General features: G+C 42.7%; 2 protein-coding genes across 6 annotated transcripts; one reads left to right on the forward strand and one right to left on the reverse strand.

The window, feature by feature from the left end:
• Nucleotides 1–5,028: 5,028 nt before the first annotated feature.
• HNRNPU (heterogeneous nuclear ribonucleoprotein U) lies at nt 5,029–16,837 on the forward strand. 2 transcript variants are annotated; one of them, XM_031015194.3, is made up of 14 exons: nt 5,029–6,546; nt 7,481–7,592; nt 7,677–7,750; nt 9,747–9,886; nt 10,846–10,945; nt 11,379–11,491; nt 11,943–12,206; nt 12,502–12,621; nt 13,367–13,495; nt 13,598–13,766; nt 14,065–14,319; nt 14,620–14,804; nt 15,182–15,253; nt 15,721–16,837. In XM_031015194.3, exons 1-14 carry the CDS (start codon nt 5,913–5,915, stop codon nt 15,772–15,774), a joined length of 2,421 nt encoding a protein of 806 aa, XP_030871054.1. In that variant the 5' UTR covers nt 5,029–5,912; the 3' UTR covers nt 15,775–16,837. The 2 variants fall into 2 exon arrangements, with proteins under 2 accessions (XP_030871054.1, XP_030871053.1); XM_031015193.3 differs by having other exon boundaries at nt 5,637–6,603.
• An 8,375-nt stretch (nt 16,838–25,212) lies between these two features.
• On the reverse strand, nt 25,213–35,720 carry COX20 (cytochrome c oxidase assembly factor COX20). 4 transcript variants are annotated; one of them, XM_055373913.2, is made up of 5 exons: nt 34,956–34,984; nt 34,533–34,813; nt 28,215–28,329; nt 28,015–28,078; nt 25,213–27,234 (listed from the first exon to the last, which is right to left on the reverse strand). In XM_055373913.2, exons 2-5 carry the CDS (start codon nt 34,572–34,574, stop codon nt 27,099–27,101), a joined length of 357 nt encoding a protein of 118 aa, XP_055229888.2. In that variant the 5' UTR covers nt 34,575–34,813; nt 34,956–34,984; the 3' UTR covers nt 25,213–27,098. The 4 variants fall into 4 exon arrangements, 2 of the variants coding, with proteins under 2 accessions (XP_055229888.2, XP_055229896.1); XR_008674808.2 differs by lacking the exons at nt 25,213–27,234; nt 28,215–28,329; nt 34,956–34,984 and adding an exon at nt 35,300–35,720 and having other exon boundaries at nt 27,270–28,078; XR_010134066.1 differs by lacking the exons at nt 25,213–27,234; nt 28,215–28,329 and having other exon boundaries at nt 27,270–28,078; nt 34,956–35,289.
• Nucleotides 35,721–71,140: the final 35,420 nt, after the last annotated feature.

A 71,140-nucleotide genomic window follows, 5' to 3' on the forward strand; every position in this document is an offset into this window, starting at 1 on the left:
ACTCAGGCATGGAGAGAAAAATAGCTTGTGCAAAATCACGCAGCGACTACGTGGTACAGCTTCGACTTTCTGAGTTGAAAGTTTGCACTTCTAACCAGAACTTGGTACCTCCTCCCTTGCAGCTGGGCTTTCCTGTTTGTCTATATGAAAATGTCTACTTTTAGTACAGAATACTTTGGAGGTGTTTCTGACTCTTACATCTTTTGTAAAATACATTGGAAAATGTATCTGAGTATATTTTATGCGTCTGATTAATTTAAATTGGGCTTGATTGTGCTATACAAAAAACACAAAAACAAAAAAAGGGGTTAAGGCCGGGCATGGTGGCTCACGCTTGTCATCTCAGCACTTTGGGAGGCCAAGGTGGGTGGATCAGTTGAGGTCAGGAGTTCAAGACTAGCCTGGCCAACGTGGCAAAACCCCGTCTCTACTAAAAATGCAAAAATTAGCTGGAGGTGGCGCACACCTGTAATCCCAGCACTTTGAGAGGCCAAGGCGGGAGGATCCCTTGAGGTCAGGAGTTCAATACCAGTCTGACCAAAATGGTGCAACCCCATCTCTACTAAAAATACAAATAATTAGCTGGGCGTGGTGGCCAACGCCTGTAACCCCACCTACTAGAGAGGCTGAGGCAGGAGAATTGCTTGAACCCGGAAGGCAGAGGTTGCAGTGAACCGAAATTGCGCCACTGCACTCCAGATCAAAACAAACAAAAACCAAGTTAAGTAGAACAGCCTCTTGAGTCCTTTTAATTTAGCATTCTTGTCCCCTCATGTCACTCTGCTAACAACGTTCTATGTCTTCCCTCCTCCTGGAGGTGTTTTAGTCCATTTGGGCTGTTCTAACAAACATCATAAGCCGAGTAGCTTATAAACAACAGACACTTATTGGTCGCAGTTCTGGAAGCTAAGAAGCCCAGCGCCTCAGTGACTGGTGAGGGCCCGCCTCACCGCCCAGGGCACCTTCTTGCTGTGTCCTCACAGGGCAGAAGACGCGAACGCTGGTCTCTTCAGCTCTGTATAAATTTTCTGATCCCATTGATGAGGGCTCCACGCTCATGACCTCGTTGCCTCCAAAGGCCTCAGCTCCTAATGTCATGGGGGATTAGGTTTCAACACAGGACTTTTGTGGGGACACAAACGTTCAGTCCATAGCAGAAAGCAAAAGCCAAAGTCCTTTACAAAACCACCCACGAGGCTGCTGGTGATCTGTATTTCCCTCTCTCCCCTCTCTCCTCTCCCAGCCACTCCCATCATTCCCCGCAGGCCTGAATTCTTCTGTCTTCCTCCCCCAACCTCCCCAGCTTTATGGAGGTATAATTGGTATACAATAACTGCATATAGGTCGGGCTCGGTGGCTCACGCCTGTAATCCTAGCACTTTGGGAGGCCGAGATGGGTGGATTGCCTGAGCTCAGTAGTTCACGACCAGCCTAGGCAACATGGTGAAACCCTGTCTCTACAAAAATACAAAAAAAAAAAAAAAAAATCAGCCGAGGGTGGTGGTGAACGCCTGTGATCCCAGCTACGAGGGAGGCTGAGGCACAAGAATTGCTTGAACCCGGGAGGCAGGGGTTGTAGTGAGCTGAGACGGTTCCACTGCACTCCAGCCTGGGCAACAAAGTGAAACTTTGTCTCAAAAAAAAAGAAAACCCTGCATATAACTAATAAATCTATACATATTTGGTGAGTTTGGACAGACATACACACTCATGCTACCATCACCACATTCAGGAAAATGAACATATCCATTACCTCCAACAGTTTCCTTGTGTACCTTTGTCCTTTTTTTTTCTTTTTCATTTTCCCTTTTTTTTTTTTTTTTTGAGGTGGAGTTTTGCTCTTGTTGCCCAGGCTGGAGTGCAATGGCGCAATCTCGGCTCACCGCAACCTCTGCCTCCAAGGTTTAAGCGATTCTCCCGCCTGAGCCCCTCTAGTAGCTGGGATTACAGGCGCCCGCCACCGAACCCGGCTGATCTTGTATTTTCAGTAGAGACCATGTTGGTCAGGCTGGTCTCAAACTCCCGACCTCAGGTGATCCGCCCGCCTTGGCCTCCCAAGGTGCTGGGATTACAGGCTTGAGCCACACTGCGCCCGGCTCTTTTTCTTTCTTTCTTTCTTTTTTTTTTTTAGACGGAGTCTCGCTCTGTCACCCAGGCTGGAGTGCAGTGGCGCGATCTCAGCTCACTGCAAGCTCCGCCTCCCGGGTTCACGCCATTCTCCTGCCTCAGCCTCCCGAGTAGCTGGTATTACAGGCGCACGCTGCCACGCCCAGCTAATTTTTTGTATTTTTAGTAGACACGGGGTTTCACCGTGTTAACCAAGATGGTCTTGATCTCCTGACCTCATGATCCGCCCGCCTCGGCCTCCCAAAGTGCTGGGATTACAGGCGTGAGCCACCGCGCCCGGCCTTTTTTTTTTTTTTTTTTTTTTTTGAGACGAAGTTTTGCTTTGTCCCCCAGGCTGGAGTTCAGTGGCTCAGTCTCAGCTCACTGCAACCTCCGCCTCCCAGGTTCAAGTGATTCTCCTGCCTCAGGCTCCTGAGTAGCTGGGATTACAGGCGGCCACCACCACGCCTGGCTATTTTTTGTGTTTTTAGTAGAGATGGGGTTTCAACATGTTGGCCAGGCTGGTCTCGAACTCCTGACCTCAGGTGATCTGCCCACCTCAGCCTCCCAAAGTGCTGGGATTACAGGTGTGAGCCACCACTCCCGATCTTGTTTTTTGTTTTTTTTTTTGTTTTTTTTTTGGGTGGGGGGGAATAAGAATATTTAACATAAAATCTTAACAGGTTTTTTTCTTTTTCTTTCTTTTTTTTTTTTTTTTTTGAGACAGGGTCTCCCTCTGTTGTCCAGGTTAGAGTGCAGTGGTACAATCATGGCTCACTGCAGCCTTGACTGCCGAGGGTCAAGTGATCCTGCTACCTCAGCCCCTTGAGTAGCTCGGACTACAGGCGTACCACCACAGCCATCTAATTTTAATTTTTTGTGGAGATGGAGTCTCACTGTGTTGCTCAGGCTGGTTTCGAACTCCTGGCCTCAAGCCATCTTCCCATCTCGGCCTCTCAAACTGCTGGGATTACAGACATGAGCCGCTGGGCCTGGCCAGCAAATTTTTAAGTGCAGGATACTTTGTAAACTGTAGATCTCTGGAACTGCTTCATCTTTATGACTATAAAATGTTTTCGAGAAGGTATTGAAAAAATATTTGCTGAATAAATTATGTGACAAAGTATAGCATTTCCTTTGCTTAAACCTCAAAAATGTAAGCTAGATATGCAGAGCACCAAAACTTTGTAGTTACCTCTCACAGATCAATTATTCATAGGTCATTCTTGAATCATTTTTTGTTACTGAGAATTAACTTGTCTCCTCCGGCACGCGGTATTCTTGGTAGCCTCTAGGATTTCACACAGGGGGAATTTAAATTGTCTTAGAGGTCCTTCAGAGATTTACAGGAAGTGAACTGCACTTTAACGGGTCTCTGTAGAGCAGGACTATCATGATAGCATTAAAAATATAAGAAGCAAAAATGATCAATAAGATGTCACCATTTGTACTTTGAAGTGGTAACATAAGACTATGGAATGGCATATTTCCTCTGTTTGTGAAAAGGATAGTATGATGATGGTTCTTTGAGCAGAAATTGTTTTTCTTTCAAATGTCGTGTAAGGCAGCACAACGTAATAGAAAGCCCATTGGTGTGGGGGGTGAGGGTGCCAGCTTCCTGGACAGTAAAATGAACAGGACTGCAGATCGATCTCCAGGCCCCATCCAGCTCTAAAGTTCTCCAAAACTTTTGGAGATAAAGCCATAGAACTTTCTTGTGAGCATCAAAAGTTGTATTTCATGTTTATTATTGCAACTGACTTAATGTTCCAAGAGTGACTGTTACAGATCTACTATATGTAGATATACAAACTTTGTTTTCATAGTTTAGTGTTTTCCAGTAAATGAAATTTGTTTTCATATAACTAATATTTAAAGGTGTAAATAATATCTAGGACACATAAATTTAAGGAACCATCATAATTGTATTTAACTCTGATTCATTAAGGGATTAATTATCTAGTTTGTGAACATGTAAACCCCCTGTAGCTCTCTTCCCATTTCTGAACGAAGACAAAATTTCAAATTCCAGTTTGTGACTTATTCATAACCTTCAAAATTATAACCAAAGGCTAAAATGAGTTTCTAGCACTGTTTAGAAGTTTCTATTTTGGGGGCTATCCTCACCACTTAACTTGAACTGCGGATTATCAGTAGTACTGTACATAGTCCATTAATTTCAAGTCAAATCATTTCACAAGTGTTAATATTTCACGTATACATGACTGCAAGGTATGGTAGAATGCTTCATAAAAGCTACTGAAAATAAACTTCAAAAATAAAATTATCAATTAGTTAAATCATATTAGCCTATGGGAGAAATTTCAATGTGTTTACTTCCAAATTTCAAATTAATAATGGGGCAATATTATTGTGCCACCTAGAGCACCAAACAGTGGGTATAAACCATCTCCTTAGTCAGATGGAACACTGGCTGGACACTGCAGATTATCTAGGGTTTAAGATGTTAACTTCTATCACGAATCTAAATTCTGACTTCCCTATCTAAAACTTTGAGAACATCACATCTTTTATTTAAAGAGAAAAAGTAAACTTCTAACATATAAAATAACGGATTTCTTTTCAAGAGCGATAGTCCATTTTTCTTTTTACAAAATCACAGCCCTTGATTTTTCATAAACTTTGTTTCAGAATAATTTGGTCAAGAGTATTTCTACAGGAATAGGAAGAGAATCAAGTGGGCCTATAATCAAAGACCTAGCTGGGTCTCACCCTCATGGTTAGCTACTGGGACTTCGTAGCTGATGACCAGGTCCTAAAGTGGACAGAACAAGTGTTACTGGAGGTCCGTCTTTGTGGTAGGTACAGAAAACTTGGAAATGCAATTCTGAGGTTTATTCAGGGTTATTAAGAGCATGAGAATAGCTGCCCTGCAAAGGCAGGTAAACTAAGGTTTGCAGTATGGAGTAGTAAGCAAAGCCTCTACTTCCCAGGCCCCGCACCCGGGGTGTGGAACAGACAAAAGAACGGTTCTGCCCTTGCCCTTCTCGAACTTAAAATCCAATTCGCAAGGCAGGACTTACACAAATTAAACCAAATACAGTATTATGAGGAAAAGAGCCCCTGCGTGTAACAGTTGCCAATGTATGCTACACCAGTCAAAACTGAAATACGATTTGAAGGAGTTTTAAATGAAGAGCTGGAGAAACACATAAGAAGGCAGATCTAAGATGGAAGAAAAGGCGGATTCGGGTTGAAACGCCAAGTTGAGGACTGAAGAAAGCATTTGGATAAAGCAGCCTCCAAGCTGGGAAGGAGAAAAGCCAAACGAGTATAGCCACCAAAGACCCAGAAAGGCCAACAGATCATGCAGTGAGTCGGTTTAACTGAAAGGCGATTTCCTTTTCCTCCATTTGCTCAGTCCCAATTGGAAGCGCACTGCGCGGCCTGCACCGCGCTCTCGGCCCGGGTTCGGCGTGGGGGCGGGGAGGTAAGTACGGTAATGGGCGGGGCCGAGCGCGGGCGCGCTCCGGCTTTCCTCCTGCGCAGCGCTCCCGTCAGCGCAGGGGGCGGGGCGCCTATATTACGTGCGCGGCGCCGCTCCTGCGAGAGGACGTTGCGTGCTCGCTCGCGCCAGGCGAGTCTCCGCGTCTCCCTCGCGAACTCGGTGAAAGGAATTGGCGCCGTTCGACACCAGGCGGATCCGCTCTGCAGCACGAACCCATCTCCAGCCGCAGCCGCAGCCGCCGCCCGGGCCGAGGAGCAGCCGCAGCAGCCGCCACCAGTGGCCGAGTGAGCGGAGCCGAGTTTGAGGCAGCGCCTAGCGGTGAATCGGGGCCCTCACCATGAGTTCCTCGCCTGTTAATGTAAAAAAGCTGAAGGTGTCGGAGCTGAAAGAGGAGCTCAAGAAGCGACGCCTTTCTGACAAGGGTCTCAAGGCCGAGCTCATGGAGCGACTCCAGGCTGCGCTGGACGACGAGGAGGCCGGGGGCCGCCCCGCCATGGAGCCCGGGAACGGCAGCCTAGACCTGGGCGGGGATTCCGCTGGGCGCTCGGGAGCAGGCCTCGAGCAGGAGGCCGCGGCCGGCGGCGATGAAGAGGAGGAGGAAGAGGAAGAGGAGGAGGAAGGAATCTCCGCTCTGGACGGCGACCAGATGGAGCTAGGAGAGGAGAACGGGGCCGCGGGGGCGGCCGACTCGGGCCCGATGGAGGAGGAGGAGGCCGCCTCGGAAGACGAGAACGGCGACGATCAGGGTTTCCAGGAAGGGGAAGATGAGCTCGGGGACGAAGAGGAAGGCGCGGGCGACGAGAACGGGCACGGGGAGCAGCAGCCTCAACCGCCGGCGACGCAGCAGCAACAGCCCCAACAGCAGCGCGGGGCCGCCAAGGAGGCCGCGGGGAAGAGCAGCGGCCCCACCTCGCTGTTCGCGGTGACGGTGGCGCCGCCCGGGGCGAGGCAGGGCCAGCAGCAGGCGGGAGGTAAGAAGAAGGCGGAAGGCGGCGGAGGCGGCGGTCGCCCCGGGGCTCCGGCGGCGGGTGAGTGCTGCGTTGTACGTTGCGCGCGGCGGGAGGCCCGCGCGGGGTGGGGACCGTGCCCCAGGCCTGCCGGAGCCCCGCAGGGGGAGGGAGCCCCGGGCGGGAGGGCGCCGCGGTGAGGGTGGCGGGTGGGGGAGGGGGCGCGGGGAATCCCAGATTAGCCGAGAGGCCTCTGGCTCGGGGCGTGTGTGTGCGCGCGCGTGTGTGTGTGTGTGTCGGCGGTGGCAGCGCCTCCATTATGTGGCTCCAGAGCCGGGGGGAGCTGCAGCTGCCGCTGTAGGGGGAGGAGCCGCGGGCGGGCGGCGGGAGGGAGCCCGGTCGGCCCGCGGTGGCGCCGTCGCGCTGCGTGCGCGCGGTGCGGGCACATGTCTCGGGGGGAGGGGAGAGGCCCCAGGTCCCGGGGCGGGCGCGCTTTGGCGGCTCCTCGCCGCTGTATTGTGCAAGGAGCGCAGGGGCTCGGCGTGACGTCACTTCCGGCGGGAGGAGCCGGGCGGGGCGGGGGGCGGAAGATCAGTACAATGCGGCCGCGGGGAGCGCGGGCCCGCGGGGGAGGGGAGCGCCGCCGCGCCGGGCTCGGCCCCTCCCCCTCCCTGCGCTCTCTTCGGGATACACGTGGGCTTCGGGCCTGGGCCGCGCAGTTTTTCTTTGGCTTTCTCGAATCGTCGAGGAGACTGGCAAAATTAGTAACGTCTTTAGACTGCGTCACTAGCGCCAATCCAATTCGTAGTTGATTGTTTGAATTCACATTTGAGTCCTCGGTTAAAACCTCAGTTAAAAAGCAGGATAAAGTCGAGCTGCTTTGGTTCTCGGAACGGAAAAGCGTTTCTTTGTTGTTGTTTAGAGGCTTGGCCTTTTATGGGGCTCGTGTGTGTTTTAGGGGACGGCAAAACAGAACAGAAAGGCGGAGATAAAAAGAGGGGTGTTAAAAGACCACGAGAAGATCATGGCCGTGGATATTTTGAGTACATTGAAGAGAACAAGTATAGCAGGTATGGGATGCTCACCTAGTTTTACTCATCCCTTATTCGTTCGTTGATCGGAAAGCTGTATCAGGAGACAATTCTGTCTTTCAGAGCCAAATCTCCTCAGCCACCTGTTGAAGAAGAAGATGAACACTTCGATGACACAGTGGTTTGTCTTGATACTTGTAAGTGAAGCTGTTTCTCCCCAATTATGAAATGCGGTGATGGTGGTTTGTTTGTTTTTTTTTTGGTTCCAGAATGTTAGAAAACTTAATGCTTAAGTGCAGCAAAACTTGGGTTAGTTTTTTTAAAAGCAGGAAGATAATGGTTTACATTCAGAACCTAGTAGTTTAATATTTAGCACGTCATCACTTGTATTAAGTGGATTATTTTACAGGCTCTAGGAGTTTCATATTTTTATGACTTGAAAGTTCTCATTCTTAGGAAATGTAAAATTAATGCCAGTTTTTGACTAGCTAACGGAAACTTGTAACACTACCTATAATTTAGCCTTACAGGCTTCTACAATAAAGTAATTCATTTTTTTGTGGAATTATATTAAGTGAGCTATTTGGGCTAGTTAAATATTTACTAATGACTTCTCCCATTAGCACACAAGTATATTCCCTATTTTAAAAGATTGTAATATTACTTTTTCAATAACTGCTCTTTTGTTCTCAATTCCAGTTCAGTAGCTGCTGCTTTAAACATAAGTTGATTTCTTCCAAAGACCTGAGGCAGCAGCAGTGGGCTATCACTGGGCCACTAGCTTTCTTCAGCAGCGAATGGTATCAATGGCAGTGCAGCACTGTAAATACTGCTACTTTACCCAGTTGGGTTACAATTGAGTGAGAAAGTATTGCAAACCTCTAAGTGGGCTTTGACTGTCAGACTTGTATTTTTTTTTTTTTTTTTTTGTTACAAAAAAACGTAGTTGGTTTAGTGATGAGAATGTACAACTCTGGGTGTGATAAATAGACCAAAGGATAAAAATAACTTTCAAAAGTATCAGCTATGGTGTCAGCCTGCTGTGTTAGATGGAAGGCATTGGAGCTTAGCTTCTCATGTTTTCTTGTACAAATTGGCTTTATTCAGATTTGTAAGAGTGTCAATGTGAAACTCTTTCTTACTGGAATATCCTTTACAGAAGGTTGAGATAGTCATCTGAGCCTTTTTAAAAGAAAAAACTGCAGGTGAAAAAGGAGTTAGTTGATTTGAAAGTTTTAGTGAAATTCTGGGTTGTATAAATAAGAAGTTGCTAGGAATTGGCAAGGTAGTGAAGTGGTGACTCACAGGTAATGTAATTGTTAGATTTTTTAGCAAATCAGGAATATATCAATATAAGTGCAATGTTGAATTCAAACAGTCTGTTGAATTAAATTCTGTTGATTAGAGTCATTCTAATTTAAGAAAAATTCCAAACTGTAGATTTACTTTTCTCTGATCAGTAAAAAGAAAATGAGTTCCAGCTTGACTTTAGCTGTTCAAGTGAGAAGTCTGAGGAAGTGCATGTTAATGAGCCAGTGACCCATAGGTAGCTGGGTTAAAGACACTTTGGATTTGGATAATCCGGGAAGCAATTAATCCCTAATTGTTGAACAGGCAGTCCTGGGTAAAGAGGACCTAAAATGCTGCACTATTAACAGCATTAGACGGCCGGGTTTGTACTTCATAGATTTAGGCTGTCTTCTTCACAAGTTTTAGAAAAAGAATTTAGGAGCTAGAGCCCTGGTGCAGGATCAACAGCAGCTCATACTCCTATTTTAAAATAATTTGGTCGTGGCCTCCCTTCAGTTTTAATGTGGCACTGGTAAATCTACCTGGTTCTGGCATGCTTCACTTTGATTTCCTGCTATCCTCTACTGCTTGCCTCTAAATCAAGGTAAAGAGCAGAGCAGGTATGTATTAATGTCACATTGTCTTGATTATTTTAAATACTTAAAATATACATGTTAAACCTTGGTATTAGTTTCACAGGCAGTTTACTTTTCAGTACATAATTTAACAGGAGTGACTTGGTGGGAGTGGGGCTTTAAACTGAAAATTGGAACAACAGCATGATGTGGAGAAAAGTGCAGCATTAAGAAGTACATGCAAAAATTAAGTAACCAAGTTTTGTCTACATAGCAGATACGTTTACATTGGATGTCAAAAGTAACACAGTATTTGATATAATTACAGATAATTGTGATCTACATTTTAAAATATCAAGAGATCGTCTCAGTGCTTCTTCCCTTACAATGGAGAGTTTTGCTTTTCTTTGGGCTGGAGGAAGAGCATCCTATGGTGTGTCAAAAGGCAAAGTGTGTTTTGAGATGAAGGTAAATGCAATTTTATGATTTGTTTGTTTGTTTTTGGAGACAGTCTCACTCTGTCCCCTAGGCTGGATTGCCGTGGTGCGACCTAGGCTCACTGCAACCTCCGCGTCCTGGGTTCAAGCGATTCTCCTTGCTTCAGTCTCTCAAGTAGCTGGGACTAGAGGCACACACCACCACACCTGGCTAATTTTTGTATTTTTAATAGAGATGGGGTTTCACCATGTAGGCCAGGCTGGTCGCCAACTCCTGACCTCAGGTGATCCACTGTCTTGGCCTCCCAAAGTGCTGGGATTACAGGCATGAGCCACCGTGCCCAGCCTTTTTTTTTCTTTTTAAAATAGTGGCAAGGTCTCACCATGTTGCCCAGGCTGGTCTTGAACTCCTAAGCTCAAGTGATCTGCCCGCCTGAGCCTCCCAGAATGCTGGAATTACAGGTGCTTCATACTGCTAAGTTATCAAAGGTGCTTATTTTTGAAGCTTCCTGTAAATTAAAAGAGGAGCTTGGAACCCTCATTTTGTTGTGACAGTTAATCACGGTTGTTATGTTAGAACTTGCCATGCAGAGCTAGGCGATTTTTTATTTAGGGTACTTCATTTTTATCAAGCATTTGAAAGGGCCACCAAAGAGTTAAAAATAAGATTTGGTTAGATTACTGCTTTTGTTGGTGAGAAAAACATTAATTGTATCCTTTAATTGGCTTTAAGTTAAAGACTGACAACATGAACTTTAAAAATATTAAGTATTCTTTTAAATATGGGTCAAATAAGTATTTAATTCTTTAAATTTCAAGTTATAAGCACATCAGTTTAAAGTTCTTACAAATATTGGGGGTGGGCTAGAGTGTGCCTTCTTTGTATTTATAGCTAGAGGAAGATTAGCCCGTGGCGCAATGAAATATGCGAGAGTTAAGGGGTTACCTCCTTGGTGTATTATTGTAATTATTTAATGATTTGACTTTCAGGTTACAGAGAAGATCCCAGTAAGGCATTTATATACAAAAGATATTGACATACATGAAGTTCGTATTGGCTGGTCACTAACTACAAGTGGAATGTTACTTGGTAAAGCTTCTTTTTGACTGATGTGGGCTCATGAATGTTCAGGAGGGTCTGATTTCAGTGTTTTTTAACTAGAGGGCATTCTAAGCCTTTTGCCTGTTTTTATCTATTCTGTTAATACTTCAGACAGGTAATATTAGCACATAGTAGGCACAGGCTACATTTTAGTTTTTGTTCCTTTATTAGAAGTTTATGACCAATGGTTGAAATAAAAGCTTACCCATGATATGCAAATCGTCAACTAATTTGGTCTCTGCGTATATATCCCACCTAACTTCCGTCAATTCTGGTACAGAGATAGAAAAGTAATAGTGTCAGTGACGGGTGATTAGGTTATATGCTTACTTCTCTTGTAGCCTACATCTTAAGTAGTAAAATAGATGAGTCTTTGGACTATTTTAAACATCTACTACATGAAGATTAATTATTTTCTTAGGTGAAGAAGAATTTTCTTACGGGTATTCTCTAAAAGGAATAAAAACATGCAACTGTGAGACTGAAGATTATGGAGAAAAGTTTGATGAAAATGATGTGATTACATGTTTTGCTGTAAGTTAAAGCTAACTTTCTATGTATAAATGGCAAAGTTAGTAGCTATATCTAGGAACTTTAAAGAAGCTTTATGAGGTCGGTTTTCAATATGAGCAACAAAATACACCAGTCCCTGGATTAGTGTAAAGACTTCATTCAGCAGTTGAATTGGGAAAACACAGGACATTTTTGAGGAACTCACTAATTCATTTTGACTGAAAACAGTGAACATGAAATTGACCTAGAAAATTTAGTCTAGCTTCTAGGTCAGTATTGTTTCTGGTTCTGGAGATACGTGCTTCATGGTTTACAACCATCAGATTTCTTAACTGTAGCCCTTAAAGGCCACCTAATAGTTCTTTAACCTGTAGCTTCCACAGGATAAGCTTTGCTCCTAATTTTAATTCTTAGTTTTTTAGAAAGTTTAAGGAAGCAGATTTTAACTGTTGAATTTTTTTCTGTGTAACAGAACTTTGAAAGTGATGAAGTAGAACTCTCCTATGCTAAGAATGGACAAGATCTTGGCGTTGCCTTCAAAATCAGTAAGGAAGTTCTTGCTGGACGGCCACTGTTCCCGCATGTTCTCTGCCACAACTGTGCAGTTGAATTTAATTTTGGTCAGAAGGAAAAGCCATATTTTCCAATACCTGAAGAGTATACTTTCATCCAGAACGTCCCCTTAGAGGATCGAGTTAGAGGACCAAAGGGGCCTGAAGAGAAGAAAGATTGTGAAGTAAGGGATTTTTTTTTTAAACTGTGGCATTTGAATATTGCTTGCCTGGCACAAAATGACATTTAGAAGAACTAGATGATTAGTCTGTTTCATTTACTTTCTGCTGTGCATATTGCCCTTAAGTAACTGTTTCCCCCTTATGTTGACTGTTAATCTTTCCATAAACACAAATTTTTGTCCCTTAGTGTAAGGGCTATGAAAACTTAGATATTTAAATTGGCCTTAAAAAACAATATTTAAAGAATTATTAGGTGGTGTCTACTGACAGTGAAATGACATTTCGACTTTTCACTAGGTTGTGATGATGATTGGCTTGCCAGGAGCTGGAAAAACTACCTGGGTTACTAAACATGCAGCAGAAAATCCAGGGAAATATAACATTCTTGGCACAAATACTATTATGGATAAGATGATGGTAAGTAAAATGTTTAGGGCCTGATCTCAGTGTTTAAAATAGACTGGGAGAGGCTGGGCATGGTGGTTCACGCCTGTAATCTCAGCATTTTGGGAGGCTGAGGTGGATGGATCACCTGAGGTCAGGAGTTTGAGACCCACCTGGCCAACATGGCGAAGCCCCGTTCCTACTAAAAATTAAAAAATTAGCTAGGTGTGGTAGTGAGTTCCTGTAATCCCAGCTGCTCGGGAGGTTGAGGCAGGGACAATTACTTGAACCTGGGAGGCAGAGGTTGCAGTGAGTCGAGATCGTGCCATTGTACTCCAGTCTGGGCGACAGAGCAACACTCCTCCGTCTCAGAAAAAAAAAAGAAAGAAAAGAAAAATTATAGACCGGGAGGTATTCTAGGTAAACTTTTTGCCTTTGTCTCTATCCATTTTGTTAATATCTTAAAGAGATGGGAGGAAAGGCAAGATTAAGTTGGTTCTTTCAACTCTGAGGGTAAACTGCCTTCCAGTGGCTAGGCTTCTGTTTTTTTTCCGTAGTGTTTTTGAGCTCTTAACATCTAGCAGCTAAAAAGAATTGAGTAAGTGTAAGGTCTTGTTACATAGTTTAAGTGACCCTGTTTTTGTAGCAATAATGGACAAAGGTAATACTTCAATTATAAATTGTTGCCTGCTTTACATATAGTTATGAGTTGAATTTTAAAAAGCATAACTTATTAAAATTCACAAGTTCAAGGGGAAATTTTAACTTTTGAATATAGGTGGCAGGTTTTAAGAAGCAAATGGCAGATACTGGAAAACTGAACACACTGTTGCAGAGAGCCCCCCAGTGTCTTGGGAAATTTATTGAGATTGCTGCCCGAAAGAAGCGAAATTTTATTCTGGATCAGGTACGCTGTAGCTCTGAAATTGAAAAATATTAACTGATAATTTAGATATATTCGTGTAGAATTAATGTTTAGGGTTGTAAACATAAATTTCTTTTTTTAAAGACAAATGTGTCTGCTGCTGCCCAGAGGAGAAAAATGTGCCTGTTTGCAGGCTTCCAGCGAAAAGCTGTTGTAGTTTGCCCAAAAGATGAAGACTATAAGCAAAGAACACAGAAGAAAGCAGAAGTAGAGGGGAAAGACCTACCAGAACATGCGGTCCTCAAAATGAAAGGCATGGAATTTTAATTCTGTTACTGTGTGAAATCTTTTTTTAAAAAGAATGTTTTTCCTACATATTCTGCTTGTGTAACTATGTTAAATCTATTAGGACTTACGCCTCCTGAAAGTTAACATTTTTTCCAGCAATACTGCTTCAGGAATTAAAATTGCAGTTGTTAAATATGCATATATGTTTGGTCTGTTTTTATTTTTAGGAAAATCTGTTATTAAACCTCAAGAATTGTCAGCTTTAGGATTGTGAGGATTCGTGGTGGGTTTCTAAGTTAATAATATGACTTTGTTTCCTGCAGGAAACTTTACCCTCCCAGAGGTAGCTGAGTGCTTTGATGAAATAACCTATGTTGAACTTCAGAAGGAAGAAGCCCAAAAACTCTTGGAGCAATATAAAGAAGAAAGCAAAAAGGCTCTTCCACCAGAAAAGAAACAGAACACTGGCTCAAAGAAAAGCAATAAAAATAAGAGTGGCAAGAACCAGTTTAACAGAGGTGGTGGCCATAGAGGACGTGGAGGGTTCAATATGCGTGGTGGAAATTTCAGAGGAGGAGGCAAGTTAATTTTGAGTGTTCTGTATTTAGTTCAGGATCGAAACAAGTGATAATTTTATAGTTTGGATGTAGCTGAAGTTTCTTCCTCATTAATGGTATACTGTCACAGTAACTAGTTTAAAGTATTCATGTGATTTGATATTAAATACACCTAGGTTATGTTAATGGTTAGAATTAAACATTTCTTTTGTGTTTAAACAATTATTTTTGGAGAAAAAGGAACAATCTAGAGGAATCCTAAGTCTTCTGTATAAGTAGGGTACAATATACAATGAAACTAAAACAGCTCTTGTTTTTTAGCCCCTGGGAATCGTGGCGGATATAATAGGAGGGGCAACATGCCACAGAGAGGTGGTGGCGGTGGAGGAAGTGGTGGAATCGGCTATCCATACCCTCGTGCCCCTGTTTTTCCTGGCCGTGGTAGTTACTCAAACAGAGGGAACTACAACAGAGGTGGAATGCCCAACAGAGGGAACTACAACCAGGTAATGATTCAAGATCCCTGGAAGCATGATTGATAACTGTAGCTTAGTCTGGAAAGGTGTGAGCTTTATGTTGGGGTGTCTTAGTAATCCGTAAGGAACATGATAGGCATTGACATAAGGAAAATTGAACCTAGTAATGGTGAAATGAGTCTACTTACTTTTGAGTTTTTTCAGGTGTACTAAACAAGTCAGATGCATTTCTCATAATGAATAAAAAATTAAAACATTAAGAAACCAGCAGAGGGTATCCAGAATTTGTGTATTGCCCCCTAAGATTAGGGGCTAGCAACCTGTCCATTTCTGCTCCTCTCTCCCACCCCCACAAACCTAACAAGCAATTGGGCTCAGAGCTCTAAGAGAGTATTTCCTTTTTGTAGAACTTCAGAGGACGAGGAAACAATCGTGGCTACAAAAATCAATCTCAGGGCTACAACCAGTGGCAGCAGGGTGTAAGTAATTTCTTACGTGCTTTATGTACATTAATTGTATTTTGAGTTCCTAAGATTTATCAGTCTTGAAAAAGATCTTGTCCAGGGATTGAAGTGTTTATAAGTGTTAATAGGGTAAAGTGTGAATCGTCTTGCAGTAGTAGCCATAATCTATCTTTTGAAGGCAAAATAGGTTGAAGATTGCTATAAATTAAATTTTTTTAATAAAGTAATATTATTTAATATATACAGTTCTTACTGCTAGCTTTAATTGTGTAAACTAACAAAGTCATGATGTTTCGTTTTGTAATGTGTATTGATAATTATGGGATATTAAAACTAAATCTGGTTTGGTAGAAATCAGAGGTATGACAGGTATAAATTTGTTTCCAGCAAATTACTCTGAATTAGATTCATTGTCATTTCCTAAAAACAGTTTGAGTGGCTTATTGATGTTTTTTCTTTAAAAACAAAATTTTCTCTTACAGCAATTCTGGGGTCAGAAGCCATGGAGTCAGCATTATCACCAAGGATATTATTGAATACCCAAATAAAACGAACTGATACATATTTCTCCAAAACCTTCACAAGAAGTCGACTGTTTTCTTTAGTAGGCTAACTTTTTAAACATTCCACAAGAGGAAGTGCCTGCGGGTTCCTTTTTTAGAAGCTTTGTGGGTTGATTTTTTTTCTTTTCTTTTTTGTACATTTTTAATTGCAGTTTAAAAGTGAATCGTAAGAGAACCTCAGCATTGTGCACGATAAGAGAATGTGTCAGTATTTCAGGGTTCTACATTTTATCTGTAAAATGTGACTTTTTTTTTTTTTTTATCACAACAGAAGTAAAATGTTGCTTTGTACCTGGTGTCTTTTATTAAGAATTTACTCCCCCCATTTCTCACAGAGAATAACAGTCGGGAGTCATTGTCACAATATAATAGAAATGTTAGCAACCAGATTCATGTAAGGACTAAGTGGTCCTCATGAATTGCATTAAGACTCTGTACTGCTCATATTACACTCCATCCTCTCTGTAGTTTGCTGGGTAGTGGAGGGGGTAAGCTAAATCATAGTTTCTGACAATAACTGGGAAGGTTTTTTCTTAAAATAACAATGGAATTGGTATAATTGGGATTGAAAACTAAAACTTGGAACTAAGATAGAGAAGATGGAGTGTATGTAGAAGGGCTGTTAAAAATGTAAAACTTGGTTGCATTATTTGTGGAGGCTCAAACTTGTGAAGGTTAATACCATAATTTTTCCATTTGTTCTGCATTTTGATTCTGAAAAGAAAGCTGGCTTTGCCCATTTCTTATTAAAAAAACTTGTTGTAAATCCAGTTGTCTAATGGGATCTATATGAAGTTAGCCATGTCTGTATGCCCTTCTCCCACAAAATACTGTATAACTAGTGTGCTTGTAGTAGTTAACTCCACCATCTTTGTAAGCTAATGAAATTGTGAGTCACCCATTTATATCTTAATTTTTAATCATGTCAGTTCTTGAATGGGTATCTCCTTAGCCTGCTGATTTCTTTTTCTTTCTAAAGAAAGTGGGTGGAGAAATTAATTTAGACGTTTGTTTGCAATAAAAAGAATTCATTTTACTCTTGTTTTGGGATTCTCGCCATCAAGGTTCAAAATCCCTTTATATAACTCCCAAGAGGAGAAATTTATTAAGTGTGTGCTTTCTGGACAGCTTATTCTTTACTCTGCATAGAACATTTAGGTTTTAAAAACTTAAATGTATACTGACAATTGATACATAATTATGAAGTAAAGTTGAATTCTTCCCTTCCCCTCCCCCCCAGACAACTTTTAACATATTTAATGAGGGGAAAAGGTACTGGCTGGGAGAAGTTAACACTGAGTTTATCATCTTTACAGAATGCTAATGCTGTCCTCAACTGATTATTTTATATACATATATATGATACATGAAACTCTGGGAACAGATGCTTTTAGAAGCCATCATGCAAGCCAGTCATTGATGTCACTGCTACACAACACTGCTAACTTGACTGTAGCTATGTAATAACATTAGATCCCCTAATTGTAATTATATTGGGTTTGCACAGAACACTTTAATCTTCCCCTCACCAATGTGAAGTGAGGAATCAGGAGTCAAACTGTAGAACTAAAATTTGACTTCAGTCTAGTGTTTCCTTGGTGTTTTTAGGTTGCTTTGGTAAGTTTAGGTTTGCTATATTTCTGATTGCTTAGAATTTTGTTTTAGCCCTTTAAAATCAGATCATAAATATGAATTCATACTTCTAAGGAATTTTCTTGCTATAAGCTGGAGTTTAGGTGATGTATAGGTTCAGTTGAGACATTTTTGGAACAGGCAAATCCTTAGTTAACATAAGATATTTAACAGTTGAAGGTAGTGTCATGGATTTTTATCTTTTTTAGCAAGTAATGCTAAGAACCACTGGCCTGAGCTACTACTCTTCAGTATACATTATTAGGATTGCATAGACTTACCTAGAGGAACAGTTTCAGGTTTTGATGCTAATCAGTGTTGTGTCCTAAAGTTGTCCTTTGTGCCTTTAAAAAGTTTTGGATATACCCTCTAGTTTAAAATTGCTTATTAAGGAATTCATTTTATAATTGCAGTGGGAAAGTAATGGTCAAGTAACACTAGGTAGACTATCATGCCTGTGTAGCCCAGAGAATTTGGCGGGCGAGAGAATAGATAAAAATGGCACCCAGAAAAATGTTAAAATCTTTAGTCAAGACTAGAATTAATACAATTGTCTACACTTGTATGGCAGAAATAACCTTATAAAGTGTTCAAGGAATTCAGAGAAGGGAATGTACCAAATAGCAAGCAACAGGGAGAAAATTAGGTAAGAAGTAAGATACGAACGAGAAACCTGATTTATTGCTCATCCTTCCCTTGCCTCCCTAATGGCAAGCAAAAATCTGAACAACTGAAAAGGATGTAGTTCTGGACAAATCCTGACTACCCAGAGGAAACTCACTGTGAGATTGCTGTTGATTTGAGGGGTGCTTTCACTAAGAGGTTATATTTTAAAGTAGAATAACATGCTGAGTGTAAACTGGCTTTGGATTGGTCAGCTGCAGTAGTACAAAAACAGCATAGAATTTGAGAAAACTAAAACTGCTATGAGATAGCTATGAGAAAACTAAAACTGCTATGAGATAGAAATGTAAAATTATGTGGAAAGTTTTCCCTCATATACTCACATACAGCCTTTGAAGGGCTCTGGCTCTGACCGGTTGATGGCCTTGAGCGAGATGAAATCATGAAATTGAGTCAAATCAATTTGACATTGAAATGACAAGAGGAAACTCTTAAATATATAAAAACAAGCTCTCATTGCCTAGGATAGATACTGTCTTAAAAATAAAGACTGAACCTAGATGTTCTGAGCACTAGCAACAAGGTATTTTAACAAGTTTAAAGAAATTCTCTGAAAAAGTTATAAAATTATTCTAGGAAACATAACCATAATAGTGTTTTAAGGGACTTTCACCTGGGGGTTTTATATTCATGAACAGAGTGTATTCTGTATTTAAAATGTCTCATTTGTGGGAATTGAATGACATGTTTTTTTGATAAATTTATTCACAATATAAATTGACTTTTTATTCTAGGACAATGTGAATAATGGGTTCCATTGCACAAGTACAAATATTTTAATAGCTTCTTAGGCAGTGGTGTAGACATCTTGGATATAAATAATTGTAGATCTTGTATATTTGATTTTTAAAAAACTAGAATAAACAGGCATAAACATATCTTAGAATCCAAGTGGTAGTGTTTAGCATTGGATATAATAAATGGATGTTTTACAAAGTGTTTCCATAATTCTCTTCCTATACATAAATATAAAATGTCTTGTTTTCAAAAGTGGATGGAACTTGGCTGGGTGTGGTGGCTCATGCCTGTAATCCTAGCACTTTGGGAGGCCAAGGCGGGAGGATCACTTGAGCTCAGGAGTTTGAGACCATCCTGGGCAACATAGTGAGACCTGGTCTCTTAAAAAAGAAAAAAAAAAAGTGGATGGAACTTGTAGCAGAGAATTTTATCTACTTCTCAACCTGCTTCAGAATACTCATTTGAGATGTTCCCCTGGAAAGATGAACACAATACTGCATCTGAAGCCATTTCTTCCTACCTAACATTCTTAAAATGATTAGAGTCTAAACTTTGTCATTCATTCCTAATTCTGGAGCTCTGAGGTTGAGGTGTTCAGAGTTTGGTGAATAATTGGGTTTAAGTTTTAACATTTTAGTAATAATAAAAGCAAACATATATATGTTAAGGCCTGACAATAGGTTGCAATACCTATGCATTGGGACTCATACCCAGCATAAATGGTGAGGGACTGAACAGTGCTTTGAGCAAGAATTGGTTAACTACCTGAGATCTCTTAAAACAGTAATTTGAATTACTAATATATAAACCACAAGTCTCTTCGAATTGTTAATTGCCTAAATTTACCCTAAAATTTAGTTAACGCTGCAGTGCCTTTATTAAAGCTTTTTTTTGGGGGGGGGGGGGGGGGGCACAGCTACTCCATAACTTTAAGTTTTAAAGCATGAAGGTGATCTAGCTAGTGTTAGTGCTTGAGTTGGTAGTTACATAGGCTGCTCTTGAATCATCCTGTTTTCTTTCCCTAGTATTAGCACTACAGGTACATATTTGTAAAATAAGCATTAAAAGTACTTTGTCCAGCTAACTCATGTTGGAGTGACCTTTGTCTTATTAACCTTTGTTACTAAACTTGTTAATTAGAATAAGCCCTTGAGAATTTGGAAGTGAGCTATACTACTAATGTAGTATATATCTCTTGAGTGTTGGAGTAGATGAAAAACCAGGGGTCCCCAAGAGTATATTTTTGAAATTGAACAGAAACAATTCATCTTAATATTTAGTTTTCATTATGTTTAGCTTAATATGTGTGCTAGTTTATTTGGCGTCACACTTGTGTCAATCTCAAGTCATGCAGAAATAGCACAGTCTCAGAAAAGAGGTTAGGTGGGAAATAGATGCTATGCTTACATTATTGAGCAGGACTGTGCTTTCACATCCTAACCAATTGAGTAAAAATATAAATGATTGAAGTAATTTTCATTAGTTGCCCCAGGAGTCTTTAATAATAGTTTTAAGGGATAGTAGATTGGACATAGGTAGATGGGTTATTCATAATGGATATTCATAATGTTATTCATAATGGATATTCATATGGATATTCATAATGTTAACCTAGAATTATTCAGAAAATATAACACCTATGTAGTAGAATCTATTGATTGTAAGCCTAGTGTTGGTAGGCAAACATGTTGATGATGGGCCAGGACATCAGTAATCACTACTTGGTTAGGCAAGTAATTAGGACAGGGATTGTAATCATGTCAATTTGTAGCTACCTAATTATTGATTAGGATACTTTATTTTTCATGCCAGGATTCAGCATATACTTAGATCTTGAGCAGGGGCTTTGCTTTTAAAGCTGAATCCTGGGCATAAGAAGCTGTGTACTGTAGTTGAAAGTGAAGTAAATGTCAATGTAGGCTAGTCTCTAGAGAAATGTCTTCTATAAAGATTCAGGGTTTTTTTGCACCATTATGATCACCATACTGTGCCAATGACATAGTTACTCATGAGCATGTCCAGTCTGTCTACATTAATGAAAGATAATGCAGAGATCACAGGCTGGAGAGTTACATCTGACCAAGAAGTGGTGCACTACTGGGGCATATTCTTTCCTGCTATTCCTTTAACAGTTCCATTCTGAACCTTACAGGAAGTAAAATAAGTTATGTCTGGTAAAATATACGTTGCAAACACTTAAAGCATTGCCACAAATTGGTGACAGCCAAGACATTTAAAAAAATTTTAAAACACCAAGAATAGATGTGGCTAGTACAGACAACAGTTTATAAGTGTGACATTAATGCTATAAAAGTTAAAGCATATATAGAGATACCTAAAGAGTTATTGGGGCTTATTTAAATGTCAACTAACAAAGGAATTTTTTGAGGCAGCTTGTATCCTGTATCAGTTGTTTGTAGTTAAAGATGGGGAGAGTCATGGTCACGTACAAGAAAAAAAGATTCCAACATAACTTTTTTTTTTTTTTCTTGAAAAGTAAAGCAAACAAATGTGTTGATTTACATTTCATCTCCTTTTCCTTAGTCTGTCCATGTGAATGTGCTGTGTGGAAGAGTTAAAGGGCCCAACTAAATGTTCCAGTGATTCCAATAGGTATTCCAAATTAATTGCTGCTTGTACATTTAATAGTTATGTTAGGCTTCCAGAATCACTTTAAATAGGACTCTTTTTAAAATATGGGGGAAGAGAGTAATTGGTAACCAGATGGACAGAGTCTCTAACAGAAAAAAAGGGTGTTTTCTCTTGCATATCTGAGGTGAAGTGTGTATTCTGTGTGCTCTTAGCAATTGGCAGTCCTCTTGCTTAGGTTTACAGGTGTATGTGAAAATAGACCTGAGTCTTTTCAAAGTTAGATCATTTTTCTGATTTCATCTTTAACTTTTGGCAATACATTTGTTTTGATATCCACCCTACTTGGTAGAGTGTAAGTACTTCCTTACAATGTTCTAATGTAAAACAGTGCATAGGAGACCTTTCTGTCCTTGGTTGCCCAAAATCTTTTTCATTTCTACTAAATTCAGAAATACATATTTTTACTAGCTTATGAAAATTTGGAAAATAGCTTGACATCCTTTTGGATAATGAAGTGATTAGTTCATATATTGAAGTATATAAAATGAACTAGGAAGTAAATTCAAGACTGAAGGAATGGGAGAGCTTGTGTGAGTTTTGGTTGTATCAGTCCAGAATATGTAATTTTCCATTTCCCTGAAAAAGACTTCAGAGGAAATTTATTTTCCCCACTATACGCTCCAGAATGTCTTTAGGTGAAATGAGAGGGCTGGGCTCTTCTGATTCCAGACGTAGCTATCAGAGTTTGCTTAATGAAATATGGGGCTACTCACAAATAAAGCAATTTAATGGTTTCGGAAGAGTAGGCAACTTGTGGTTTCATTACCATTTCTGTTCATTTGAGAAAAATCATAAAATTACAGAAAAGGAAACATTCATTTCAAAAATAAGCTTTGAATTTAGATGGTAAGGCATATATGTTTTATTTCACATGACTTCAGGGTAGAAGTCAAATGAAGAAACATTTCTATGGAAACTTACCCTTTAAGAAGCCAGTATATGCAAAGAATGATTGATACCCCCTGAGGGTGTGCCATATAATAGGTGACTGATAACATACAGGATTTAATTCTTAGAAGAATTAAGAACAGATATCACCCATTACATTGACCTACTTTGTAAAGTGAACAATAGAAGCCTCTCTCAGAATTAGTATTTGCCTATTAATGTAATCAGTGTAGCCTTCTCAACATAAAAATGTCCTTATTCTAGAACATGTCCTTTTTCTAGAAAATGTCCTTATTCTAGAACATGGAAGCGTACGGCAAATACAACGGTTGAAAGCACTGAAAAATATTTGTAAAACATCTGTAGTGCTCACATTATGAACTTTAAATGTAATACTTTGAAAACCATCTTCATAATTTTTTTGTTCTAACAGCTTCCTTTTTAAGAAAACATTTTAAAATGGAACTTAATGTGCAAAATAAGTTGTGTAAAATACCAGTATTTGGGTGGTGGAGGATATTGGCATATTATATTGACCTGGGTTGATGACTACTGGACTATTTTAAGATACCTACTTCCAAAACTTATTTTATTCTAGAGGACCACTAAAAATCAGAATTACAGCAATCATTTTAATTTTTCTACTTTCCTTGTTAAGGTCTTCTGCTTACCCAAAGAATAGTGTATATCTTAACATGACTTTTAAAGGGGTATCTTGATCCCCATCACAGATTTTTATCTATGAATAGAAGGATTGAAACCCTATTTGATCCCTAGCTCTTTGCTGAAAAGTGCATAAACAGGAATCCTGAATTTATTATATAGACCTCCTCGCATTATATAATCGAAGCAAAGGGAAACCAGCGATGGAGTAGAGGTACGTAGACTAAAGAGATGCTTGCAAATGATGGTACCTAGGGATAGTCACATTTTCTTGTTGCCAAACTCAGTCAATATAATCACAAGTCCAGAGAAGAGCTAGTTAATTTTAAATTCCCCGAGGTCCTTTTACTGAGATGGAAAAGCACAAACAGTCAAGGAAAACCAAAGAGGGAGGGGTGAGGGAAGGGGAAAGTGCATAAAGCACTTAAGATTTTTTAAAAGTAGGTATGATAAGCCACAAGAAGTTTTTAAGACTACTAATAACCATAATTCTATTTTAATCAGCTATTTAGCTGGTACCTACTGCTATATCACCTAGTGTGACATTTCGGAATTAATGGAACAATGAAGGAAGCTGTACACTGGAGGTTCCAGGTGGTCATGGAAGGTAGGTTACTCTTAAAGTTTGAAATTATAAAGTGTGAAACTCTGGATGAGAGGGGAAGGGGAACCTGGACTATTTTTAATTTTTTTTGAGACGGAGTCTGGCTCTGTCGCCGAGGCTGGAGTGTAGTGACGTGATCTTGGCTCATTGCAACCTCTACCTCTTGGGTTCAAGCAATTCTCCTGCTTCAGCCTCCTGAGTAGTTGGGATTACAGTTGCACACCACCATGCCAGGCTAATTTTTGTTGTTTTTTTTTTTAGTACAGACGGGGTTTCACCATGGTTGGCCAGGCTGGTCTCGAACTTTTAACCGTGTGATCTGTCTGCCTTGGCCTCCTAAAGTGCTGGGATTACAGGCGTTAGCCACCGCGCCCGGCCAGGAACCTGGACTATTTCTTTTTGTCTAGCATTTATTGGCTATCTTGTGCCAGATACTTGGATGAAAATGTAAAGATAAAAATGGCCAAGGTTTTTGCCAATGAGAAACTTAGGCTGTATGTGATTGTACCAGATACTGGTGACCAAGAAAAGCACCAACTATTATAAGACACAAAATAGTGAGAACTTAAATGAAAAGGTGATTGTAATTCCCAGAAGCTAGTGAGCAAACGAATGGAAAGTTACAGAGAGGAGGTAAAAAAGGCATTCTAAGTGAAATGAAAAAGTTGGGAGTGGCAGCATGGATACGGTATAAAGGTCATAGTGCACTGGGCATGGTGGCTCACGCCTGTAATCCCAGCACTTTGGGAGGCCGAGGCAGGCGGATCACCTGAGGTCAGGAGTTCGAGACCAGCCTGGCCAACATGGTGAAACCCTGTCTCTACTAAAAATACAAAAATTAGCCAGACGTGGTGGCATGCACCTGCAGTCCCAGCTACTTGGGGGGCTGAGGCAGGAGAATCGCTTGAACCTGGGAGGTGGAGGTTGCAGTGAGCCGAGATCACGCCATTGTACTCCAGCCTGGGTGACGAGAGTGAAACTCCATCTCAAGAGAAAAAAAAAAGTCATAGTGCTTTGAAGGTTTGGCAAAAAACTAAATACAGTTTGGACGTGAAGTTGGATGGTAGGGTAGACATTGATAGGAGAGACTGGAAGTTCTACCGGTCTCTCCTTATTGAGGGTGGGTGTTACAGACTTTGGTAATTTATTAATACACTTGTAAAATCTTAATAGCATAAGAATAAAAATCATTAGTGATCATGTAAATACATGAAACATTTAAAAAATAATCCAACCAAATATGTTACAACTTTGTTTTTATCCAGGTTTCCAGTTTATGCAAACTTCTGTGAAAATGAGCTTTGTTATTGGTGAAGACATTGGAAATTTTACCAGCCAAGAGAGAGTTTCTCTCTTATTCAGGGTAAGATGTAATTGCAGTGTGCTAGCGCTGGAAGGGACCTGTTTTACATGTTATGTACGTTACACATCAGCCCTCCATGTCCTCCAGTTCTGCATCCTTGGATTCAACCAACTGTGGGTTGAAAATACTGGAGGTAAAAAGACAAAAAATAACAATGAAACAACAACAAAAATACACAGTATAATAATTATATTTACATAGCATTTATTTTGTATTAGACATTATAAGTAATCTAGAGATGATTTAAAGTATATGGGAGAATGTTATGTAGATTATATGGAAATATGAGGGCATTTTATTTAAAGGGACTTGGGCCTGTGGATACCAAGGAATAACTAAGGTAAGACTGAGCGTAAGTGGCCTGTCCACATTTTGTTAAATATCAGATTATTGATTATTGATCATCAACATTTTCCCGCATTCATGCAGTACAGCCTCTGAAAACATGGTTGAACATCGTATGGAATTTTTTTTTTTTTTTTGAGATGGAGTCTCACTCTGTCACCTAGGCTAGAGTGTAATGGCGCGATCTTGGCTTACTGCAACCTCCGCCTGCCCCACCTCAGGTTCAAGTGATTCTCCTGCCTCAGCCTCCTGAGTACCTGGGACTACAGGCATGCACCACCACGCCCGGCTAATTTTTGTATTTTTAGACGAGACAGGGTTTCACCCTGTTGGCCAGGCTGGTCTCAAACTCCTAACCTCAGGTGATCCAACTGCCTCGGCCTCCCAAAGTGCTGGGATTACAGGTATGAGCCACCGTGCCCGGCATAATTTTTTAACTATTTGGTTACGACTAATTTGGATAATGTAGACTGCATGCAGCTTTGATTTGTGCCACTAAGAGTGGGCAAACTGTCTTCCTTTTTGTGAATCAGTAAAAATTTTCCCTCAACACGTGTTTGACAGTTGTCATTCACTGCTAAGTTAAGGCATTTGGTAAACCACACAGCCTCTGCATCCTTCCTAGCGACAGCCACAAGGTGGGCATGGGAGGGAAAATGCTCTTGTGAATTGAACTGGAGGCAAGCCCCACTTTTCTTTAGAAAAACATGTAGATCAAAATAACTAATATTTTCTTCCTTGCTCGATTTCTGTGCCTTCCATGGTACATCAAAATAATAGGACCAGTAATGGCCACAATCCTGTTGACTGCTGGTATCTTCCCCCCCAATATTTCTTTAAGCATTTCTTAAGCATCTAGCTTGTGCTTTGTTATATTTAATAGATTTTCTTAAAGTATTGTACGAATTAAGACCAGAAATAACTTCATTTTCCTAGAAAGGGATAATTTCTCCCGGAGAATAAATCCTGAGGATTTAGTTAGATGCTGTGGGTACTGTATTTTAAATAATATTTTAATGGGAGCAGCTGATTGACTTTCAAATGGATTGTTTACATTAATAGTAATTCTGCAGTTATTTTTCTATTGCATCAGTCTGCCAGACAAGTTCCATGTGCATATTTAAATTCAGAACTAATTATACTTAAAAATTTAAACCCTGCATACTTCCCCAAAAATGTTTAGGGCAGTTAAAAACAACTCTTTTGGAAGATGACTCACATTTTAAGAAATGAGAGAGCACCGTCAAATGATGAATGCATTTAAAAAATAATTTGCAAAGTGACAAAATCCCTTAGTTTTAAATCTTATAATGACATTAGCTGTTACAAGAACTCAGTATTTTCTGCTTTTTAATGGGATAGTAATAAGGTTGAGGTTTTTGTTAAGGTAAGTTTACTTATCATTAAACTCTATACTTATTACTACAAGGAAACTCTTTCCAAGTATGTTAAACACTAGGTTTTATAATTCTTTGCCACACTGCCAATAAATTCTGTTCACATTTTAAGGATGACAAGTCCACTATATGTAACACGTAAGAATGCTATCCTGGCAGTAGACACAGGGCCAGAATAAACTGGCAAGTTTTCATTCCATACAAGTGTGGGAAAAAAATGACTACAACTTAAACTTTATTTACTTGATTGAGAGCTTATTGCACATGAAGTGTTTTATGTGGTTGATCTTAACTTCGTTTACATTGACTTCTTTTCTATGCTCAAGATTGTTCAATTGCTGCTGCTGCCGTTGTGTTTTCTTTCAGGATCGAGGTGGGTACCTTCATATAATATCTTCTTTTTAATTTCTTCTCTGGCAATTCTTTCCTGGATTCTTTGCTTTGCATAATTATACCTACAATGAAACCTTGGAAGAAAAGAATATGAATTATTAATATAAAGTCCTACAGAAATTAATTTATGAAATTTCTCTAATTCACACAAAACTTAAATACAGATGACTACCCTGAGACTGAAAAATATGTTCTAATTTATAGTGCTATTTTTGGGCAGTTTTGGTGTCAGAATACCTATCAACGCATTCTTTTTTTATTAGGAAAAAAAAGGATGTCTATATAACAATTTGTAAAGTGATAAAATCCATTAGTTTTTAAGTCTTCTGATAGCATTGGTTATTACAAGAAACAAGTACTTGCTCTCGTTTTTAACGGGATAATAATGCTATGTCTACATAAAATGATTTCTATCACCTTAAATAGCTCACTGTAGAAATTCATGTATAAATGGAACCATATAGTACATACATATCATACTCTTAGGTCTGGCAAATATTTGAGGTTCATCCACATTTTATATTCACTCATCAGTAGTTGTAAACACATTCTTAAAGTAGCATTTTCAGATATGAATAAGCAGGGATGAAATAAGTATTAGGGTAAGGGAAATGGCTGAGGCTTTCCTAAGTGAAGTGTAAAAACCACAGCTTTCTTTTTAATGGGATGTCTAATATGCATTTATCTGTTCAAGCATTTTAAGACAGATTTCCATGAAAATGTCCTGAAAAATCAAGATTCTTCATTGAGGGTGAGGATCTCCCAATGGGAGACTGCTCTGAAAAGAGCATGTGCTTTTTGAATTAGATAACCTACTATAATCATGGATGTTCTTGAATACTTAGCAAACATACCAGCATCCCAAAGTCACCAAGATAAACCCTCCTACTCCAACATCACATGATCTTCTAATTCTACCTGTCAAAAATAAGCATAACAATCAATTAGAATATAATTACATGTTATATACATTACTCCGTCTAGAAAAAAATAGTTCATTACGTAGAGAAATGCTTTTTTAGTACATAGAGAAATAAAAAACACAGATACTCACTAGTGAACAAAAAATGTCCAAAGCCAGCCACAACAGATCCTAATGAACCATACAATATTGAATGCCGGGCGCAGGGAGTATTTTCAACATCTAAAAATCCTAGGAGCTTAAGGGACTAGAATGAAAAAAAAAAGAACCTAGATTGAGTAAGAAAGTATTTCATTTTGGGGTGCTTTGGCAAAAATGACAATACACCGTTTCTTTTGTTGTAGTTGAGGGTTTAAACTAGAGTATGTGCCACGTGACAACCTAAATCAGCTTGCATTGTCTTTGTCCAGCTTTGGTATGCAGTCTGAATCTTTAAATCCGAAAACCTTACAAATTGGACCAGAAAACCCTTAAGCAGTAGGGTAACTTGGAGCTGTATCTTAATTTGCTAATCAACTGACTTGGAAATAGGAGAATTCATTTTATGAGCTCTTTAAATGAGTTTATTTGGGAATATGCCTATCATTGGAATTGAAAGCAGCATAGCTTGCTTCAGTAACTCCAATAATTTGGGAAGCAGAAATGGAAAAAGTAATTTGAGTCATGTTTGCTTATGTAGTGCCGTTTAAAATTCCCCTAGTAATTACCTTTCATATTTTATTAACTAGGTTAACATCAACTGTGGTTGTAAGAGTAAATGTTTCACCTTAAGATAAACATGGGCAATATATTAAACTCTAGTCTGTTTTCTTGCCTGTGAAGTGAGGCTGCACTTGATTATATTTGATTCTTTGTTCGTAATACATGGGAACGACAGCTAAGTGTGGTGAAAAACGCGGGGATCCAAAGAGCTGGATTTTTATCTCAGATCTGCCGCTAACTTTTGTATCCTATAGGCTACTTTTATTTCTATGGTCTCAATCTATAACATGAATGGGTTGGGTTAAATGACTGAAGTTCCTTCAAGTGCTAAAATTCTTTTTCTACAGTCTTCATTGGATTTATGTATTTCTTATTCCTAATATGTTTAACTGGGATGTCTGTCACTCTAGGGCGGCAAGACAGACATTTAAAAGTAACAGTCACACTGCTGAACTGGCATTTCTGTTAACACAGAAGTTTAGAAAACTCACGGTAACTGTTACTTGATTTAAGTGTATATAAAATTTTCAGTAAGGCTGCTTTTAAAAGGAACCACTGTCCATTTAAAGGTTTCATAGTTATCTTCAATGGGTTAGTATTGTTTGGGGCAGGACATTAAACTAGAAGGGATTCTATAGGATGAGGTGATACCTAGAAGGTAATATATTGTAAGGCAAAAGAGATTAGAAGAAATGGGGAAAGGATAGTAAAAGGCAAGTCAGATTAAAGGTTGAAACATGAAGATATTCTCAATTGTATTTCTGCCTATGTTTGCTTTTTTGGCTCAAGCATCTGTTGGAAGAGACAAAATGTGACTTGGTTCATAATAAAGCAAAAATTATTTACTCTCAGATCATTCTATTCCATTTTTTCCCTCTCCCTGTCTGGCCCCGTTCCCACCCGCATGCCTAACATAGGATTGCTTCAAAGCTTTGCAGTACAGTTCTTCACATTACCAAGAGGTTGGGGGATTTCATTTAGCAAGACGACTTTTTCCTATCAGCTTGAGAGCCCAGGGGACATATGATCATGTGGGTAGTGTTATGCAGGTGAGGAATGCTGGACTTAGCGCTCCAGTCCGGGACTACCTCTAAACTAGACTATTTCCCCAAGGATGGGATGCTGGGGTCAGAGCATTAGTACCAGTTTGATGTAGTCTTAGGTGCAAAGATGCAAGTGTGAGACCAGCTTGTACCACAGGATAGAATTAAGTATTTTCTAGTCCCACTCTCAGATTCTGATTTAGAATCACTGGAATCTATGTTTAGAAAACTCAAGGTGGTTTTTTCTGATGACTGTCATATTGGGGAAACACTGCTTTAGGAAATTTTATTTTTTTAAATAAAAGTAAATTTGCAAACAATAGGAAAATAGCTCAGCTGACTTTAAAGGCAAATATCTAAATAGAAGCTACACATCTTATTTAAAATAGTGCCTTCTGAAACAAACCCAATCCCCAACAAAACTCTGGTCTAAAATAATAGTGGTTGATCTCATAACTAAGAGCTGCTGGTGGGGGAGGTAGGTATTAGTGCCAGGCTCTCTACATGTTTTGTAATTCTCTAGCCTCTGTGTGAGATTACCTCTGAAACAGGCTCGGGGACTTAAGAGGCTAATAATAAGTGTTGGCAGGAGTGGAGGCAGAAGTCAGTTTCACCGCAAAGCCTATGACATTTCCATTGTGCCAAACCACATCATTAAGAAGTAACCAAGGCTGGAGGGTTTGGTGGGGAGCTTTCCAGTTGTCACATATCTAAGGAGTAATACGACTCAGTACATAAATCCCTGCAATTTCTATCAAAACAGGAAGAATACGCAACGACTTGAGCCTGTATACCTTTACAGTTAAGTACACTGAACTGTAAAATGCTCAGAAGTGGAGATGAATAAAGGATCCCAGGCATAACTCCCTTTGAAGTATTCTATTTATATACGGAAATATTCTGTTCATAATATACGTGCCTTTAACATTTCTCTTCTATTCCTTAAGTAGCCTGCATACTTAAGATTTAACTCTTTGCCACTAACAAACGGGAACCCTTAAAAATAAATTAAGGAAATGTCAGACATTTTTTAAGCTTAGATTTAGAAAAGCAGCTTTACCAGCTCACCCTGATCAATCTAAGGAAAGCTCAAGAGATTTCCAAGCCAGAATGTCAATAATGTATAGAAATAGATCTGATCAAATTAGAGACAGTTGATTTTCCACCACTAAATCTGCTTCAGTGCCCGTATTTGTCTTTCCTCTGGTTGCAAAGGATGAATTGGCCCTATTCCTATCTAATGCTAGTCTTCCCACTTGGGCACTTGATTCCCCTCTCGCATACTCAAGGGCTTGGCTTCTATAGCTACCCCTTTCATTTGCATCGTTAGTTTTTTCACTTGCAATAATTTACTATCAGCCCTCTTGGCCAGGTGCAGTGGCTCACCCCTGTCATCCCAGCACTTTGGGAGGCCAAAGTGGGTGGATCACCTGAGGTCGGAAGTTCGAGACCAGCCTGGCCAACATGGCAAAACCCTGTCTCTACTAAAAGTACAAAAATTAGCCAGGAATGGTAGCACATGCCTGTAATCCCAGCTACTCAGGAGGCTGAGGCAGAATCGCTTGAGCCCAGGAGGCGGAGGTTGCAGTGAGCCAAGATGGCACCACTGCACTCCAGCCTGGGCAACAGAGCAAGAAGACTCCATCTCAAAAAAAAAAAAACCCAAAAATCCTCTATACACCCCTCTCCTCTCATCAGCCGCCTAAACCACCATCCTTTTGGGGCAAAACTTCCTGAGTGTAGGTGGGCTTTTCTACTTAAAACCTCCCATTCTCCCTTTAACTCGAGTGAGGCATCTATCCACTGAACTTCACTTGACACCAGTCAAGACCTCTAAAAGACATCCACTGCAGTCTAAATCCGCATCTCAGCATATGTGGCACAAATTATCATTTGTTTTTGAAACTTTTTTACTTTTACTTGGCTTCAAATACGTCTCCTGGTTTTCTATTTCATTGACATTTTTGTTGCTGTTCCCTCCTCTACAGACCTGATTCTGAAGTGCCACTCTTAACTCCTTTGGAATCTAGTCTCTTCCTAGGTATCTCAAGGCTTTCAATTAAATGCCATTATATGATGACTCCAGATTTCTAAATCAAACCCTAATCTCTCCCAAGCTTCAGCTTCATTCATCTGCTTAATGAATGACACTTTCATGTATAAAAAGCACCTTGAACCTCGTATTTGCAAAATATATTTTCACCTCCAAACCTTCCTCTTAATGGCACACTACTCAACCAATTTTCAGACCCAAAAACTAAGAGTCATCCTTGATTCCTTCATCAAATCCACGTCAAATATATTAGCAAGTCTGGAAGGATCCACATTCTAAATACATCCTGAGCCAGACCACTGCCCACCAACTTCATTGCTAATACAGGTTGAGCATCCCAAATCTGAAACTGATACATCAAAAGACAATGTTTTTTTTTGAATTGGGAAGCTCAACCTGTCCTATCAAATTACCATCTATCAACAGTACCTTTCAGATCTTGATTCTACTCATAAAAATGGGTATCAGATGACTATAATAAGTCCTCTGTAGCCTCCGATTATGCTCAGAATCCTTACCATTGCTCCAAACGCCCTACATGATCCCATGCTCTTTCATATCCCACTCTTGTCCACTAGTCCAGGTACAGTGGCGTTGCCATTCTAACAAGCCGAGATGGTTATTACCGAACGAACACATGCTGCTGCCTTTCTCCTGGATCTTTGCATGACTGGCTCAGTAGAAGTCTTGCTTATTGATTCCCCCAGTAGAATGTCAGCTCCTTAAAGGGATTTTTCCTGTCTTGATCAGTCTAGTACCTCGTTCAGTGTCTAATACTCAGTAGGTACTCTGTAAATATTTTTTGAATGGGTGAATTAAGAATTTACCTGAATGTGAATTTACCTGTATGTACCAAATTTCACATTTTAAAGTTTCTTAAAGGACAAGAATGTGGCAGAGGACAGTTTTTAGGGGCTAGTTCTATCAAGGTATGCCAGCTTGGTAACTCCCATTTTTACTTTAGGTTTGCTAATTCTTATAATAAAATAATCCTCCCTGGGTTGTGCTGGAATGATCACTGACAAATTCTTTAAAAAAAAATAACCACAGGCTTCCTTTCTGACAGCACCTTGGGCTGTTAATTCGTCATAGCTTCTATTAATTTAATTAGCTTTTTGATGGGCTCTGATAGGTACTACTGTTTCATGAGCAATTTTTGTTTTTTTGGCCTCCCACCTCTGACTGTGCTCAGTTTGAGGCTTATAACTATCTTCATTTCAACAACTACAATATTGTTTTGCTACTTACTGATGGGCCAGTTAAATAGGTCAATGTTGATCCTCTTTTAAGTTTTTTTTTTTAATTTCCAATGGATTAAACCACCTTTATGACCTTTAAAAACAGCAGTTATCTCCTACCAAAAGTCCCATTCAGGATTCCAGTCTTTATCACAAAACTGAATCTAGGATTTACTGTGTGTATGCAAAGATCTTTTTTTTTTTTTTAAACACTAAGCTTATTCCAGATGGGCAGTGTATGGGACAGTAAAAACAGATAAGGCACCAGTAGTACGTAAATTGACAACCTGTTGGATATTAAGTATGAAAACAATTTATACAATATTTGTTAATATTAACCATATGATCTGATGTCATGGCCAAATTTGGATGGAAGCCCACCAGAGAAGCAAGCAAGAGCAAGAAGTGAGCAGAATTTCCAAGCTGGGAGAATATCTTAAGTATATATTAGGAGCCATTTAGCACACAGTGGGTCTTCTATAAATATTTGCTCGTGATTAGCCAATGTTACGATCTCCCTAGTTTATATTAAACTTTTTTCCTCTTGCATTATCCTTTTCTGAATACCTGTTCTGCCCTGAGGATATAAATTGGGTTCCCTGCTCTTAATAAGGAGCCCAGGAAAAGAGGAAGACAAGATCATTTATTACCTTCCAATATGATAAATGTAACGACGTACAAGATGCCTGGGAAGATGGGGAAAGTACGTAAGTCAGCTTTGGTGAAACACAGGAGCCCTTCCAGGGAGAGCGCTTGGTTTAGCTTTACTATACCAATAATTTGGGTTTTATCCTTAAAGAGATAGGATGGGCTGCTACGACTGGATGTTAGGCAGAGGAATGAAAACTGTCCAGTTTACAGGCTGGAAAGCGCCAGCGGACAATAGTGGAACGTGGATTCAGGAGAGTATGGAGACAGGGACACCAGCTAGGGAGGCTACTGGTGATGGGGAAGAAATCTTAACCCTTCATCTCATCGTAGTACAATCAAGTCATCCCTCAGCAATTACTCCTATGTTAAATGTGATGAATACAACGTGTTAAAGACAAGGCACCTGTCCTCAACGGAGCTTTAATCTCTACTATTAGCCTTTACTAACAAATTACAGTGCAGTGCCCTTAGCAGCAAAATTTTCTCGCCAAAGATTCAGTATTGTTAGCTTATTTCATAATGACCTGTAGTAAGTCATTAGTACTACTGGTCCCCTCCTCCCCCTAGTTTTGGTCAATTTTGTCCCGGCCACTTAGATTAAAATGTTGGAGGCTTGGGATAAGGACTAGGAACAGTTAAAATAGTTTCAAGCCCATGGGTGTCAGAGAAGCCAGTGACACGTGCTCCGGGCCTAGAAGCTCCGCGGAGAACGTCCTTACCCACCGCCCACCCGCGGCGCGCGCCTCGCCGACCCCCAGGTTACCTTCCTCTCCTCGGGCTCAACGGGCTCCGGCGCGGCGGCCATGAGGACTACTCCGCGACTCCACCCGCCCTGCACCGCCGGGGTCGCGGAAGCAGAAACCCGGCTGGCCGCGCCCCTCCCCGTCCCGCCCCCACGCGCCGCCGCCTCCCGCCCTGTCCCGACGCGCCGGCCGCCATTTTAGGGAACGTTCCTAACGCTCCGCAGTGGCCGCACGGGGCCGGGCTGTCATGTCCTTTGTTCCGTCGAACGGGTCACACTTTCTTCCCAGCTCGGCACACAGCCTGCAGGGGCGGGAGAGCGGAAGGAGAAGGGTTCGGAAAACAAACCGGCTCCTAGATTCCTGGCGAGGTGAGGGCGTAACCGAGCCAGACAGCCCCGCTTCCCGCGCCAGCCCCCTGCTCCGCCCCAACCGCCATTTCTAACCGTCTCCGGGGCGCGTGCTCACATGCACGAGCCTCGGGCGCGCGCCGAGGGGCGGGGCCGCGGTGGTGGGAGCGGGCGCGGAGCCGCTGCTTTGTCCTGCGGGGTGGGCCCCACCGCGGGGGTCGGCCCGGCCCCAGCCCACAGCCCGCCGACCCGGAAGGCGCTCCGCGCTGGCTCGGCGGCCCTCGTCCCCTAAGTGTCCTTTGTCCTTCCGGCCACGGGACGAGCCCTTGGTGCCGGGGCAGCCCCACTCTGCAGCAGCAGCCATTTAGTCCCCAGCGCCTGCCTTGCGCAAATGGGGCTCCCACGTCCACCCCACTTCCTCCCTTTTATAGTTTCATTACCAAGTGGCTTTAACATAGAACCGCGCAGTTCGCCTAAAGGAGACTGGGGACAAAATGGAGGGAGCAGCTCGCTGATGAACATGCGTCAGCACGTTGGTGTCCGCGGAGAGGGCGCGCGTGTGGCGAAGTCTTCCGGCGTCCCCGAAGGAAAAATGCCTCTGCAACGTGCATTTTTGATGTGAAGTCGTGTTCCACGTTTCACTCCTCCCTAAGACTGCGACATAACGTGAAACAAAATACTGCATATTGCCGAGCTCAATGGAGAACGCGTGCATGCAGGGTCGAGCCCATTTTTCAGCCATCAAAATAATACAATGCAATTTTTTCTAGTATTTGTAATTTTTCCCTTTTAACCTTGTGCCTCCTTTATGTACTTTTACATTTCACGTTTAGGTTATATGTAACCTAAGGGCACTCCTTAGGAAACTGGACTTGTAGAATATGTCATTGTGCAAAGTCATGCTGCTTCGAATTATGCTGCTCGCTGGCACACAGCAAGCGCTCAGTGTTAATGATGTCGAATTCATATTAAGTACTTGTTCATTGGGCGTTTTCTTACTCCGTAACGACCTTACTTGCATGCCCATTTGATACCTTTCTACAATCCCAGTAAAATACACAGTTAAGGTTGTGTATTTATGTGTCACAGTTTCTTTTTTTTTTTTTGAGGTTTTTTTTGCGGGGGCGGGGGGGGGGGTTTGTTTTTGTTTTTGAAATTGTAGTTAGAAACTACATACTGTGCCGGGCGCGGAGGCTCACGCCTGTAATCCCAACACTTTGGGAGGCTGAGGCGGGCGGATCACGAGGTCAGGAGTTCGGGACCAGCCTGGTCAACATGGTGAAACCTCGTCTCTACTAAAAATACAAAAATTAGCCTGGGGTGGTGGGGGGCGCCTGTAATCCCAGCTACTCGGCAGCCTGAGGAAGGAGAATAGCTTGAAAACGGAAGGCGGAGGTTGCAGGGAGCCGAGATCGTGCCACTGTACTCCAGCCTGGGAGAAAGCGAAACTCCGTCTGGGCGGGGGGAGAAACTACATACTGCTCTACTGTTTGCTAGGGAAAAGAAAAAAAGTCACCCTACTGGTGATATCCTGCCAATTCTGGATTCTCTGCTGAAATTCTAATGCTAACTATGCTTTGAACTCCAGATCTGAAAGGCCGTGTTGAAGGTAGTAATATTCCATGAAGGAGGGGGGAATTCTTTTGAAGTCATTGTTGATTATGTTGTAAAAGGAAAACTGGAAAAGTACCAGGTAAAACACCACCGAGTCATCCTATTTTATTTTTATTGTGACTTTGAAAATTTGCTAGAGTAGACATTGTTGGGGTCTATTTCATTTGTCTTTGAAAAGTGTTTTCATAAGGATGATTTAATTTTTTTTTTTTTTTTTTTTTTTTTTTGAGACTGAGTCTCACTTTGTTGCTCAGGCTGGAGTGCAGTGGCGCAATCTCAGCTCACTGCAACCTCTGCCTCCCGGTTTCAAGTGATTCTCCTGCCTCAGCTTCCTGAGTAGCAGCTGGGATTACAGGCGCCTGCCACCACACCCGGCTAATTTTTGTATTTTTAGTAGAGAAAGGGTTTCACTATGTTGGCCATGCTGGCCTCAAACTCCTGACCTCAGGTGATACGCGTGCCTCTGGTTTCCAGAGTGCTGGGATTACAGGCGTGAGCCACTGCGCCTGGCCTATTTTAAAATTTTTATTTTCACAAAATTGCATATAATATTTCCATTTTTAATTGTTTAACAGTTATAGAATGGAAAGTAAAAATCTCAGTTCTTTCTCTCCTTTTTAAGGTAAATATAACTAACAGTTTGATGTCTCTCTTTCTAAATTCTTCTTTATCCTTCTTAAAAACAATTATTTGTAGAGACGGGAGGTGGGGGATGGTGTGTCACTATGTTGCCCAGGCTGGTCTCAAACTCCTGGACTAAAGTGATCCTCCTGTCTCACCCTCCCAAAGTGCTGGGATTACAGACATGAGCTATGGCACCCGGCTTTTTCTTAATTAAATATTATTACATGAGGCCGGGCACGGTGGCTCATGCCTGTAATCCTAGCACTTTGGGAGGCCGAGGTGGGTGGATCAGCTGAGGTCAGGAGTTCAAGACCAGCCTGGCCAGCATGGCGAAACCCTGTCTCTACTAAAAATACAAAAATTAGCTGGGCATGGTGGCACACACCTGTAATCCCATCTTGGGAGGCTGAGGCAGGAGAATCGCTTGAACCCAAGAGGTGGAGGTTGTGGTGAGCCGAGATTGTGCCATTGCACTCCAGCCTGGGCAGCAAGAGCGAAACTTCGTCTCAAAAACAAAAAAAATTATCCCACGAATACCTATATTTTGTCTTAATTAAAACAACACTGGAATATATGGGGTAAATAATGAAAGGCTCTATGTCACACTTGCCTCCACGCCTATGTATACATGTATCTGTATGTGATACATGCTGAAATGACACTGTACCACATCATTTGCATTCAGTAATTTTTTGCCATATATCTGGGAACTTGTTTGATTTATGTACTACAGATTTACTCATTCATTTTAATGACTGCTTAGTAATCCTTTCTTTTCTTTCTGATTGACATTCCTTTTTTTTTTTTTTTTTTTTTTGAGACAGCGTCTCGCTCTGTTGCCCAGGCTGGAGTGCACTGGCGTGATCTCGGCTCACTGCAGCCTCCGCCTCCCGGGTTCAAGCGATTCTCCTGCCTCAGCCTCCTGAGTAGCTGGGACTACAGGCGCCCGCCACCACGCCCAGCTAATTTTTATATTTTTAATGGAGACGGGTTTTCACCACGTTGGCCAGGAAGGTCTCGATCTCTTGACCTCGTGAGCCACCCACCTTGGCCTCCCAAACTGCTGGGATTACAGGCGTGAGCCACCGCGCCCGGCCTCTGATTGACATTTCTGAAAGTTTCCATTTTTTACTAATCCCCAAAAATGCTTCAATCAGCATCTTTATGCATACATATATATCTGTGTACATGTTCAAGTATTTCTGTAGGATAAATATCTGGAAGTGGAATAACTGATTTAAAGGGGTATACACAATTTAAAATGTAATACATACTGCTAATTTGTCCTCCAAAAATACTATCAATCTACATTCCCCATCAACTGTATGGGAGAGTTACCTGTTTCCTCACCTTTTCAACACTGCATATGTTCACATTTTTTAATTTGGGGGAGGGTGGGCGTGATGGCTCAGGCCTGCGATCCCCTTACAATTTGAGAGGCTAAAGCAAGAGGATCTCTTCAGGCCAGGAGTTCGAGACCAGCCTGGGCAACAAAGCGAGACTCCTCCCAACACCCATCTCTGTCAAAAAAAAAAAAAAAAAAAAAAAAACAAAAAACAAAATTAGCTGGGCTCAGTGGCATGTGCCTGTAATCCCAGCTTTTGGGGGGTTTTGGAGGTAGCTGAGGCAGGAGGAAGCATTGCTTGAGTCCAGGAGCTTGAGGATGCAGTGAGCTATGATTGTGCTACTGCACTCCAGCTTGGGCGACAGAGCAAGACCCTGTCTCTAAGCTGAATCTCATGGGGGGGAAGATGGTATCTTATTGCTTTAAAGTTTTCCTGATTGCTACTGTGGTTGAGCATTCTTCCAAATGTTTATTGACCATTCTTTGTCTAAGAATTAACTTTGTATAGCTTTTGTGTGTGTAAAAATTTGGGGACAGCACTTTGGGAAGCCAACGTGGGCAGATCACATGAGGTCAGGAGTTTGAGACCAGCCTGGCCAACATGGCGAAACCCCGTCTCTACTAAAAATACAAAAATTAGCCAGGTATGGTAGTGTGCACCTGCAGTCCCAGCTACTCGGGAGGCTGAGGCAGGAGAATTGCTTGAACCCAGGAGGTGGAGGTTGCAGTAAGTCGAGATTGTGCCATTACACTCCAGCCTGGGTGACAGAGTGAGACTCTGTCTCAAAATAAAGAAATAAATAAAATCGGTTGTGTATGTGATTTTCTTGTTAAAGTAGCTCTTTATAAGTATAGTTTTTAGTCCTTATATATGTAACAAATATTTTCTGCATGTTCACTTATTTGTTGTTTTTGTTTATGGGGTCTTTTATTTCTCAAACGTTTTAACTCTTTTTTTCTTGCAGAGTCAAATATGTCAATATTTCCTTTTATGGTGCTTGATCTTGTGTCTTGCCTAAGTAGGCATTCTTGACTCATAATGAAAACATACTTTCATGATTTTGAAAATAATTCTGTACTCCCTTTCTCATTCATAATTTTGAATATTTTTTCTTCTAAAAAGACCAACTTTTGGTTTTACTATTTTTTATTTCATTTTCTATTTTACATTTTAAAAAATTTACCTGATATATTCTATTGTCTTTTTTTAGCTTTTTGAATTGACTACTTCATTCACTTTTTCTCCGTCTTTTTTGATTTTTAATTAATGTCGTTATGACTATAAAATTCCCTCTGAGAATCATTTTATTGTTCATTATATCAGATTATCATAGAGGTAATGTTCCTGTTAATCTTTCCTAAATTTTGTATAATTTCAGCTTTTATTTCACAAGTGAATATGATTGGATATGCTTTTGTTGTTCATTTCTATTTTTTGTCTTATTATGTCTTATACTGTGGCCTGTTTATTTCTACTTTTGGAGGTTTATTGATTGTATGTGGGGTGTGTGTGTGTGGTCTTACCTAAGAGATATCATTTCTGGCCTGGCATGGTGGCTCATGCCTGTAATCCTAGCACTTTGGGAGGCTGAGGCAGGTGGATCACTTGAGGTCAGGAGTTTGAAACCAGCGTGGCCAACATGGTGAAACCCCGTCTCTACTAAAAATACAAAAAAATTAGCCGGGCATGGTGGCGCATGCCTGTAGTCCCAGCTACTTGGGAGGCTGAGGCAGGAGACTTGCTTGAACCCATGAGGTGGAGGTTGCAGTGAGCCAAGATCGCACCACTGCACTCCAGCCTGGGCAACAGAGTGAGACTCCGTATCAAAAAAAAAAAAAAGATATCGTTTTGTTCCTGTTACATGGGGATTTGGAAAGAATGTGCATTCTTTATAATAGCATTAAACCAAGCTTATTAATTGTAATATGTTGTATATTATCGTTATATATAAGTATGTAAAATATAATAGCATTCGGTCAAGCTTATCATTCAACCATCTTTGTATTGTAATGGTTTTTCATTGCAAGCAACAGACTCTGACTCTAGTTATCACGAACAAGAAAAAAAGGCCTTCCCTCTGTTGGGAAGATGTGGAGAAACTTACCGAATTGAAGAGAAAGCTGAAGAACCAGGTCTGGAAAGGGACAGCATTCAGGACACGTCTGGCAAGAACAAAATGAGTGGCTCTTCAGGATTCCCTGCTAGGAATCATGGCCGTGGCCTCTCCAGTCTGACACCTTATATTGTGCTTTGTGTTTTTATCATGTTGTCTTGTGAGACTGACTCCCTGTGTGTCTGGCGGTCGATACAAGTTATGATTCCAGGCCGGGCGCGGTGGCTTACGCCAGTAATCCCAGCCCTTTGGGAGGCCGAGGTGGGCGGATCGCCTGAGCTCAGGAGTTCAAGACCAGCTTGGCCAGCATGGTAAAACCCTGTCTCTACTAAAAATACAAAAATTAGCCGGGCATGGTGGCGCGTTTGTAATCGCAGCTGCTCGGGAGGCCGAGACAGGAGAATCGCTTGAACTTGGGAGGTGGAGGTTGCAGTGAGCAGAGATCACACCACTGCATTCCAGCCTGGGCGACAGAGTGAGATTCTGTCTCAAAAAAAAAAAAGTAATGATTCTAGAAGCCGGGAGTGAGGTGGCCATTTAGCTTAGTGGCAGAGCAGAACCTCTGATATATTTATTTATTTATTTATTTATTAAGGCAGAGCTTCACTCTTGTTGCCCAGGCTGGAGTGCAGCAGCGCAATCTCGGCTCGCGATCTTGGCTCACTGCAACCTCCACCTCCCAGGTTCAAGGGATTCTCCTGCCGCAGCCTCCCAAGTAGCTGGGATTACAGGCATGTGCCACCACGCCTGGCTAATTTTTGTATTTTTAGTCCAGATAGGGTTTCACCACGTTAGTCAAGCTGGTGTCGAACTCCTGACCTCAGGCAATCCACAGGGCCCGGCCTCCCAAAGTGCTGGGATTGCAGGCGTGAGTCACCGCACCCAGTAAAAACTCTTCTCTTAAAGGGGTGCCTTCCCTCCGGTGGCTGTAAGTCCCCTGGGACCCCGCCCGGAGTTTCCGCTTTCATTCCCTCCTGTGGGAGGAAGTGCAGTGTCAGGAATCGCATCCTAGAGGTGTGGTTATCTGCAGGCTACAGGATGGGCTGAAGGGAAATAGGGACATCACTTTAGGGGTTTGGGATGGGGGCTTTGCTGGCAAAACTTACTTTTTGAGGTTCTTTCTTTGGCTTGTCTGGGGTTGTTTTTAATATGTTGGGATTAGAAATCAATGTGATTCCAAGTGTCTTGTACTCAGAAAATTTTAACTGTCTTGGTTTGCTGCTGCTGCATTCTCCTGGCTTCCCAGCAGTTACCAGCTTATTTATATATATAAATTTATATAAATAATAAATATATACATATACAAGTTTATATATAATAAATAACAAATACATATATTTATATATATTTTTTCTTTTTTTCTTTTTGAGACAGGTCTTGCTCTGTTGCCCAGGCTGGAGTGCAGTGGTGGGATCTCGGCTCACTGCAAACTTTGTCTCCCGGGCTCAGGTGATCCTCCCACCTCAGCCTTCTGAGTGCTGGGACTACAGGTGCCTGCCACCATGCCCAGCCTAGAGAAGGGTTTTGTCATGTTGCCCAGACTGGTCTCGAACTGCTGAGCTCAAGTGATCCACATGCCTCGCCCTCCTAAAGTGCTAGGATTATAGACGTCAGTCACCGTGCCAGGCCTTTTATATTCTTTCTGTCATTTCAATAGGTTTTGGAGGAAAGAGTGATAAAAGTTTGTGTTCAGTCTTCTATAACCAGAAGTCTGCCTCAGTAGTATTTGTGTATGTGAGTACTCACATGAGTGTGTGCATATGTGTAAGTCTAATAGTACTACAGGGCTCGTAAAGAAAACCAGCTGGCCGGGCATGGTGGCTCACACCTGTAACTCCAGCACTTTGGGAGGCCAAGGAGGGTGGATTACTTAAGGCCAGGAGTGCGAGACCAGCTTGGCCAACATGGTGAAACCCCGTCTCTACTAAAAATACAAAAATTAGCCAGGCGTGGTGGCATATGCCTGTAGTCCCAGCTACTCGGGAGGCTGAGGCAGGAGACTCACTTGAACCTGGGAGGTGGAGGTTATAGTGAGCCAAGATCACGCCACTGCACTCCAGCCTGGATGACAGAGCGAGACTCCGTCTCAAAAAAAAAAAAAAAAAAAGCCAGCTCTTTTCTATCTGCACACTTCTCTCTACTCTGGAGTTCTGCACCCTGCAGGTAATAACTTTGGTCTCTTTTGGCCCTTTCTTCTGCCAGTTTACCTTCTTATTTCTAAATAAAATGTTCATTCTGCTATTTCTTGATTTTTTTCATTTGAGGTGTTATCTATTGATAATGAATATTTAGCTCCATTTTCTGCACCCTTCTCTACCCTCAACCTCTCAGTGTGGTTACATCACATTTTAAAAAAGTTAAAACTGCCGGGCGCAGTGGCTAATGCCTGTAATCCCAGCACTTTGAGAGGCCGAGGTGGGCGGATCACGAGGTCAGGAGTTTGAGACCGGCCTGGCCAACATGGTGAAACCTTGTCTCTACTGAAAATACAAAGATTAGCTGGTCGTGGTGGCAGGCACCTGTAATCCCAGCTACTTGGGAGGCTGAGGCAGGAGAATCGCTTGAGCCCGGGAGGCAGAGGTTGCAGTGAGCCAAGATTGTGCCACTGCACTCCAGCCTGGGCAACAAGAGCAAGACTCCATCTCAAAAATAAATAAATAAAATAAATTTAAAAAAAAAGTTAAACCAGCATTCAGTGTGTGCATTGTCGTGATGGTGTAAATATTGCTCATAGCTGAGCCATGCACAGTACTATGATTTCATTGCTTATAAAACTTTTTATTGTTCCTGGAGTTAATAACTGTTTTATTTGCTGAATTTTGTTGAAGCCAACTCTTACTGGCCCTTGAGAGCCGATTGTGGACATCCTTTGCCAACTCTACGTGCAAACGTTGGTAGTTTGAAATCAGCTACGGTGGAAGTATTTATGCCACAGAAATCAAACAATGCTACAAATCAGGGCCTCTTGTTTTTTGGGCTTTTTGTTGTTATTTTTCAGAGAGGTGGTTTACCAATACACCACTGAACATACCTATCCATTTTTCCCTGGAAATTCTCCTACAGGGTTATAAAACTCTCCACAATATGGCCAAATGTATCACATGATCCACCTGTCAGTACTTTTTTTCTTGGAAACATCTCCCCTGGAGTTTTGTTTTTGTTTTTGTTTTTGTTTTTCGAGACAGAGTCTTTCTGTGTCGTCCAGGCTGGAGTGCAATGGCATGATCTCAGGCCACTGCAACCTCCACCTCCCGGGCTCAAGAGATTCTCCTGCCTCAGCCTCCCAAGTAGCTGGGATTATAGGCGTGAGCCACCACGCCTGGCCTCCCTTGGAGTTTTTGTCTTCCTGCTCCAGTCAATGATGGCTGCTTTCTAAGACTGGTTCCCACTTGTTGTCCTGGAGGTTCTTGTAACCTCATGCTGAACCACCTGCTCCTCCATTCCACATCTTTCTTTTCTTGGTTTACTCCTTCATTTTGGAGAAGAGTATCCTTCCGCAACTTCCTGGAAGTTACTGAAGAGAACTTTTTGCAGAGAAGGTATATATTTTAAGATCTCATATGCCCCACAATATTTTTGCTCCTTTCAACTTCAATACCTGGTTAAAATTGCATTTCTACAATTATTCTCCACCAAAATGATTATCCCTCCTAGATATAAGGCAGTCTCCTACATAACCATAATGCTGTTATCACAACTAAGAAAACTAGCAATAATTCCAGAATACCATCTAGCATGTAGTACATATTCAGAGTTCCCCAAGTGTTCAAAGAAATTTCCCCAATTGTCCAAGCTTTTGTTGTTTTCAGACATGCTGCTGCCTATGGTTGCTATATCTCTGGGTTTCCTTAGTCTAGGACAATCTCCCCATCTTATTTTTTTTATGACATTGATTTTTTAGGAAGTCTAAGGCAATTGTTTTGTAAAATGTCCCACATTCTGGATTGTCTCTTGGTGTCATTGAACTTGTCTGTCTACTATCCCTTTCTTTCCTCTAAACTGGAAGTTCAGTCTAGGGCTGCCTAATCCAGTATCATAGCCACAAGCCTCATGTAGCTCTGGAGCCCTTGCAATGTGGTGAATACAGCTGAGGAACTGAATTTAAATTTCATTTCATCTTTGTTAAGTTGAATTTAAACTGAAAAACTGATACTCAATTCAGTGATACGAAAAATGTAAGTATGTGTGGAACAACTTGGAGCTACTTTTTCAATTGCAAATTTTATGAAATCTAAATACAGATCAAGTATTTCCAATGAAGATTTAGCATCTGAATTGAAATGTACTTAAAGTGTAAAAACACATGCTGAAAATACATGACTCAGTACAAAAAAGAATATAAAATATTAATTTAAAAATATGGATTACATGTTGAAATCCTAATATTTCGGATATACTGGGTTAGCTAAAGTATGTTTTTAAACTAATTTCACCCCGGGCTTTTCTGTTTTGTTTTTACTTTCCAAATGCAGTTACCAGAAAATTTTGAATTGCATAAGTGGCTCACATATATTTGTATTGACATGTGCTGGTCTAGGAGCCTGATTCAATTTAGGTTAAACATTTTGGGCAAAAATACTTCTAGATGATGTGGATTTCAAATTGCATCACACTGGGAGGCACATATGTCAGATTGTGCTACCATTAGCGACGCTAACTTTGATCACTGGGTTAAGATGGAGACTGCCAGAACTTGCCATTGTAAAGATACGCTTCTCGCTTTCAATTAAAAACCCATGCAAATATCCTGTTACCAAAAATCTGTTCACCTAATGGTTTTAGCACTTTGTGAGGATCCTTGACGGAATCAGCGATTACACTGGAGTTAGCAAATGGTGACCTTATTCTGTCAATCCATTTATTAGCTAGCATTCGTCTATGAAGCACTCCCGCCTCCCTTTTCATATACATGTATCTTTATATGAAATATTTATTTAATGGGTTTCAATTAATTATGGTTATTCTTTTTGAAGCCCACATCCTTTCCTTGAACATTCCCTGGCCATTTCTTCAAGGAACTCTTGTTTGTTTCAGTGGGGATTAAGTTGCTTCTTAAAGCCACTTGAGATGAATTTTTTTTAAGTATAAGAAGAACACTGAGGCCGGGCACGGTGGCTCACACCTGTAATCCCAGCACTTTGGAAGGCTGAGGCTGGTGGATCACTGGAGGTCAGGAGTTCAAGACTGGCCTGGCCAACATGGTAAAACCCTGTCTCTGCTAAAAATACAAAAATTAGCCGGGCATGGTGGTGGGCACTTGTAATCCCAGCTACTTGGGAGCCTGAGGCAGGAGAATTGCTTGAACCTGAGAGGCGGACGCTGTAGTAAGCCAAGATCATGCCACTGCATTCCAGCCTGGGTGACAGAGCGAGACTCCATCTCAAAAACAAACAAAACAAAAGAAAAAACCATTGATACAATTTTATTAAAGATAGTCACTAATGCTTTGTATATACATGTCAGTTCCATCTACATTGCTGATCATAGAATGAAAGCATTGCACCTTATTTTTGAGCCATTATTTTCTTTAAATGCATATTAAAGCTATATCTTGGCTGGCCTTAGGTTTCATATCTGCAAAACTGAGATTATAATACATCTCTGAAAATGAGGACAAGAAATAGAATATGCAGAGTTCTGGGCTCATTCTTGTTGCTGTGTCCCTGGAGACCCAAGCTGGGCAAGCCTCTGCTCCTCATCATTATCATCATCATCATTATCTCCCCAATTCCCAGCTCTTTATTATTATTATTATTTTAAAATTTCAGTTGTCTCTGACAGAAAGACCCTGTCTCCAAAAAAAAAAAAAAGTGGTACATTCCGTGGCTGTATGAGGGTCCTTAGAGTCAATCTTTTCTGAAATATATCCATATGAATTTGAGATTAGTTATCTCGAAGTGCATAGAAATTACTCATATTCCTAATACATTTATTAAGCACTGATGAAGGGATACTTATTACCCTTTTTTTTTTTGAGGCAGTGTCTCGCTCTGTTGCCCAGGCTGGAGTGCAGTGGTGTGATCTCGGCTCACTGCAATCTCCACCTCCTGGGCTCAAGCGATCCTCCCACCTCAGCCTCCCGAGTAGCTGGGATTACAGGCGTGCACCACCATACCCAGCTAATTTTTGTATTTTTAGTAGAGATGGCGTTTCACTATGTTGGCCAGGCTGGTCTCAAACTCCTGACCTCAGGTGATCTGCCCGCCTTGGCCTCCAAAGTGCTGGGATTACAGGCTGAGACACCTCACCCAGCCCAGAATACTTACTAACTTTTTAACGTATCAATATTTAAGGACTTTGACATGACTCCTTTTGCAAATTTTAAAATTATTTTTTCCCACCTAAACCAATATACATTTACATTTGGGTTGTACGTGCATATAAAAACATGCACATTTTACTGGGCTTTATACCGCTGTTTGAGATGGCAGGTAGTGAGTGACAGGGAGGGGCTGGGGGCTGGGGGACCTCTTGCCAGCACCTTGAACCCACAGTTTCACCTCAACTCTCTCGAGCTCTGCCACCTTGAGCCAGTCACTGGACCTCAGTTTCCTCCTCTATAAAAGGAGGTATTAGTGTCTCTCCCTCACAGTGTGACGTTGAATCAAAGATGTTAAGAGATTTGCTTAAGGTTATGCAATTATGCAATTAGTATGGATATCAGACTGTTTTTTGTTTGTTTGTTTCTTTTCATTTGAGAAAGAGTCTCGCTGTATCACCCAGGCTGCAGCGCAGTGGCGTGATCTCGGCTCACTGCAACCTCTGCCTCCGGGTTCAAGTGATTCTCCTGCCTCAGCCTCCCGAGTAGCTGGGATTACAGGCGCCCACTACCACGCCTGGCTAATTTTTGTACATTTAGTAGAGACGGGTGTCACCATGTTGACCAGGCTGGCCTTGAACTTCTGACCTCAGATGATCCACCCTCCTCGGCCTCCCAAAGTGCTGGGATTACAGGCGTGATCCACTGCGCCTGGCCCTAAGTGGACACTTTCTTTCCAGCAATCCTTTGTGGAACTTCTGTTTTGCATTTAGAATGGGAAAATTGTGTTTGTATTTGAAGGCGAATTTTCAAAGGCACAAGATGTTAAGTCCTAACCCTGAGAACTGTTTCATGGGCAGCAGTATCAGCTAATTAAGTTTGAAAAAAGGAAAGACAAAAGGAGAAAAAAGTTAAAAATAATAGGATACAGTTAGGGAGCCATTGAACTTCTGTGCAAACTTATTTGGATTTTGTTTGGTTAGTTGGTTGTTTTTGTTTTTGTTTTTTAGACAGAGTCTCACTCTGTCACCAGGCTGGAGTGTAGTGTTGCGATCTCAGCTCACTGCAACCTCTGCCTCCTGAGTTCAAGCGATTCTCCTGCCTCACTCAGCCTCCCAAGTAGCTGGGATTATGGGCACCCGCCACCATGCCCAGCTAATTTTTGTATATTTAGTAGAGACAGGGTTTCACCATGTTGGCCAGGGTGGTCTCGATCTCTTGACCTCATGATCCGCCCGCCTCGACCTCCCAAAGTGTTGGAATTACAGGTGTCAGCCACCGCACCTGGCCTGTTTGTTTGTTTTTTGAGACGGAGTCTCGCTCTGTCGCCCAGGCTAGAGTGCAGTGGCATGATCTCGGCTCACTGCAATCTCCACCTCCCAGGTTCAGGCGATTCTTTTGTCTCAGACTCCCAGGTTGCTGGTATTATAGGCACCCACCACCACACCTGGCTCATTTTTATATTTTTAGTAGAGACGGGGTTTTACCATGTTTTGGCCAGGCTGGTCTCAAACTCCTGACCTCAAATGATCCGCCTGCCTTGGCCTCCCAAAGTGCTGGGATTACAGACATGAGCCACCACGCTCAGCCCCTTAATTAATTTTATTTATTTTTATTTTTTAAGACAGAGTCTTGCTCTGTTGCCCAGGCTGGAGTGCAGTGGTGCGATCTCGGCTCACTGCAACCTCTGCCTCCTGGGTTCAAGAGATTCTCCCACTGTTACTGGAAAGGGGTCCCAATCCAGACCCCAAGAGAGGGTTCTTGGATCTTGGGCAAAAAGTAATTCAGGGCGAGTCCATAGAGTAAAGTGAAAGCAAGTTTATTAGGAAAGTAGAGGAACAAAAGAATGGCTACTCCACAGACAGAGCCGCCCAAGGGTTGCTGGTTGCCCACTTTTATGGTTATTTTTTCATGATATGCTAAACAAGGGGTGGATTATTCATGCCTCTCCTTTTTAGACCATATAGGGTAACTTGCTGACGTTGCCATGGCATTTGTAAACTGTCTTGGTGCTGGTGGGAGTGTAGCAGTGAGGATGACCAGAGGTCACTTTCGTCACTATCTTGGTTTTGGTAGGATTTGGCCGGCTCCTTTACTGCAACCTGTTTTATCAGCAAGCTCTTTATGAGCTGTATCGTGTGCTGACCTCCTATTTCATCCTGTGACTCAGGATGCCTAACTACCTGGGAATGTAGCCCAGGACATTTCAGTCTTACTTTACCCAGCCCCTACTCAAGAGGGAATTGCTCTGGTTCAAATGCCTCTGACATTTCCCCCCTCTCTTTTATAAGAGAATCCTTAATCCTAAGAGTTGCAGAGGGACAAAGATCCATCTTCTGCAACTTCTTCAGGCTGAATAGGGGCAATTATATTACTGCCCAACTACTGGGTCTTTTGCATTCAGGGTAGAGAGGAGCTCAGTCAGAAAGCATCCATATGGTGAGAGCCATTCATAGCTCTTGAATTCCGACAAAAGGTGATATCATAAGTGTTAAATTTAAGAAAACGTTGAGTAAACTTATCCTCATTTTTACACAAAGAGTACAACAACAATATATTCCACAAGAGTAAAGCAAAATAAGTAAAATTATTCCAAGTAAACTAAATTAGAAGGCTTCCCATCAACTGGGCAACTGTTGGAACTAAGCTGATATGGGGTTGTTAGCAATTCCAATGCATGCCCAGAATTAGAATACTGATCCAGATTTTCACATTACCCATCCCCCCTTTTTTTTTTGAGCTGCAGCCAGAGATCACTGGTTGGTTCACAGGAACAAGCAGGGTTAGCCTAAATTACAGAAACAAACTTAAAAACAACTCATGAGACTAGAATCTAATAACAGGTGTATTATAGTTCTTGAAATATAATTTTTCTCTCTCCAGTTTCTCATTTTTACTAAATAAAAATCATGGTAAGGCTGATTTACTTTATTGTATTTGGCCTGATTATTTGTATAAAATGCAGCAAGAATAATTATTTTTCACAAAAGGTGTTTTTAAATTGGCCTTGATGGAACTCTGTTCCACAGAAGGAATCTTAGATAAGACTTTTTCAGAGCCGAGCCCTGCCATGGGTTTGTATCCTCAAATAGCTGTGGGATGAGTACATTCCTCCCATCTTGGGGTCCCAGATAACTTGGGGCTCCTGGGCCTGTTGGAAAGTGACATTCTTTACTTCCCAAGGGTCAGAAACCCTGTACAGGGACTGTGTGGGCAAGGTATGAGGCCCGTTCTCCCAAGGGGCTTTTATTGGCTCTGTAAGTCAAGTTTAATTCCTTAAAGGAAAAACACACCATTCAGGTTAAAGCCTTGGTAAAATAACCAGCTTTTCCAGTTGTGTCCTGTTACAAAAGAAAAATTATTGTTGCAATTAGGCAAATAACTATATTGCCATAAGTTAAGAATACTCTCTAGTTTGCAAATTCTGGAGAAAGCAGGTACAGAGAAACAAATATGCTTCAAAGTTTGCTCATAGGAGTATATTTTACTCAATTGTTAAAAAATGCAGGCGAGACGCGGTGGCTCACACCTGTAATCCCAGCACTTTGGGAGGCCGAGGCGGGCAGATCACGAGGTCAGGAGATCGAGACCATCCTGGCTAACACAGTGAAACCCCGTCTCTACTAAAAATACAAAAAATTAGCCAGGCATGGTGGTGGGTGCCTGTAGTCCCAGTTACTCGGGAGTCTGAGGCAGGAGAATGGCGTGAACCCCAGGAGGTGGAGTTTGCAGTGAGCCGAGATCGTGCCACTGCACTCCAGCTGGGGCGACAGAGCAAGACTCCATCTCAAAAAAAAAAAAAAAGAAAAAAATGCAAATAGCTCAAAAGAAAAGTTTTCTTGACTCTGAAAAGCAAAACAAAGGATCAATAATATTTTAAGCAAAGTCAAAAAGATTACTTCAGAATTACTGAGTTGAGCTGCTGCAGTTATCTCCTGCTGTGTTTGATATTCATGGACATTCCATTTCTCCGTGAGAGTTCTGAAAGTTTTTTCCTCTATTTTAATATCACAATTTCCAAAGTTATCAGAAACCTGCATTTAAGAATACCTGTTAGAGTTCTCTAGTTGATTATAAACCACCTTTTGAAGAGTATTAAGACAACAATTGTCTGTGGATGGCAAAATGTCTCAGGAGAGCCACAGTCAAAAACATGATTGACAAAGGATGTTTTTCTTTGGCCTGATTATTTGTATAAAGTGCAGCAAGAATAACTATTTTTCACATAAGCTTTTTTTTTTTTTGCTTTTTTTTTGAGATGGTGTCTCACTCGGTCGCCCTGGCTGGAGTGCAGTGGTGCTATCTCAGCTCACTGCAAGCTTTGCCTCCCGGGTTGATGCCATTCTCCCGCCTCAGCCTCCCAAGTAGCTGGGACTACAGGCGCCTGCCACCACATCTGGCTAATTTTATTGTATTTTTAGTACAGATGGGGTTTCACTGTGTTAGCCAGGATGGTCTCGATCTCCTGACCTTATGATCTGCCTGCCTTGGCCTCCCAAAGTGCTGGGATTACAGGTGTGTGCCACCACACCTGGCCCACATAAGCTGTTTTTAAATTGGCTTTGATGGAACTCTGTTCCATAGAAGAAATCTTAGATAAGACTTTGGTTTTTTGGTTACCTCTGTGGCATACAATGATTTTCTATAACAATTATAATTATTAATAACATATACTAAGTCATTTCAGAATTATAGGAATTTCCTATTATTTTGGAACATATGCCAATAACATATTTATACAAATACAGCCCAAAGAAAAGCAAACACCATTTCATATTTGACAATGTTTCCTGTATGAGTTTTGTACCAAATAAGCCAAATTTCACCTTTACATTAGTGTACTATTAATGTTAAACCCAATTCTTTTTTTTTTTTTCTTTTTGAGACAGAGTCTGGCTCTGTTGCCCAGGCTGGAGTGCGGTGGTGCAATCTTGGCTCACTGCAACCTCCACCTCCTAGGTTCAAGCGTTTCTCTTGCCTCAGCCTCTCGAGTAGCTGGGATTACAGGGGTGTGCCCCCATGCCTGGCTAATTTTTTTTTTTTTTCAGATGGAGTCTCACTCTGTTGTCCAGGCTGAAGTGCAGTGGCATGATCTTGGCTCACTGCAACATCTGCCTCCCAGGCTCAAGCGATTTTCCGGCCTCAGCCTCCCGAGTAACTGGGATTACAGGCATGTGCCACCGTGCCCAGCTAATTTTTTGTATTTTTAGTAGAGATGGGGTTTCACCATGTTGGCCAGGCTGGTCTTGAACTCCTGACCTCAAGTGATCCGCCCACCTTGGCTTCTCAAAGTGTTGGGATTACAGGCGTGATTCACTGCACCCAGCCAAACCCAGTTCTTAATAAAACCTTATAGACACATTTACCCAATTTTAATGTTTGACCCTAAGGTAAGATTCTCATAAACTTTTTATAACCCTTTACAATTTTTGTTAAAGAGCAGATCATAAGCAGATTTTTGCTTTAGGAAAAACCTGTTGTGTTTTTTTCCAATGTTTAATTTATGCAAAAACTGAATAATACCCAACTTTAGTCAATATGTTCATACACAGCAAGGTAGGTAAACTGAACAATTTCCAAAAGTCAAAGAAGCAGTTTATAACCTCAAAGCATTTAGCAAACATCTGACCTGCATAAGTTAGACCAAATATTTACATTTTTGAAGATATTTTTATTTTACCAATAATCTTTAAAACTATTTCCCAAAGATTACTTAAGTCACATGAACTAAAAGGCATTATACTTTATACTTTTCTGTCAAAATATTTGATTTAAGCACTTGTTTTTAAGCCAATCAACCCAAGTTCTTTTATATGTAAACGTCACACACGCGACACACATAAATATGCAGACAGACAGAAGATAAAGGACTCATTCCCCAAGCCAGGAATTGGACCCTGAACCCAGGCTGCCATTGTGAAAAGAGAAAGCACAGCCACATGGTTACAAGGTCGAGCTCCCAAGGACATACAAAACAAGAAGGGAACCTCATCCAGCTTTTTCCAGGGACCTGCAGCAAAGTTTTTGTTTGTTTGTTTGTTTTGAGACGGAATCTCACTCTGTCGCCCAGGCTGGAGTGCAGCGGCGTGATCTCAGCTCACTGCAACCTCCGTCTCCTGAGTTCAAGCGGTTCTCCTGCCTCAGCCTCCTGAGTAGCTGGGGTTACAGGCGCTCACCACCACGCCCAGCTAATTTTTGTATTTTTAGTAAAGACGGAGTTTCACCATGTTGGTCAGGCTGGTCTCGAACACCTGACCTTGTGATTTGCCCGCCTCAGCCTCCCAAAGTGCTGGGATTACAGGTGTGAGCCACCGCACCCGGCCGAAGTTTTTAACTGACCAGTGTGCTGGGCCGTCTCTGAACAGCGGGCTTACAGGTGTCCTAGGCCCTCATTCTGTCCTAAGATACTCCTCTCCATCACAGAACACAGAAAGACACGCAAAGCACACCAGATTCACTACAGTTTAAGATTAGCCTCGCAAATCCTTTCTTCCATTCATCAAAACTTTATAGAGGAGATAAACAGTGATTTTTACCATTCAACCCATTTGCACAGAGAGAGAGGAACGCATTGCCTGAGGCAGGGTGGGGAAGGTGAGGAAGGTGAGGTGCCAGGGGAGGCCAGAGAAAGACCCACCCATTGCAGTGACACTGAAAAGTCCAGGCGGCTGCTTGTCGGTCGTGAAGGGATCTTTTCCAGAAGTCCCACCAGCTCTCAAGTTTCCCCTTTTAGGGAGAAAAAAATCTCCCTATGTCCCACGATCCTGTACACACTTAATCCTGTCACCCACAGCCATCAGCAAAGAGTGCAAGGCAGATTAATTTAAAGAGAACGGCAGTTAACATCCCGTAGTGCCAAACCCGTTCTTAGCTGAAAGGGACTTTACTGAGAGGGGCCTCTAACCCCCTAAATCTTGGAAGGGACTCTAACCCTCCTAAGTTGGGCTTCTAACCCAAGGTCGGTCAAGCGTCCTTGCCTTTTGTGTTTTTTTTTTGTTTTTTTCTGTTTTTGTTTTTTTTGTTGTTGTTGTTTTGTTTTGGAGGCCGAGTTTTGCTTTTGTTGCCCAGGCTGGAGTGCAGTGGTGCAATGTCTGTCGGCTCACTGCAACTTCTGCCTCCTGGGTTCAAGCGATTCTCCTGCCTCCTGAGTAGCTGGAATTACAGGCACCTGCCACCACTCCCGGCTAATTTTTTGTATTTTTAGTAGAGACAGGGTTTCACCGTGTCCTTGCCTTTTATTAAGAGGGGCCTCTATCCCACTCTGTCTTAGGAGAGACTCTAATTTCCCTAAGTTGGCCTCTAATCCCATCCCACCCTTTACCAGAGTACCCCACCACTTACCCAAAGTCGGCCAATCAGTGCTCCAGTCTATTTCCTTTGGGTCGGGGGGTTTCTTCAGTATAGTCCCTTCCATGATTTGCCAGAAAGATGTTACTGAACCCCATCACTTACCCAAAGTTAGCCTTTGGGTTTTTTGTTGTTGTTGTTGTTTTTGTTTTTGTTTTTTTGAGACAGAGTCTTGCTCTGTCGCTCAGGCTGGAGTGCAGTGGTGCGATCTCAGCTCACTGCAACCTCTGTCGCTGGGGTTCAAGCGATTCTCCTGCCTCAGCCTCCTGAGTAGCTGGGATTACAGGTGCGTGCCCCCACACCGGGCTCAAAGTTAGCCTTTGGGTCTGGTGTTTCCACACTATAGTCTCTTCCGTGATCACCAGAAAGATGTTACTGAAAAGCGGTCCCGACCCAGACCCCAAGAGACGGTTCTTGGATCTCGTGCAACAAATAATTCAGGGCAAGTCCGTAAAGTGAAAGCAAGTTTATCAGGAAAAGTAAAGGAATAAAAGAATGGCTACTCCACAGAGAGAGCAGCCGCGAGGGCTGCGGGTCGCCCATTGTCTTGGTTATTTCTTGATGCTATGCTAAACCAGGGGTGGATTATTCATGCCTCCCCTTTTTAGACCATAGAGGGTAACTTCCTGATGTTGCCGTGGCATTTGTAAACTGTCTTGGAGCTAACAGGAGTGTAGCAGTGAGGACGACCAGAGGCCACTCTCATGGCCGTCTGGGGTTTGGTGGGATTTGGCCGGCTTCTTACTGCAACCTGTTTTATCAGCAAGGTCTTTATGACCTGTATCTTTTTTTTTTGAGACAGAGTCTTGCTCTGTCGCCCAGGCTGGAGTGCAGTGGTGGGATGTGGGCTCACTGCAACCTCCGCCTCCAGGGTTCAAGCAATTATCCTGCCTCCGCCTCCCCAGTAGCTGGGACTACAGGCGCGACCACCACACCCAGCTAATTTTTTGTATTTTAGTAGAGACAGGGTTTCACCATGTTGGTCAGGCTGGTCTCGAACTCCCAACCTCAGGTGATCCGCTTGCCTTGGCCTCCCAAAGTGCTGGGATTACAGGTGTGAGCCACTGCGCCCGGCCAACATATGACTTGTATTTTTTGCCAACCTCCTATCTCATCCTGTGACTTAGAATGCCTAACAGGCTGGGGATGCAGCCCGGTAGGTCTCAGCCTCATTTTACGCAGCCCCTATTCAAGATGCAGTTGCTCTGGTTCAAACACCTCTGACACCACCTCCGCCTCCTGGGTAGCTGGGACCACAGGCGCGCCACCACGCCTGGCTAATTTTTGTGTTTTTGGTAGAGACAGGGTTTCCCCATGTTGTCCAGGCTGGTCTCAAACTCCTGGCCTCAAGTGAAATGCCTGTGTCGGCCTCACAAACTGCCAGGATTACAGATGTGAGCCACTGCACCCGGTCACCTATAAAAATTTATAATCCAGCCCATGGAAGACCTGCCCCTTCCTCAAAAAGAAAGTTTTTCACTGAGTGTAGCTACAGTTTTCTCCGGTGGGTTTCACTCACTCATTTCATTCATTTACTTAAAGATGTATTTTAGAGCTGGGCACAATGGCTCATGCCTGTGTGAAGGGAAAATACATCTCGTGGCCCCAAAATGACTAAGCTAAAGGGAAAAGTCAAGCAGGGAACTGCTTAGGGCAACCTGCCCCCTATTCTATTCAAAGTCACCCCTCTGCTCACTGAGATAGATGCATATCTGATTGCCTCCTTTGGAGAGGCTCATCAGAAACTCAGAAGAATGCAACTGTTTGTCTCTCATCTACTGTGACTTGGAAGCCCCTCCTCGCTTGGAGTTGTCCCGCTTTGTCCAGCCTTTCCAGACTGAACCGATGTTCATCTTACACATATTGATTGAGGTCTCATGTCTGCTAAAATGTAGAAAACCAAACTCTCCCCCTACCACCTTGGCCACACGGTGTCAGGAACTCCCAAGGTTCAATTTAAGAGGCTGTGTCACGGGTGTGCATCCTCAACCTTGGCAAAATAAACTTTCTAAGTTTACTGGAACCTGTCTCAGATTTTCAGGGTTCACACCTGTAATCCCAGCTACTCAGGAGGCTGAGGTGGGAGGATCGCTTGAGCCCAGGAGTTTGAGGCTGCAGTGAGCTATGATCATGCCTCTGCACTCCAGCCTGGGCAACAGAGTGAGACCCTGTCTCAAAAACAAAAACAAAAAAACAGCAACAACAAGGCCCAGTGGCTCACGCCTATAATGCCAACACTTTGGGAGGCCGAGGTAGGTGGATCACAAGGTCAGGAGTTTGAGACCAGCCTGGCCAACATGGTGAAACCCCGTCTCTACTAAAAATACAAAAATTAGCTGGGCGTGGTGGCATGCACCTGTATTCCCAGCTACTTACGAGGCTGAGGCAGGAGAATCACTTGAACCCAGGATGTAGAGGTTGCAGTGAGCCGAGATAAAACAAAAACCAAAAAACTCGATCGTCTGCTATGTGCCTAGCACTCCTCTAAGGGTACAGCAGTGGACAAGACAGACACACTCAGTCCCCCCTTTCAGGAAGCTGATGGGCGATGGGCAAAGGCAAGTAAAAATTTTGAGATGATGGGTTGTGCTATGAAATGCCACCATCTTAGGCTGGCACTCTCTCTTTTTCTCCGTTAGATTTTCACTCTGGGAGAAGCTCGGTACCATGTTGTAAGCAGTCCTACGGAGAGCCCAGTGGCAAGGCCTCCTGCCAGTAATCAGCAATAAACCTGAGCCTGCCGACAACCACGCCAGTGAGCTTGGGAGCAGGTCCTCCACCCCGGCAAGCCTGAAGAGGACCCTATCCCAGTGAGAGACCTTGAGCAGGAGCTGTCCAGCTTAGCTGCGCCAGGATTCCCGACCCTCAGAGACTGTGTGCGATGATAAATGCTTGTTGTTTTAAGCTGCTAAATTTGGATGTAATTTGTTCGGCAACATTGAAGAACTACAGTTCTCGACTCTCTTGTTCAATTGTCCTATCCACATCCTTGGTAACCTTCCAGCAGCGGAATGAGCCTGGACCTTCTTGTGAGCTCAGAACCAGGCTGCTGAGTATTGCTGGAAAATTTCACAAAATGGGGCATGTCGTTTTCATGTCCACCCATGTCATTTGGATCCTCGACACTGCTTCACAGTGTTTTCTAGTGAACTCTCTCATTTTCAAATATTCTCCTTTTTTTTCTTAATTTTTAAATTTTTTCTTTTTGAGTCAGAGTCTTGCTCTATCACTCAGGATGGAGTGCAATGGTGCGATCTTGGCTCACTGCAGCCTCCACCTCCTGGGTTCAAGTGATTCTCCTGCCTCAGCTTCCTGAGTAGCTGGAATTACAGTTGTGTGCCACCATACCTGGCCTCAAGTGAGCCTCCCATCTCAGCCTCCCGAAGTGTTGGGATTACAGGCGTGAGCCACCATGCCTGGGCTGTTTTTGTTTGTTTGTTTTTTGTTTTTTGTTTTTTTGACAAGGTCTTGTTCTGTTGCCTAGGCTGGAGTGTGCAGTAACCCGATCATAGCTCACTGAAACCTTGTATTCCTGGGCTCAAGCAATCCTCTCACCTCAGCTTCCTGACTGGCTGGGACCACAGGTATGCACCACCACACCTGGGTAGTTTAAAAAAATTTCTTGGCCAGGCGTGGTGGCTCACACCTGTAATCCCAGTATTTTGGGAGGCCGCGGTGGGCGGATCATGAGGTTGGGAGTTTGAGACCAGCCTGGTCAACATGGTAAAACCCCATCTCTACCAAAAATACAAAAATCGGCTGGGCGTGGTGGCGGGTGCCTGTAATCTCAGCTACTCGGGAAGCTGAGGCAGGAAAATCTCTTGAACCTGGGAGGCGGAGGTTGCAGTGAGCCAAGATCGTGCCATTACACTCCAGCCTGGGCGACAGAGCAAGACTCCATCTAAAAAAACAAAAATTTGTAGAGACAGTCTCATCATGTTGCTCAGGCTGGTTGCAAACTCCTGGGCTCAAGTGATCCTCTCACGTTGGCCTCCTGAGTCACTGGGACTACAGGCCTGTGCCACCACACCTGGCTCCACTGTTTCTGGCCTCAGGCCTCTTTGCCTCTACTCCATTTTTTTTTTTTTTTTGAGATGGAGTCTCCCTCCTTCACCCGGGCTGGAGTGCAGCGGTGTGATCTCGGTTGGCTGCAACCTCCACCTCCTGGGTCTAAGCGATTCTCATGCCTCAGCCTCCCAAGTAGCTGGGATTACGGGCGTGTGTGCCACCACACCCAGCTAATTTTTGTATTTTTAGTAGAGATGAGGTTTCACTATGCTGGCTAGGCTGGTCTCGAACTCCTGACCTCAAGTGATTCGTCTGCCTCGGCCTCCCAAAGTGTTGGGATTACAGGCATGAGCCACCATGCCCGGCCTCACTTCCACTCTTAGTGGATGTCCTCACCATCCAGTCAAGAGGGAGAAGAAGAGCCATCTGCCAGGAGCATGCCCCATCACTCACCTTTGACTACCTGTGCCCTCACTCACTTTCTTTCTTTCTTTCTTTTTTGAGACAGGGTCTCCCTCTTTCACCCAGGCTGGAGTGCAGTGGTGCAATCATAGCTCACTGCAGCCTCAAACTCCTGGGCTCAAGGAATCCTCCCACCTCAGCCTCCCAAGTAGCTGGAACTACATCACGCAAAACCAGTTTTTATTTTGCTTGTGTAGAGACAGTGTCTTGCTATGGTGCAGGCTGGTCTCGAACTCCTGCTCTCAGCCTATCCTTCCGCCTCGGCCTCCTTGCCCACTTTCTTCTGTACCAGAGGAAGAGCTGTTATCAAATTTAAGGCCAGTTTCTTCTTCTGGAACCTCCCTCCCATCGCTTCCTACTTTCTCGGGCTCCCTCTTTTTTCAAAAACTTTCCTCTCTGCTGGCTCGCCTTATCAGGCTATAACCAAGTTCTAGTCTCTCCAGTGTGAAAAATAAAATACCATCTTTCAACGTCACATCCTCCCCTGTCTACTCCCTTGCCCCTTCTCCCCTCCAGAGTTAAATTTCTTGAACAAGTTGTCCGTTGCCTTCCTCACTGTCTTGAGAACCTGACCTCTATTTACTCCTTCATCCGTTCAGCCTGGCCTCTGCCTTCATAGGCCACCCAAACTACCCACGCAGAGGTCACTGGTGGTCTCCGTGATGAGAAATCCACAGGCTACTGATTGTTATAGAAACATTTAAAAAAAAAACTTCATTATGGGAAATTTCAAACATACGTATAGGTGGAAGGAACAGTGCAGTGAATTCCCACGTGTTCCATGCCCGGTGTCCACAGTCACAACTCACGGCCAATCTTGTTGCCACCATCTCCACCTGCTCCCTCTCACCTCACCCTGGATAAGTTTAATGAAAACTCCAGATAGCATACCATTTATCCCAAAATATTTCAGTATGTGTTTCAAAAACAGAAGAATTCTCCAAGGCCCATTTCAAGTCTTAATTTTGACCAACCCTATCTGACATTGTGGGTTTATTTCTTTTTTGAAACACTCACGTCTCTAAACTTTGATGACAACATTTTTTCTTACTCTTCTTGGTTGCTCTCCAGGCTGCAGCTGACTTTTTTTAAAAATTTTTTTGAGACAACGTCTCGCTCTGTTGTCCAGACAGGAGTGCTGTGGTGCCATCTCGGCTCACTGCAACCTCCGCCTCCTGGGTTCAAGCGATTCTCCTGCCTCAGTCTCCCGAGCAGCTGGGATTACAGGCGTCCACCACCACACCCGGCTAATTTTTGTATTTTTAGTAGAGCAACAGGGTTTCACCATTTTGGGCAGGCTGGTCTCAAACTCTGGACCTTAGGTGATCCACCCGCCTCGGCCTCCCAAAGGGCTGGGATTACAGTCGTGAGGCTCCACGCCCGGCCCTTAGTTGAGCTTTTCTTTGTCAGCTTTTGCTCCTTGAGGCTTTGCCAGGGCTCTGACCTTCCTTTTCACACTGCCCACCATTCCCAAAGCTGCAGCCGCCATCCACAGGCCCGTGGCTTCCGGCGTCAGCCTGTGGCCTCATCCCCTTTCCTGAACGCCAGACGCTGCTGCCAAACTCCCTGCCCGGCGACTCTCCCCGCGTCTCTCACAGGCACTTCAACTTGACATCTTTCAAACTCAGCGAATCCATCGTCTTTGCCACCAAACCTCCCTCTCTGCTGTGTTCCTCCTACTCTGGCCTCATTTCCATTCGTCAAAATTCCTGAGATTTTAATGTAGTTTCCACCAGTTGCACACATTTAAATGTGGGATAAAATTTAATTTTTTTTATTTTGGAAAATTTCAAAAATGCCTCTGATAAAGGAAATAACATAGTGAGTGCTCAAACATTCTTGATCCAGCCTTAACACCCAATGTTTGGCTCACCTTATTTCATCTGTTCCCCTCCACTCTTTTTTTTGCTAGACTATTTTAAAGCAAATAATATACATTGTATTACTTTACCATAAATACTTTAGTAGCTATCTCTGAGATATATGGGCATGAAAAACAATAACTTAAGCCTGGGCACTGTTGCTCCTGCCTGTAATCCCAAATCCCAGCGCTTTGCGAGGCTAAGAAGGGAGGGTTGCCTGAGGCCACGAGTTTGAGACCAGCCTGGCCAAAAGAGAGATGAGATCCTGTCTCTACAAAAAAATAATTTAAAAAGAGAGAGAGAGGCCAGGCGTGGTGGCTGACGCCTGTAATCCCAGCACTTTGGGAGGCCGAGGCTGGTGGATGAGGTCAGGAGTTTGAGACCAGCCTGACCAACATGGTGAAACCCCGTCTCTACTAAAAATACAAAAATTAGGCCGGGTGCGGTGGCTCATGCCTGTAATCCCAGCGCTTTGGGAGGCTGAGGCAGCCGGATCATGAGGTCAGGAGATCGAGACCATCCTGGCTAACAAGGTGAAACCCCGTCTCTACTAAAAATACAGAAAATTAGACAGGCGTGGTGGCTGGCGCCTGTAGTCCTAGCTACTTGGGAGGCTGAGGCAGGAGAGTGGTGTGAACCTGGGAGGCGGAGCTTGCAGTGAGCCGAGATCGCGCCACTGCACTCCAGCTGGGGCGACAGACCGAGACTCCGTCTCAAAAAAAAAAAAAAAAAAAAAAATTAGCCGGGCGTGGTGGTGTGCACCTGTAATTCCAGCTACTCAGGAGGCTGAGGCAGGAGAATCGCTTGAACCCAGGAGGCAGAGGTTGCAGTGAGTGGAGATCATGCCATTGCACTCCAGCCTGGGCAACAAGAGCAAGGCTCTGTCTCAAAAAAAAAAAAAGAGAGAGAAATAACTTCGATGTTATTATTGTATCTAATAAAATTACCAATATGTTCACATTTCCCTGTACATCTCTAAAATGTCTTTTTATAATTGCTTCATTCAAATTAGGACCCCGATAAGTGCCACAAAGTGTCTTTGGTTGCAGCCTCTTTTAAGCCTATTTTATTTTATTTTAATTTGAGATGAAGTCTCTGTTGCCCAGGTTGGAGTGCAGTGGCACGATCTCGGCTCACTGCAACCTCTGCCTCCTGGGTTCAAGTGATTCTCCTTCCTCAGCCTCCTGAGTAGCTGGGATTATAGGCATGTGCTACCACACCCTGATGATTTTTGTATTTTTAGTAGAGATGGGGTTTTACCATGTTGGCCAGGCTGGTCTCCAACTCCTGACCTCAGGTGATCCACCCACCTCAGCCTCCCAAAGTGCTGGGATTACAGGTGCGAGCCACTGCACCCAGCCTTTTAAGCCTATTTTAATCACTCCTCTTACCTGCCATTCCCCAATGTCATTTATTTATTTATTTATTTATTTTTGAGACAGAGTCTTGCTCTGTTGTCCAGGCTGGAGAGCAGTGGCACAATCTCGGCTCACTGCAACCTCCATCTCCTGGGTTCAAGTGATTCTCCTGCCTCAGCCTCCTGAGTAGCTGGAATTACAGGTGCCCATCACACCTGGCTAATTTTTGTATTTTTAGTAGAGATGGGGTTTCACCATGTTGGCTAGACTGGTCTCGAACTCCTGACCTCAGGTTATTTGCCCACCTCGCCTCCCAAAGTGCTGGGATTACAGGCGTGAGCCACCATGCCTGGCCCCATGTCATTCATTTTTGAAGAAACCAGGTCATGCCTGTAGAATTTCCCTACATCGGATTCAGCTGACTGATTTCTGTTGTGTCATTGTGTTTTTCCTCTGTTGTCCATATTTCCAATAAACTGGCAGGCAGCACTAGAAGCTTGATTCCATTCAGATCTAATTTTGTTGGTGAGCATATGTCATAGAGGTGCCATCTACTTCCTGTTCCTCACTCTCAAAAACTGGTCAGTGGGTTGAGGTGGTGTCAGCCTGATCCCCCATTACAGTTTCTCTGTAACCTTTTGCCTGATGTTTTAGTAGCTGTTGATGATTGTTGCCTAAATACATTATTTCATTAGTTGCTACCATTACTTCTGGATTTACTAACTGGATTTTCATTTAAAAAGAGCTTTCCTGGCTGGGCACGGTGGCTCATGCCTGTAACCCCAGCACTTGGGGAGGCTGAGGCGGGTGGATCACCTGAGGTTGGGAGTTCAAGACCAGCCTGACCAACATGGAGAAACCTCGTCTGTACTAAAAATACAAAATTAGCTGGGCATGGTGGTGCATGCCTGTAATCCCAGCTACTTGGGAAGCTGAGGCAGGAGAATCGCTTGAACCCAGGAGGCGGAGGTTGCAGTGAGCCAAGATCGCGCCATTGCACTCCAGCCTGGGCAACAGATCGAGACTCCGTCTCAAAATAAATAAATAAATAAAAATAAAGAACTTTCCTTCATTAACTCTTTGGTTACTTTGAAACACAGACTCCTGGGCATGTGGCTCATGCCTGTAATCCCAGTGTTTTGGAGGCTGAGGTGGGAGAATCACTTGAAGCCAGGAGCTTGAGACCAGCCTGGGCAACATAATAAGACTCCATCTCTCTAAAAAGAGGAAAGAAAGAAAAAGAGAGAAAGAAGGAAGGAAGGAAGGGAGGAAGGGGAGCAAGCAAGGGAGAGAAAGAAAAAGAAGAAAGAAAGAAAAAGAAAGAAGAAAGAAAGAAAAAGAAAGAAGAAAGAAAGAAGAAAAGAACTTAGAAAGAAAGAAAAGAAAAGAAAACAAAGAAAGATGCAGAGTATATAGGAAGACAAAGGATAAATGCTTGACTCACTCCTTTCATTTGCCAATTTTCAGCATAATGTGTTGGTCCCTCAACAACCTCCAAAGACAACAATGAGGGATTTTTCACGGGGGTGGAGAGGACTTGATATAATGATATATCATTACATTTTATATAAATTTAATATAAATTTTTATGTATATTTTATATAAATTTTATAATTTTGTTGTTTTCCATCCATTATAGTGATTATTCTTTTTGATGCTGAAATTATTCCATTTTTTACTTCATCCAATTAGTTCCTGTATCTTTGATAAGATTCAAGAGGTCTTTAATAGTTTCCTTCCTTCCTTTTTTTTTCTATTTATTTACATTTTAAAAACTTGTTGTTTCTCGCCAGTGGCTCCTTATGGACCCAAGCTGTTTTACTTTCTGACACAAAGGCTATCCCTGGAACATCTTGTACATTTTCTTTTCTTTTTTTTTTTTTTTTGAGATGGAGTCTCGCCCGGTCACCCAGGCTGGAGTGTGATCTCGGCTCACTGCAACCTCCGCCTCCCGCATTCAAGTGATTCTCCTGCCTCAGTCTCCCAAGTAGCTGGGATTACAGGCCTGCACCACCATGCCTCGCCAATTTTTTGTATCTTTAGTAGAGACGGGGTTTCACCATGTTGGCCAGGTTGGTCTCAAACTCCTGACTTCGTGATGTGCCCACCTCAGCCTCCCGCAGTGCTGGGATTACAGGCGTGAGCCACCGCACCCAGCCTCTCCTAGTGGATATAGTATTTGGAACCCAAGAACCAGGCCCCAGGAGAGCTCACTGCTACTGAGAGCCATTTCGTCTAGGCTCTTTCAGTGGGCAGAGGTAGAAAAAAGTTTCAAAAATCATGAATTCATATTAATATTCAAATTAGGATATTTACAATCTAGGCACTAAGAATAGTCATTGCTAGTAGGTGTCATTGCTTTTTTTTTTTCTTGAGATGGAGCCTCACTCTGTCACCCAGGCTGGAGTGCTGTGGCGCAGTCTCGGCTCACTGCAAACTCCTGGCCTCCCAGATTCAAGAGATTCTCTTGCCTCTGCCTCCCGAGTAGCTGGGATTACAGCTGCCCTCCACCACTCCCGGCTAATTTTTGTATTTTTTGGTAGAGATGGAGTTTCACCATGTTGGCCAGGCTGGTCTTGAACTCCTGACCTCAAGTGATCTGCTCGCCTTAACCTCCCAAAGTGCTGAGATTACAGGTGTGAGCCACCGCGCCCGGGCAGGTGTCATCACTTCTTGTTCTTTTTCGGTAGAGTTACCATCATTAAATGAAACACACATTAATGGGTTGCAGGGGTCTTACTTTCATGTTCTTTTCCATTCTGCTGTGTTATTTGTCCATAATAACCCTACAACACACATAATATTTAAGTCTAGAACTTAATGGGACAACTTGGGTGAATCTCAGAAATAGAAGGTTGAATGAAAAGAAAGGAGACAGAAAAATGTGTACACTGTAGGTTACCATTTATCCAAAGTTAAGAAACAGGCCGGGCGAGGTGGCTTACGCCTGTAATCCCAGCACTTTGGGAGGTTGTGGCAGGCAGATCCCTTGAGGTTAGGAGTTGGAGACCAGCCTGGCTAACATGGTGAAACCCCAACTCTACTAAAAACACAAAAATTAGCCGGGCATGGTGGCGGGCGCCTGTAATCCCAGCTACTTGGGAGGCTGAGGCAGGAGAATCGCTTGAACCTGGGAGGCCAGGAGGTTGCAGTGAGCCGAGATTGCGCCATTGCACTCCAGCCTGGGCGACAGAGTGAGACTTCATCTTAAGAAAAAAAAAAAAGCAATGACGCCTACTAGCAATGGCTATCCTTAATGCCTAGATTGTAAATGTCCTAATTTGAATATTAATATGAATTCATGATTTTTGAAACTTTTGTTCTACCTCTGCCCAGGAGGCAGGAGAATCGCTTGAATCTGGGAGACAGAGGTTGCAGTGAGCCAAGATTACACCATTGCACTCCAGCCTGGGTGACAGAATGATACTCTGTCTCAGGAAAAAAAACAAAACAAAACAAAGAAAACCTCAAAAAACAGAAACAACAAAAACAAGTCCGAAATTCAAAAACAAAAATCTATGCCCCAGAAGTTGGAAGGGGGGGTCGGTGAACGGGAGGGCCACAGTGCTGGGTGCCGGGAATGTTCTTTCTGTGGGTGTTGATCGCAGATGCGTGCTCACTTTGTACAAGGTCATCTAGCTGTACACTTATGATTTGGGCACTGTTCCCTGTGTATACTTTATTAAAGATGTACTCTAGGAAGATTGAACCTGTGTTAAATCCCAGTCCCTAATCTAAGCATAGTCTCTTCATAATTTTGTTTTGTTTTGTTTGGAGATGGAGTCTCGCCCTGTTGCCCAGGCTGGAGTGCAGCGGCACGATCTTGTCTCACTGCAACCTCCACCTCCTGGGTTCAAGCAGTTCTCCTGCCTCAGCCTCCCGAGTCACTGGGATTACAGGCGAGCACCAACCATGCCCGGCTAATTTTTGTATTTTTGGTAGAGATGGGTTTTCGCTGTGTTGGCCAGGTTGGTCTTGAACTCCTGACCTCAAGTGATCTGCCCACCTTGGCCTCCCAAAGTGTTGGGATTACAGGCGTGAGCCACCACGTGCGGCCTCATAATCTATTTTTTGGGAGTCATCTTTTTGCTTTATTTTGATTCGAAGAGCTATACAGTCATATGCCACATAGCAATGTTCCTGTCAAGGATGGACCAAATATACAAGATTATATTATTATAAGATTATAATCTTAGAATCCCATAAGATTATAATACTGTATTTTTACTGTACCTTCTCTATGTTCAGATATATTTAGATACACAGATACTTACCATCGTGTTACGATTGCCTACAGTATTCGGTAAAGTAACATGCTGTACAGGTTTGTAGCCTAGGAGCAATAGGCTATACCATACAGACTAGGTGTGTAGTAGGAGGCTGTACCATCTAGGTGTGTGTAAGTACACTCTGTGATGTTCACACAACTACGAAATCGCTGAATGATGCATTTTCCAGAATGTATCTCCATTCTTAAGTGACACATGACTGTACACTTTGGGAGGCCAAGGCAGGAGGATTGCTTGAGCCCAAGAGTTGGAGACCAGCCTGGGCAACATGGCAAAACCCCATCTCTTAAAAAAAATAGAAAAATTAGCTAAGTGTGGTGGCATGCACCTGTAGTCCCAGCTACTCAGGAGGCTGATGTGGGAAGATCACCTGAGCCCGGGGAGGTTGAGGGTGCCGTGAGTTGTAACCACGCCACTGCACTCCAGCCTGGGCAATGAGTGAGACTCTGTCTTAAGAAAAAAATAAAAAGAATTAAATCATGGGTTCTATCTTGTAGGAGCTTAAAATCAATTTTTGCCACAATCTTCATCACTGGGAAGTGGTCACTGCATTCTCTCATCCATCCATTCATTCCTCAGCATTTATGGAGAATCCACCACCTCTCTGTTGAGAGGAACAGCGTTTCTGAAACCTGGAGTAAAGGTGAGAGCTACCTTTTACTTACCATTTACAGCCCAGGAATGACACTAAGTTTTATATATCTTTTTTTTTTTTTTTTTTGAGACAGAGTTTCACTCTTGTTGTCCAGGCTGCAGTGCAATAATGCAATCTCGGCTCACTGCAACCTCCGCCTCCCAGGTTCAAAAGATTCTCTTGCCTCAGCCCCCCTAGTAGCTGGGATTACAGGCATGCGCCACCACTCCTGGCTAATTTTGTATTTTTAGTAGAGACAGGGTTTCACCATGGTTGGGCTGGTCTCGAACTCCCGACCTCAGTGATCTGCCCGCCTCAGACTCCCCAAGTGCTGGGATTACAAGCGTGAGCCACCGCACCCGGCCTGAGTTTTATATATCTTTTCTCATTTAACTCTCACAACAACCTTATGAGGTTAATATTTATTATCCTCATCATCCATATTTAATGGAAGAGAGAATGGAGGCTTAGGGAGGTTAAATAATTTGTCCACAGTCACATAAGAGTGGCTGAACTAGGAGGCTGCCTTGGTGCTGTAGAGGCCAGGGCCCCTTTGCTTAACTGCTGCATAAGCTTTGGGAGAGGACGTGGTGGAGGAGGCGTCCTGGACGCAGGAGTGGGCCTCTGGGACCTGAGGCGGCAGGGGCAAGAAGCAGCCTGGACTTTCGGGACCCTATGGGGGTACTTAACAGACCCAGAATGAAATGTGTTCCCAAAGCTCTGGGGAGTGTCCTTGAATGAGAAAGGCTGGGTTTTGGCTCTGGAGATGAGGCATGGGGTCCATAGAGAGAACCAGGGCTTAGCAAAAAGCCATGGTGTCCATCGAGCGAGGATTCTTTCGCTGCAGCTCTCCACGTGTGGTCCTGGCGGTTCCTCCTGTCCTCTTTCCTTTCTTCAGCATCAAGCAGCAGTCCACCTTGGCACCACCCACACGCTATCACCGCAGCGGGAAGGATCTGTGATTCCAGGGCGCCACTGATGAACTAGTACGCGAAACTTCACAAAATAGCCATGTATATACACACATACACACATACTGTGTGTATCACAGCATCACACTTTTGGGCCGGCTGGAAAGGCATCAAAATGAAATAATACCAATCAGAGCTAAAGGTTAGGATTTACTGCTGTGTTATTTATTGCAGCCTTGTAGAAAAAAACAAAAACTCAAAGCATCTTATTTTCTCAGCCTGTGAACAATTCATAAACATTTTGTTTCCTCAGCAATACAAAGCATCTGAGGTCTGTGATTTATTAACAGGAAGAAGTTGTACCACCTATTCTTCCCCTTTGAGAAAAGATAACGATTACAGGAGAGCTGCTTTCTCACCTGAGAGGTAGTGCTGTTGAGCCTCGCCTAAGCTCATATCACTAAGATTCTGTGACCCGCAGCCCTTTCCACGCCACAGGTAAGGAAAGACGGCTCTTAGATTACTACTCGTGACTGGCCTCACCACCCCTCCCAAGCCTGGGCCCTGCAGAGGCCGTCTCTCACTCTGCGTTGGCCTTCAAAGGCTGGCCCATCGCTGTGTGGTTCTCAGTCCATCCATAGCCCAGTGACACCTTTCAGGGAGGCTCCAAATAGCTCTCACGTGTTTCTCTCCCCCCACCAGTGGGCTATCGTCTCACTAGAAGACCACCATGAAAACTTTTCACCTCCATTCTCCACACACTAAGTCTTGAGGTTTTGGGGCTGAGCGCCGTGGCTCATGCCTGTAATCCTAGCACTTTGGGAGGCCAAGGCAGGCAGATCACTTGAAGTCAGGGGTTCGAGACCAGCCTGACCAACATGGTGAAACCCCTGTCTCTACTAAAAATACAAAAATCAGCTGGACGTGGTGGCGGGCACCTGTAATCCCAGCTACTCAGGAGGCTGAGGCAGGAGAATCGCTTGAACCCAGGAGATGGAGGTTGCAGTGAGCCAAGATCGTGCCATTGCACTCCAGCCTGGGCAACAGAGCAAGACTTCCTCAAAAAAAAAAAAATAGTTTTAAGGTTCTTTTTACCGTGGTTTATGAGGTTTTGTTCTAATAACTCAAATAAATTGAAGCTTATCTTAAAAGAGGATAAAACTACAGTATTTTCAGTGTATACCCTGTATGTACACATTACATGTTGGACCTGACTTTCCAAATACGATTCGCCAGCATTGGCACTCACATATGTAGCTCATGATCAAAGGGCGATGAATAATGTTGCTTCATCCCGAGACTCAGGTGGCGTTACTGAAGCATTTAGCATCCCCCTTTCATCAGTGCCAGTGCCGCAGATGCTGCGGGCAACAAATTGTGCACCCTAGTGGCCCACACGAGTATTTCTCATTACAATATTAATTGTAAAGTGTAAAAACCAAGTTACAAAAACCCACCGCGTTTTTATGTTGCTGGGGGAAGATTCCACAAATTTCTGCCATCTACTTTCTTTATACTCTTTTAAAGCTTTTTTTTGGAAAATAAAACATAAATACAGAAAATCATACGAAAATGAATGTATAGCGTAGTGAAGGCAAACACCCCTGTAACTACCATCCAGGTCAAGGAATAGAATTTTGCAAGCCACTGAGAACACCATCCACGGGCCCCACCCCATCACGTCCCAACCACCACCGCCGCCAAGAAACCACGAAGACAATCACTTGGTTGCGTTTCTTTATAGTGAACACCTGGGACTCTATGGTTGTCCAGTTAAAAAAGTCGTGGCTGGGCGTGGTGGCTCATGCCTGTAATCTCAACACTTTGGGAGGCTGAGGCAGAGGTTGGAGACCAGCCTGGGCACCATAACAAGACCCCATCTCTATTTTTTGAAAATTAGTTATGATTTTAAGTCTCCGAAGCTACAAGTTTCCCCTCTCTTTCTTATTCTGACAATTTATCTGTTGAAAAACCTGAATCCTTTGACCTGTGAAATTTCCCACAATCTGGATGTTGCTGATGAAGTATTCTCGGTGGAATTCAATGTGTTCTGGATTTCCTACGATGTAGCAGCTGGATCCCAAGGTATGATGAGACTTAGGTTCAGACTCTATGGCAAGACTAAGTCACTACTGGATCTTGAATCAGGAAGCGCAAAACGCAGGTCAACTCTGTTGCTATGTTAATAGTCATCGATGCCTGATGCCTAAAGCCATTAATCCACTGACAATTACAAAATTGTAATACTCTAATTCTACCGCTTTTTTTTTCATTTGTTAGTTGCAATACCTTTTTTTTTTTTTTTTTTTTTTTTTTTTGAGATGGAGTCTCGCTCTTTTGCTAGGCTGGAGTGCAGTGGCATGATCTCGGCTGACTGCAACCTCCGACTCCCGGGTTCAAGCGATTCTCCTGCCTCAGGCTCCCGAGTACCTGGGACTACAGGTGTGTGCCACGAAACCTGGCTAATTTTTGTATTTTTAGTAGAGACGGGGTTTCACCGTGTTGGCTAGGATGGTCTCGATCTCCTGACCTCGTGATCCACCCACCTCAGCCTCCCAAAGTGCTGGGATTACAGGCTTGAGCCAATGCGCCCGCCGGTCTATTAGTTGCAATACTTTCATAAAGAGATGCCTCCTCTCATCTACCATTAGGTTACCCAGTGGTACAATCCATGTAGGAAAGTTGGGAAAAGTACTGGATTCTTTTCTCTCGTAAGTTTTCTAAGATAAGGAATGGGTCCCCCACCCTCCTCTCCCGGGAAGAGAATTGGTTCCCTAGCATCCTCCAAATGTGATGATTAAAAATTTTTGAATATAATTAAGAACTTAGGGATTTAAACATATTTGATCATTTTCAGTCCCTTGGAATTATTGAAGCATAAATTGTGTCATCTTCAGTAAGTGGATGCCTTTTCCAACTGGCTCCTGAATCCTTCTTACATGGCCCTAGTAGTCTTCGGTAGTTTTGTTGCTATCTGATGTGACTAGATGATATGACAGAGGTCAAAATGTAAATTTTCTGCCCCAAACCGGGAATCAGTCATTTCTTCATGAAGCATTTGTTTCTTTTAGTGGGAAATGGTATTTGAAGACAATACTCTGGGCATAAAGATGCTGGCTGCTACTGTGCTGGTCGTTGCTTTGCTTTTGGGCCTTCTCAGTGAAGATTTTGCATATATAGACACATGAAGAGAATAGAATAGAAAATACCTCATGCATTCACACTGATCCTTTACATTCAGATTCAGAACAGCAAGGAATTTTACTTAACCTCTACATCTTGAGAATCCTGTATACACATTCTTCCACGTTGAAAATATGATTCTCAAAACCAAAATCTAGAATGGAATCAGAATACCTCATCTCGTGCATTTGATTTGTCTGCATTACTCATAACAGTGTCGGAGCTGCAACACTAATATTACCATCACTAACATAATTACTAAAAATGTTTT

The sequence above is a fragment of the Gorilla gorilla genome, chromosome 1 (assembly GCF_029281585.2).
Source record: "Gorilla gorilla gorilla isolate KB3781 chromosome 1, NHGRI_mGorGor1-v2.1_pri, whole genome shotgun sequence".
Taxonomy (NCBI): domain Eukaryota; kingdom Metazoa; phylum Chordata; class Mammalia; order Primates; family Hominidae; genus Gorilla; species Gorilla gorilla.

Coding starts and splice junctions, on each gene's coding strand:
- HNRNPU (XM_031015193.3), top strand. CDS start 5,913: ATGAGTTCCTCGCCTGTTAATGTAAAAAAGCTGAAGGTGTCGGAGCTG. Junction 11,492..11,942: donor ATGTGATTACATGTTTTGCT/GTAAGTTAAAGC, acceptor TCTGTGTAACAG/AACTTTGAAAGTGATGAAGT. Junction 13,767..14,064: donor TGCGGTCCTCAAAATGAAAG/GCATGGAATTTT, acceptor TGTTTCCTGCAG/GAAACTTTACCCTCCCAGAG.
- COX20 (XM_055373913.2), bottom strand. CDS start 34,574: ATGGCCGCCGCGCCGGAGCCCGTTGAGCCCGAGGAGAGGAAG. Junction 28,330..34,532: donor TTGAGCCCGAGGAGAGGAAG/GTAACCTGGGGG, acceptor TTTTCATTCTAG/TCCCTTAAGCTCCTAGGATT. Junction 27,235..28,014: donor TTGGTGACTTTGGGATGCTG/GTATGTTTGCTA, acceptor TTTTCTTCCAAG/GTTTCATTGTAGGTATAATT.